We start from the raw sequence: 72,089 nt of genomic DNA, 5'->3' as shown, positions 1-72,089 counted from the left end.
TTGACCCTCTTAAGGGGGCCCTGAAAAAAATGAGTTTAATATAATATGCTTTTCTATGGGTTGACCCATAATTTTCATGTCAAAAAAAGGGGGGCTGAAATTTTCAAGGTCTGTAAAGGGGGGTCCCGAAAAATTTTCTCGATGAAATGTTTTTGCATCAGGCCCCCTAACAAGTGTTTGTGAACGGTCCCTTAGTGATGTATTTTTCTGGAATTTGTATGTTTTTACAAAGAAAAGTGAAGGCGTAATATGTGATAAGTTCAAGTGAAAGGAAACGTTGAGGAGACAAGCATCAAATGTCAACAAGGCCTGCCTTGTTTACGTCTAGATTTAAAGGCGAGTGATCATGCCCGTAATAATGCAATCTGGTATGAATAAAGTCATGATGCTATGATGCTAGTGATCACTGGCAGTGGCGTAGATTTTATTTAAACAGGGGGGTAGAAAAATTCTTGAAGTAGAGTGAATCCATCACTTTTTTGGTGAAAGAATAGCGGACAAAGTTAAATTGGTGAAATGTGGTGAAAAAGTGCAATAAATAGGCCTATAATATGTCATTCAGATCATTCAACTCTTTGAATGAGTAGGCCTATGATCTTTCAGGTCCCTCTCTCCCTATTGATTGGGGGGGTGATGACACCCTTGGTATGAAACATGGTATCATTTCGTCGGTCGCAACACATAGTGGCGTACGTGCAGGACAAACGCAAAATACATTTCCGAGAAAAACGCGTTTGAAGCATATGCTACTAAGGGGTGGTGCAATAATTATGTGTACCCCGGGGGTGAATTATAGGGGGGCAAAGATTTTTGGCAGGCCAAAAGGGGGGCAAGCATTTTTGGCAGGTCAAAAGGGGGTCAAGCGATTTTTGGCAGGTCGAAAGGGGGGCAAGCAATTTTTGGCACAGATATTTTGGGCACTGTTTCTACATTACGCCCTAAAAGGCGTAGGAAAACGTTACGAACACGTTCAAATATGCAAAATTTCCTGCTCGCTGCGCTCGCATTATATGTTAAGACAATTTAAGGTTTTAAATTCGGGTTCCCCAAAATCTTGCATGTGTAAGGGGGGGCAAAGATTTTTGGCACGTCAAAGGGGGGCAAAGGTTTTTGGCACGTCGAAAGGGGGGCAAAGGTTTTTGGCACGGCCAAAGGGGGGGCAAGCGATTTTTGGCAGACCATTTTGAGAATTCACCCCGGGGTACACATAATTATTGCACCACCCCTAATAAGATAGTCAGTACTCCTCCAATATTATCTCTCAGTGGACCGATTACATTTGAAATTGAAGTTAAAGGATTAAGCTATTAAACTGTAACATAAATAGTTAAAAAGAAACGACTTTTACATGATATATTTAGCTCTAAACGTACGCTACTATATGAAACGGAAGATTTGGGGATTTCGGCGGATTTTTGAAGCGTAAGTCGCACGTACGCCACTATGTGAAACGGAAGATTTGGAGGTTTCAGCAGGTTTTTGAAGCGTAAGTCGCACGTACGCCACTATGTGAAACGGAAAATTTGGGGTCTTCGGCTGGTTTCTGAAGCGTACGCCACATTATTGACGGATGATGTGCCTAAATGTCAAATCCGATTTTCGCCGTTTCACATAATGGCGTATTATAATCGTACGTCAGTTTGTGAAACGGAAGATATTGGATTCTTACGGGATTGTTAACATAAGTCAATTAATTAATTAACGTTATTTATTAATTAAGTATAGTTGAGCTTTCTAACTTGGTATACTTGAAGAACTTGATATTATAAAACCGTTGGGCCAAATTTCATAAAATTGACCAAAATCACCGTTCGCCACTATGTGTTGCGACCGACGATTTATAATAACCGACTAAATTTATTATCTTTTCCCATACGGTAAAAAAGAGTGAAAATCACTCTTTGCTTATTGATATTGCCAATCAGTTTAGAGTGCGGAGCACTTTGTTTACTCGTTTGTTAGGGGAAAACTGGGTTATGGCGAACACCTTTCCTCTTGGGCTTCCAAACAGACAAAGGTGAATTGAAATTTGTAACATACAACCACAAAGTACGAATAAAGTTCTACAAAGTGTCAAACATTTATAAACAATACACATTCCCCTGGGGACTTATGGCCTGTAAAACAAAATGGCCGCGTTCGCGATTATACCCACAACGCCCTGTTGGGTAATAGAGGTTATCCATGTTCTATAAGCTGCATATCCTATCAACGACTGCTATACCTTGTTTAGGACATTCTAAAGAAGTACCTGCATGTACAACTATGACTGTTTCAAAATAGCCCGCCAAAGTCATGCAGGTAACTCCGAGGTCGTGCATTGAATTAGTTTGAATGAGGAATACTACGGGAACCAGTGCCTTTTGTTAGAAGTCACACATGAGTGAAGTGGATAACCTCTATTGTGAACGTTTGAGTTTTCCTGACACATTAATCAATGATTTCTACCTAATTTTCAGGTCCGTTTGCTGGTTTGTTATGCACAAGATTTAGTTCAAGAAAAGTGACGACGCTGGGGGCATTTGTTTTCTCCTTTGGTGTATTTTTGTCCGTTTTCTCGAGAACGGTTTGGCAGCTGTGTACGACACTTTGTATAATTACAGGTCTGTGTTTTTGTTATTTATTGATTATATTTAAATAAAGCGAACACGCACACACCCCCATCTGATGAACACCACACACCCTCTACCTTGCTCACCATACCAAGAAAGGGGACATAGTGAGTGTTCACCTCCTACCACCGGTAGGAAAGTGCCAATTATAGGAATGGCCTATAAGCTTAGGATGATCCGATCATCTCCAACATGTACTTTCCTCCGTGAAAATGGAGATTGGTATTTATTCATTTTCAATTTTGCATTAACCTTGTCACCCGGGCTTGTTACACATCGCAGAAAGATGTTTTGCTTGGAGTAACAGCACAGCGTAACGGCCGTGCGTGAATATTGAGGGCTAGAGGATTTAGTCTATGTCTAAAGTGGGTTTACTCACTTTATTCACACAATATAATGGAGCCTTAAAATGCACACTTTTGAACTAGTATGAAAACGGATTGGAAGAACTGGCATAAAATTTCGTAAGTTAGGAGTGGTGATTAAAAATATATCAAACCAAGATGGAAATTGCATGTGATGAAATGAGATGAGCTTTAACATGTTTAATAATAATAATTTATTTTCTCATGCTTACATTGCAGGTATTGGCAGTGCCTTAATATTTGCTCCGACATTGTTAATGTTGGGAGAATATTTTGATAAGCGATATGTCTTCGCCAATAGTGTCGCATTTTTAGGGGTCGGATTTGCTCAGATGTTAATGCCACGTTTTGCTCAATTTCTAAAAGATGTAGGTATTTAAATTGTATATGAGTGTTCCAAACTTACTTTAAAGCTAGCTTTTTTGACATTCTTTCTAATAATACTTACAAAGCGACTTAAAACTACATTCATGTTAAGTCCTTCATCGGTACTGCATAGTTAATTTTTTATACATTTCTGTTTTCCCGTCTACCATCCATACCAGACAACAGATTCAAGTTCTGAATATTTATGTTTTTATGTCTACGTCCCAAATAAATCATAGAAGCTACAATCAAGGAAATACATAGTTGGCACACTCTGACAATATGTTGGAACTCTTCATTGCCGCTCTGAGAGTCCTGTGACATATGATGAGAAGTTAAAACCTTCCCTTTTTCCCTTCCCTCCCCATTCTCCCTTAACGAATTATGTTGGGGAGACTGAGAGTCCAATGGGAAAAGTGCTTTCATCAACATTGAACTGGGGAAGAGGGGTACGGTGGCGATTTACATTTAGTATCCTGGAATGTGCTAACATCATTTTCCTTGATTGTAGGTTGTACAGTAAGACACCACAATGGGCGCTTTCTTCCGTGAGTATGCGCCGTTCTAAAAAAAAAGATTCTAAAATGGCGCCAACACAAATAATCAAATACAGAAGGTACTGACTTTTTAATAATAGGAGGTTTATGTTTTTATTTTTTTTATCTTACTTCCTTCTGTTTTTTGACAGATGTACGGATGGCGTGGTGCACTGCTAATCCTATCCGCAGTGTTCAGTCATGCCTTTGTTTGCGCAGCTCTTCTCAGACCTAATAAATCCAAATTATCTCCTCCTCACATTGGTCCACCACCAATCCCACAAAACAACGACTCCAAAGATAGTCGAAGTACTTCAGATCTTCACATGTATGATGCCATCGTAGAACAACATCCAGGTCCGCCGTCTAACTCAACAAACTCTGAATCGAAAGACGTTGAAACACGCAATTCCGGGCTTCATTTATATGACCCTAGTCCGATACCAAAGGAAAACAAAGATACTAACAGAAGTAATTCAGATAATCACGATCACATGCATGATAACATGTTGGAATATCAATCAACGTCAAGTCCGCTGACTAACTCTGCTAATACCAAATCTAAAGACATTGAAACAAGTGATTCCAGTCTTTACATGAATGACAGCATCTGGGAACATTCACCTCAATCTTCATCAGGCGCTTATACCAGCGTTGGATACCAACCCAATGAAAACAAGTGCTTCAGAGGCATTAATATTTTCCGCACATTTGCTTCAGATTTAAGACGTTACGTTTGGGACACATACGGCCTTTCACTATTAGTAACCAATATATTTTATATTGCTACAATCATTGGGTCATTTCTTGCTGGCGTTGGTTGGTTCACCACAAATGGTCACTTAGTAGCCAGAGCAACTACATCTGGACTTCCGGAAGATCAATCTGCTCTCTTACTTACGGTAATTGGTCTGAGTAGCATCATAGGACGCATTTCGCATGGGATATTAATCGACAAAGATATAATCAGTCGTGAACTTATGTTTGTTGCCGCGTTTGCTCTGACTTCTTTGTCAAGTTTCCTAAATCCAATCTCGGATACATTTTGGTTTTTGTCAATAATTGCGGCTACTTTTGGCTTTGGATATGGAATAGGTAATTCTCTCGTATTTGCAACGATGAGGGTAACGGTGGGAGCTCGGGAAGCGGCAGCAGCATTGTCTATTGGAAGTATGGCACAAGCTGTGTCTAACACACTGGGCGGAATGATTTCAGGCAAGTATTATTCGATTGTGGGTATTCGTCAAGATGTTCTTTCTGGAGCGCACCCAATTAACTGAGCACCAAGTCAATGCAACTTGGGTTCAGGCGGTTGGGCGCTGAAAGTACTTCTAATAGGAATGAATCAAAACCCGACCGTCCGGAAACAGTCGAGTTTTGATTTCATCCCTTAACATGCTTAACGGACTAGGGGATTCATAAACGAAAAAGATCTTCATTTGCCCCGAACAATTATATTGGCCTTTGTTAACCATTTTAATTGAAAATAGAAGTCCTTTGGTGACAGGCCCAAAAGGGTTGATGAGCGGATGGCCTGAAAATGGTGGTACTCTGCACCTATAATATGTGAGTGCACATTACGAATGAGCCGTAAACTCGGCAAATTGTATTCTGAGATACAGTGCAAAATGTGCCGCAAGTCGTATTCATAGGTGTCTCAATTAGGCGCGACATGTTTCTCATTTGATACCGTTTAAACCAATCAATAATCCTATTGCTGAAGAGGATAATAATCTTCTACATATAAAATTATTAAATAGCTCTAGTCGTTGTTTGCTTTGGCTAAATCCTGTTCAAGTGGTGGGTTACAATTGCATTGTATTTTGGCTGGGTATGCATAACCAACAATTAACAATGAGAGGACATTCCTGTAACTCGTTGACTCGGGATGATTTGAAATGACCGCCAATTATGACTTTATTACCAGCAAAGTGAAAAAGAGACACATAATAGAACCGAAAAGGGTACCATTTTGTTGAAGGAGCAGAGTTCAACAAACCATAACCCCGCTTCTGGATATCATTTGAAGACAAATGATATACTATTTTAAAGCTCATGATATATATTTTCTAAACACGAAATAAAACAAAATTGACCGGGCCGAGTTTACGGCTGATTCGTAGTGTCCAGTCACATATGGGGTGCATGTGAAGGTACCGTAGAGTTTTCATATCATGAATGTGTACACTGTTCCGGAATAATGTGCAGTGTGACGCTGTTATGGTATATGAATAGGCAGAATAAATACATGATGTGTTGGTCGGGGTAGAGCTGTCATATTAGGAATGCTATGTTGTATTGCTGGAATATGAATCGTCAAAATGAACCACAGGGTGTGGGTAGCGTGTTCATATCGGGAATGTGCGCTCTTCTGATCGTCAGTATGACTCTGGGTGTGGGTGAGGCAGAGTTTACTTACTAGGTATGTGACGCTATTCTGGAATATGAATTGTTAAAATAAACCCTGTGGTGGGATCGGGAGTAGATCTGGCTTTTATGTCAGGAATGTGACGCTATTCTGGAATTATAATTATGAAGCGTTCATCATATAGTTCAAACAGAACTTGTGACTTGTAAAGTATTCCATAAAATAAGACAGTAATTTGCGCAATTATAATAATTTTAATGCCAATAATTATTCCACTTGAATGTAAATTGATATGGATGTATTCTTTGTCTCTATTATCTATAACCATCGACAAAACATTATTTTTCTCTGGTATGTTAGCACATGGTTAGAGCATGGTTAGAGTAGGTCTGGCCTTTTGCAATCCGTCACAATAGTACGGCCTATAAAAGACGGTTTACATGAAGGACAGGACATGGCAAGCTTAGTTTCGTGCCTATTATTATTATCAACTGAAATTTCGATTGAATTCTCAATTTAAGAAGTCATTTTGGGTTTTTTTCTTTTTCTTTATTCCAGGTGTGCTTTACGATGTCACCGGCGACTACGTTGCGTCATTTGTTTTTGCTGGTAGTACGATTCTATCAGGCGTTATATTACTATTTATAGTACTGATTGTTTATCAACGATACAAAAATAGTACAAAAAGTGCTTGTTAAGAATCACAATTCACGTACTCTTTTGAGAGTTTTGATATGTCAAAACCAAACCAATAATCTTTCTGTTTTCTTGCTGTCAGTTTCGTCAGTTAGCAACTGACTTTTTCAAAGCTTACTATTGTCGTGGTGATCTAGCAGCTGATGACTTGCTGTAAGTTATGTCACTTCCGGTAGCGATGTTTGTCTTGCTAGCAGTCTCCAGCAGTGGATCATAACCATTATAGATCCCCTCGTCTCTGTTCATAATTCCTTGTCCATCCTCCTGATCTAAATTGATTCTTTGATCCATCTTGGGTTTTTTTTATAACTCTCTAAATTTTGTGACCCACCCTAATGATAATATTATTAACCCCGGGGATTAGCCCTGGTTAAAGACTGCTAGCAAGACTAACATCCCTACCGGAAATGACATAACTTCCCGCCAGTTGTCAACTGTTGGATAACCACAACAACAGCAAGCTTCTAAAAAGTCAATGGCTCACTGATGAAACTGTCAGCAAGAAGATTGTAAGTTTCTTCAATTGGTTTTGACAAATCAAAAACGCTTTTCGTTATACCAAACCTGGTATGAATCTGTTTCAATGCGCTCACTATAAAAGAACCGTATTAAAAAGAAAACTTAGTATATGAAATAATTATAACTCAGGCTGTATCATTATAAACATGTCAACAACAAAAAAAGTAACTAACCCCCTTAAATAATGGCTATTATTCAAAAACGGGCGATTGGATTACAAATCTGTAAAATGCGTTGGAAGCAGAATTTATTTCTGCGCATTTTGACACATCATTAAGGGCTGGGGTATGAACGTTTGGACAGTATTTATTGTGGGACATTAGAGCACATCAGACATATCGAATTGCATTCTGAATACGAAGAATGTCATTCTGATATCAAATAATTTTGATTTTTGAAATTCGCAATTTAATACACATTTTATGGCAAATCATTAAAATTGATATTTTGATATTTAACAGTACTTGAAGTAAACTTTATAAATCTGATGATTTATACTTAAAGTGTATGTAGGTGGGATGAAAAGCCGACGATCAATTGAAAATTTTGACTTTTCGTATTGAAGATATGGATTTTTTTTCCCCAAAACACCAAAAAATATTAGGTCTTTTTGGGAAAAAAAATCCATATCTTCAATATGAAAGGTCAACATTTTCAATTGACCGTCGGCTTTTCCTCCCTGCTACATACACTTTAAGAATATATCATTAGATTTATATAATTTACTTCGAGGACTGTATTATATCAAAATTTGCAAAATATCAAATTTTTATAATTTGTCATAAAATTTGTATTATATTGTGATTTTCAAAAAATGAAAATTATTTGATATCAGAAAGACATGCTTCGTATTCAGAATGCAATTCGATAGGTCTGAGGTGTTCTCATGTCCCACAAAAAATACTGTCGAAACGCAATAAACGCTCATTTTAGATCCCTTAATGTAGCAATTGTCTAAATATTGACGCTGCAGCATACATTTAAATCAATGTAACCCAAGATTTGAAAGTTGCAGTAAATTCTATTGATATGTATTCAGTATAATATAATAATAATAATAATGTGAATTTCTAATGCGCACATCTCCACCAAATCAATGGCCGATGGCGCTCAAGGCGCGATACATAGATTAACTTAAACTACAAAATAAAAATTAATTTACATTACAACTTAATCTACACATGAACAACAATCAATAGGTGAACAAAATATGGTGATGCACATCAGTAAAATGCTTCTTTCATTAAGTGAGTTTTTAAAGAACTTTTAAACTGTGTTAAAGATGTACTTAGTTAACTGTGGGTTGGCAGAGTATTCCAGAGAGGTGGTAAGCAATTGAAAAAGTCCTATCCCCCCATGAATGTTTTGAACGGGGTTCGCCGAGAAGCGATTTGTCACTATATGGTTATATGGTTGGAGGAGACATTTGATATATTCTGGTGCAAGATCATTTAGTGATTTAAAAACAATGAGCAATAGTTTGTATTACAATTCTGTAACCAACCGGCAGCCAATGTAACTCTCTTAAAACTGGAGAGAGAATCATGATAATGAAAGGAAATCTGCTCGGCTCTCATGGGAATGTTCGTTTTGTTTCATGCATTTGGTGGTCAAAATGTCGGGAAAATCAATAATAATATCAATTGCCATTATTCTTATTGTTGGTTAATAGTCACTTAACCCCTAGTTGAAACATGAAGAGTTAACACATTTTAAAATGCCCCGCCAAGTTGTCATTTTAACGGTTAAGTTAGATCAGGTTAGGCTGGTCACCATCGTAACATCTCCCCTTTTGAACATGCCAAGGTTACAAGAGACTTCATCTTGATGGACAATAATGGAACTTCACATAGGGCTAGGATAACCAACCAGTTTCTGGAACAAGAAGGCATCAATTGTATGTTACGGCCTGCCAAATCTCCAGACCTGAACCCGTTGGAGCATTTGTGGGGACATTTGAAAGTACCGGGTAGACAAGAGGATCAAGTCAACAACAACTTTGATTGGACTGGAACAAATTCTGAAACGGGAATGGGCAGCAATAGACCAGGGACGCATCAGACGTCTTGTAAACAGTATGAGGCGGAGATGCTTGGCAGTTATTCTGGCAGAAGGAAGCAACACCCGATATTAACTGATATGAAAGTGAACTTTACAACAACAGTTACAAGAGACATTTGTAAAACCATTAAATCAGATGAGTTTAAAACTGGAAATGACAATGTGTGTAATGATTAAATTGACCGGTGTTTTATTGTTTTCAAGGCTTTCGTATCAAACGAGGTGTCAAAATGCGCAGAAAGAAATACATTTTATAGATTTGTAATACAATTGCCCGTTTTTGAATGGCTTTTATTTAAGGGGGGTAGATACTTTTTTTGAGATGTTTATATGATTTACATAATATGGTCTGTTGTTTTGTTGTCCATGGTTTTGTTTTTGATAGATATTGCTTCTCAAGACCACCGACCTCAAAAATAAGTTTACTGGACCTCTGTCAGCATTGGACATTTTGAGATATGGCGGGTCAAAGTTCACACAGAGCTAAGATTACGCCATGGGGGGCTTACAAAAATCATTGATCCCGGGCATTGATCTCAAACTAATATTATGCAATAATGCATATAACAGGGTGTTATGATAAACAAGCGCATTGCCTCTGCAATGTCGGACGCATCGATGGCGAAAAAAACTTGTTTTTTTGCAAAAGTAGCTTCAATTTGGAGTGATAATCAAATGGGAGATTGAGTGACAGTAAGATGAGAAATAATGTAGGTAGTTAGATGTCAAAATTAACCTTCCGCAATCAAGATATCGATAATGCAACAAAAAATGTGTTTGTCCTGCAAGATTTTCGAAAATGTTCCCCCAAAACGGGCTTCTGAAATTTAATCGGTACTGCATTTGGTTTTGATAAATGGCAACATTATTTCTTTGATCGATTTGTAGTACAATACAAAAAAGGAGAAAACAATCACTCGGCTTAAATATATGGAACGCGTTTTTGATCTTGTGAACATGGTGCGTAAAAAGGATATAAACGAAGGATTTTCAAACGGATTCTAAAAACTTGTATACACAAAAATAATATAAAGCTACATCTAACGCACCGACATTTCTCTCATTGCGATATTTGACTTGGTTTTTTAGAACAACTTTATACGTTTTTTATACGTTTTTATACGTTTCTTTGGCTAACCTTAAAGTGGGACCAACACATCTGGAAATGTAGAATGTTTAATTCCAGTGGCCGCACCAGGTTTATTGGGGGGGCGAGTGAATTTCGGGGAGGGGGGTAAATTTTGCACAAAATTGACGCAAAAAGTGGAAATTTACGTAAATTTGGGTTTTTCCTAAAGAGTTAGGGGGAGAAAAATTATTGGGGGAGGTTGAATTCCCCCAGCACCGCCACTGTTTAATTCCAATTAATCCAGAAACATTAAAAAAATGAGGACAGATTAGTAACATTCACCCACAAGACAGCGATTTTATTGCACCATATCCCACTATGCAAATTGATTCAGGTGACCTACAGTTGTTGTAAACTTACATTTATGCAGGGGAGGGACATGGAAGTTTTTTGAAAAAAAAACTTCGCCCACTAGTTAGACGAAAAAAAAACCTTCGCCCACTAGTGAGACGAAAACAATTTTTTTTACCTCACTGATGAGTAAAACAACATTTCCCCCACACAACTTTGTATAAAGATAATAGATATACATTAAAAGAAAATTGAAAAATAAATAAAAAAAATTGCTTATTTCGGAGGCGAAAAAAAAAAATTGCTCAGCCTTTGGCGGCAAAAAAAAAAATCTGCATGACCAAGAATCTAATGGTGCGTCCCTTAAAGTGTAAAAGTCCTAGCTGTATGATGGGATATTATCTGAGATTGAGTTTTCTTGCTATGCGGTAGGTAATGGGTATAATGTTATAACTTCATCACATACACTCACTATATGCTATGAAATCTTAATTTGTCTTACACTTATGTTGTGCATGTTCTTTATCCATCAAAAATATTTTTCTGCTTCTATATGAATGTATGAAGGGGTGTGTGTGTGTACGTGGGGGTGTCTTTGTATGTATGCATTTTGTTTTTATCAGTTATATTATGACACTAAGGCCATTATGTTAAGGGCTGTTTGTTTTGGGCCTTCTGGGCATCTCATTCAAATGTGTAATTGCTGTTGTTGTTTTGTTTGAATGAAATAAAGATTAATTGATTACCTTTCACAGATATTAGTTTTCACTTGGTTTGATAGTTAGCTTTATTTATTTCATGGTAGTAAAGCCAATAGTGCTTGATTGTCTTGTAGAATTGAAAGACTGAAATATCTTCATCAACGAACTACTGTATAGCAGCTATGAGAGTGAAAACATAGTCTTCCGGACTTAGTCGGAAACTGTTTGTTTGTTTGTTTGTTTGTTTGTTTTAAACGATCTTCTCATAGGAACTCGACAAGGACAGGAGATGGTTACGTCTCGGTCCACCATCCTCAGTCTACGCCAAGCTGGCCCAACTTGTGTGTAGACCAGGGGGTTTCCCTTGGGTTGAGACATGATCTCGAAAATTATATAAGTATTATTACTTATTAATAACCAGCCAAAGGAAGTCTTTGTAGTAATCTTAAGTTTAATTTTTGTATGTTTTTTGTTAAGCAACTTGATTGACAGCCATTATACTGCACTAAAGGCCCATTCAGTGATTTGCTCATCCGGACTATCGTAAAAATGATCAAAATTCAGATTTTGGTACCTTTGTCATTGTCATTGATGTGCTAGCATAGCCTGCGAGTGGTTCAGCTGAAAGCCAGAGCTGAAAGCCGTGTATTTAAGACAAAATAAGACATTTTACACGAATCTGTAAATTAGATACTGACAGTATATAAATTAGCTGCATGAATTTGAATGGGCCTTCAACTTGGTCAGTACTGCTGTTTTCTTCCTTTTTTGCCAAATTTGTCATTTCAAAAATACCAAATGACAATTTGAACGACTTATCCTTCACTTTTAAACAATTTATAAACAATTTTAATTTTCTTACACTTGCGCTGGGATCAGTGAATGGGTCTTAATTAATAAATAATCATGATTAGCTGTTCTATATATTTAACAGTGTGTTTGCGTGTTGAGCGAACTCGGTAGCAGGTGATTTGGCCTTGACTTCCATTCAAATGTGTGGTGATCACTCATGCATACTGCAAAGTCATTTTACTATATTCCATATTTCCTTTTTACAAGCCGAATGACACAGTACTTTATGGCGACCTGTAGCAATGTTAACCTCGATTTGAGTTATTTGCATTGGTCATTTCTGTGTGATACACATGATACACTGGATCATGAAGAGTCGAAATCCATAAATTGTCATAATGTACACAGCAGCAAGTCAATGGCATGTATCTTGCATTCATCGTTGTAATCTATGGCACCAATCCGCTACGAAGAGCAAGACAGAAGCGTGGACAGAAGATGTTCAGGATCCCTCGCAGATCAATTACAACCCACGAGCAAACTACATACAGCCCACCGCCAGGAAGGTGGATGGGGATGGGGGATAGTCGTCAGTAATTTCCTCATGTTAACATTGTATTATGGTCTCATCTTTTCATTACCCGTTTTCTTCGTGGAATGGATGGTATACTTCGACACAAATGCTACAGCAATAAGCTGGGTGATTTCCCTAAATCCTGCAATATTGGGGATTTTTAGTAAGTATTTGTATCTAACGTAGTTTTTGACGTATGATTATATTTCACGTTGCATATCGCGCATATAGAGGCCCTGCATTCTTTTATCGATTGGATCCAAACAAAGGATTTGAACCGGTGTCCTTCACCGCAGTTATGGCGGAGTGCAGTCCATTCAATCAAATGTTGTCATCAACCTATTTGATCGTAGTGCATGGTTATGTGTGTGAGACGAACTGTCACGGTAGATTGCAATCATGCTTTTGTTGAATGCATTTGAGTAGTCCGCCATATTTACAGGATGATACGTCATATGCACAACCTGTATAGACGAATTTCACGCATTCCTGCTCCTCAATGGCAGCCATTAGCCGCGACGGGTACCCAACAATCCCACCTAAAATGTGGGATGATGCGGCCTTGAACTTGAAGGGTATTATAAACTGCATTCTATCACCCGTGTTACACGTAGACAAAAGAATGATGACAGTTTACAACACAAAAGAATCTAACATTGAATTTTAAGCGGGTTTAATCCACCCAATTGGGTACTCACAACACCTGTTTGGTGCATGCGGGTAACCAAATATGGCCGACCAAATCCTGACCATGACTTGGCTCGTTGGATTCGTCTATAGCATTTGTTATATGTGTGAGACGAACTGTCACAGTACATTGCAATCATGCTTTTGTTGAATGCATTTAAGTAGTCCGCCATATTTACGGGATGATACGTCATATGCACAACCTGTATAGAAGTAGGCATATTATACTATATTATTTGCTCTCGTGTCAATGTGCAATGTTGGCTTATTTTTAAGCAGTGTTTTGGTATAGACTTTAATCTTGTTCTTAATTAGGTTTTATTTGTACATGGTATTAAATGGCGAATAATAATATATTTTGTTTTCCATGTATAGATTTGTATGTATTCAATAATTGTAACGGGCTTTGAGAATTGAGATATCAATACATGTACACATGTTTTGTAATGCGCTATTTAAGAAATAAAATAATTATTATTAGACAGTGGCTCCGGAACCGGGGGCGGCCCCAATAATTTTGGTGGGGACTCAAGTACCCTAGGACCCCAACAATTTAAGGTAAAATTGATAATTTTAGGGTATAATTCACTGATAATTTAAGATACACATTTTTTAATGTATGCATTTCAAAAGCTTCAGCGTCACCCAACCGAAGCGTTTCGCGTCTCGGAGGTCTCATATTGGTGGCCCCAATATTAAAAATCTTCCGGAGCCTCTGTTATTCTTTATACTACATGGCTATTTGTGAAGGTCTAGGTGATTCCATTTTTTAAAAGTGTGAGATAGTAATAAATTGTTTAGTTATCGTTGTGAGATTGTTTTAAATTGTTTCACAATATTAAATACAGTAAATGGTAGAAACACACTTTAAATTTACTAATGCTACATACATGCAGTGTTAATACTACTTCATTCGTGCAACATACATCCATTAGCGTGTTACGGTGTTAGGTGTATATAGCATGACATAATATATGATTTGTTTATACGAGAATTTAAATACTGTATTGAACTTGAACTTTCGCATTTTCCACTCTATTGACTAAACACAATTAAGGGGACGATTACTGAGTTCTGTGATTACTGATTGTATATTGCATAGGCCTGGGGGGGCACTTCAATATGAAATGGATATAGGTGTAGGGCTGGCACTTTTAAGGGGCATTCGGTGAGAGCAAAATGTAAGAAAATATGGGGTTATTGGGTGAGAGCATGATTTTTGGCATTCGGTGAGAGCAAAATGTAAAAAAAATATGGGGTTATTGGGTGAGAACATGACCTTTTTAAAATGGGTGAGAGCCGAAACAGCGCCACAGAAACCTCGAACTATCGAATTTCTAGTTCTAAATGGCTTCAAATTTCTTTATGTTTTTCAAAATAAGTAACAAAATCAATGATAAATGAAAGTTGCTGTTCCAATTGAACTTGTAAGGGTCTTTGGGTGACAGATAATAAAAATAAGGAGTCTTCGGGTGACAGAGCATGTGTTCGTTTAAAATATGGGGTCTTTGGGTAACAGCGACGCTGTAAAGGGGGGTCTTAACAGCCCTACAACGCCACCAAAGTGGGAGTGCCCCCCCCCGGAGTTTATAATTGCTTGCCTTGAAGCAAACGTAGAGTGCCAAAATGCATTAAAATGCCAACCAATACATTAACGTCTAGATTTTGAATGACTCTCGACTCTTTAAGTACTGTAGTATGATATGGTATGATACTATAGGGGAGCTGTTAAAGAAAGCAATTTAGCCTCATAGTCCCCTACCAATTATCTGGGACCAATACCAACAATGGGATAGGCTAAGAGCTATGCTAAGTGCACACAAGTATTGCGTTATGGCATTAGCCGAATGTATGTGCGGGGGAGGCTAAACATAAGGACATAAGTACGGATATGCACCTCCGGAAAAGAAACCTGTTTTTGGACCAAGCAGCTCCCAAAGACCCCTGCATTTTCATTCATTCATTCATTTCATTCATTTCATTCATTTCATTCATTTCATTCATTTATTTTTTTTTTCACTTTCATCAAATAGCAAATAAACATAGGATACATACAAAATCATAATACAAGTGAGAGTGAAGGAATCACAGGAAAGGCCAAGAAGAGGCTTGAAAGTCTGTGATCCCTTGATTGGTTAATTCATCATTTGACATGGCAGCAGATTGTCATTTCAATGAAAAAGCAACAGTAAGCTGTCATATCTTGATATGAATTAACCTAAATACATGAAAAATAACAGTAAACAATAGTAAATAAGAAAATGCACAACAAGAAGTAATATAAAATATAAATATCCAATGTAGTCATATAAATCAGATACAATAGGAATTAATAGTAACTTTGCATAAGATGTTTTTTAAATACATGGCGGAATTGATTAATCGATGATGAACTTTTAATGCTGTTATCAACATTATTCCATAACTTAGTAGCTGCATATTTAATAGATTTTTCACAGAAAGCTCTTTTGATAAATGGAAGCCTCAGATGATCTTTATATCTGGTGTTTAAGTCATGGATCTTAGACTGTTTTACAAATAAATCATCAAAAACACTCGGTAAAAGTCCATTATCATGTTTGTACATAAATAAACCAAGTTCAAATGTATACATATCCCTGACACTTAAAGTATTATACCTAATCAGTAAGGGATTAGTGCTACTTCTATAATCACTTGCACTTATAATACGAAGTGCCCTCTTTTGAATTTTAAAAAGATCATTTATGTAAGACGAACATGCACATCCCCAAGCTAAGATACCATAATTGATATACGGTAATATCAAAGAGCAATACAATGTATATAATGCCTCGTGTGGGAGGAAGTTTTTTAATTTATTAATGATACCGACATTTCTTGAACATGTTTTTACAATATTATCAATATGTTCTTTCCAAGTGATATTCTGGTCAATTTGTAGACCTAGAAACTTAGTGCTTGGCACTTTTTCAAGCGGTGTTCTTGAGTGCCTGTCAGATTTTAACCAAAAGGCTCTGAGATACTACCATCTACCAAAGATCTTGTTGTACAATCTTGCGGCAATGGATATAAACGAATTACCACGGTAGTTTGTCATGAGAGAGATGTCGCCTTTCTTTGTTTAAGGGGTGGTGCAATAATTATGTGTAACCGGGGGGGGGGGTGAGGTAATGGGGCGGGGGCAAAGATTTGTTGGCAGGCCAGAAAGGGGGGGCAAGCATTTTTGGCAGGTCAAAAGGGGGGTCAAGCGATTTTGGCAGGTCGAAAGGGGGGGCAAGCAATTTTTGGCACAGATATTTTGGGTACCGTTTCTATATTACGCCCTAAATAGGCGTAGAAAAACATTAGGAACACATTCAAATATGCAAAATTTCCTGCTCGCTGCACTCGCATTATATGATAAGACAATTTAATGTTTTAAATTCGGGTTCCCCAAAATCGTGCACGTGTAAGGGGGGGGCAAAGATTTTTTGGCACGTCAAAAGGGCGGGGGCAAAGTTTTTTGGCACGTCGAAAGGGGGGGCAAAGATTTTTGAATTTTGAGAATTCACCCCCAGGGGTACACATAATTATTGCACCACCCCTTAGCAGAATGATTACATTTGTAGCTATTTGTGACCCATTGACCTGGCGGTGTCAGCGTTGAGAATACATACAGAATTTGAGAATCATATCAATTATGCTATCCCCTCCTCCCTGAAGTGTTCCCAACACATGGAAGAAGAAACCGGTATAGCATTCAGTTCTACATACTTACAAAGTATCATGTTTTGCATAACTTTGATTTTGCATAAAGAAACACCGCGCGATGTGTGTTGTAAGGGTGCATACTACCAAATTACTGTCCCTCATCATTTATTAGACATTAGGATAATCATCCCTGAAAACAGAAACATACAGTCATGCAGCGTTCACTTAAGTGTGAAACATGTGTTTGAGCCTGAGGTATACTAGTCTCAGGTTTGAACAAGAACACTAATTTATGCAGGATACACCCCATGCAGCCTATACGCCTATATGGTAGCAAACACGGAGAAGCTGAAGCTCACTCTGTATATTTATCTTTAGACAACAGCAGGTCAAGGCTGTTAATGTGTTGTTCGGTATCGGCTTTAGGGGCAGAATGGATACGGTCACTATTATAATATTCTCTACTTTCAAAGAATAATTTATATTGTATGTAGCCTAATACTCCCGGGCTAATACTTTAGGATTGTGGAGACAGATACAGATATTGCTAATTCATTTGTTACATACACTATCCGCTATATTTTGCCTTTTAAAATTTAAAGTTAACAATCATTGTGACATGCGCCCTTATTCACAAACACGAACTGCACGGGGTTTCCCAGCAAAACATGTATTTTTCATAGTGACCGTAAACATGGTAAAGTATGATATTTTGCATATGCAAAACTACATATTTTGCCGAAGTATGTAGTTTTGCATATGCAAAACTACATACTTTTGGAAAGTATGTAATTTTGCATATGCAAAATATCATATTTTGCAAAGGTATGTGGTTTTGCACGCAGCACCGGGACGGCCGCGCACACTGTACATACAGTAAAAGTCCAGCACCTTCTAGGAGCTGAAGGGATGCTACAGCCAAACAAAATTGTTTCGCTTGCCCAAGATCGCAATAGTTTGTAAAAAGCTTATAGTCGCCAGCTCCGCAGCCGACTGATGATGATGATTCTACTTTGAGAGCATTATATTTCATTCAGCTTTTATACTAATTCCAATTTGGGAATTACCATCTCTAGTAGATAATTCCTAAAGATTTATAGTCCACGTTTAGTTTATATACCTGAGAACAGTGGCGGCACTACGGGGGACGAGGGGAACATTTTCTCCCAAATATTTTTCATTCCCCCAGTTCCCCCTTCCCCATTTTTAAGGCGGCAAAACCCTAAATCACACGAATTTTCCAATTAAAAGGTTTTTACCAAAACCAAAACCCAAAATATAACCCGTTTAAAAACATTTTGTGTTTGCTGGGCACACTAATAATTATACACATAATTTTTAGTTCTTTTTAACTTCGATTTACTTTTCATTATCAAATTTTTCATCTTTTTCTGCCTTCTTGTGGTAATTTTTATTCTCTGTATATTTCTGTCCAAATTGAGGGCGCTATTTACATATGTTTTTAATTTAATTTAACTCAATACTATAAGTTATTCCTTTCATTTCATGCAATTCATGATAAAAAGTAATTTGCAAATTTCCTAGCTATATGTCAAGTCCCTATCACTTGTAAAGATGCAAACAAGATTCAGTGCTTAAAAATGATTTCAGTTGCATTCTCTAAATTCGGTAAATTTTCATTGTCAACCGTGTAATTGAATGGGATTATTTTGAAATTTTAAAACGATTGAAATATCACAAACAAAATAGGCCTATGTTAATAAATAATATAAATACAAGCTAAAATCGTTGGAGTTCGATAATGAATCCCATAAAACTAAGGGACCGTTCACAAACACTTGTAAGGGGGGGGGGCCTGATGCAAAAAGGGGGGCCCTGAAATTTTTGACCCTCCTAAGGGGGGCCCTGAAAAAAATGACCACAAATTGTCCTGAAAAAATTGAGTTTATATGCTTTTCTATGGGGTTGACCCATAATTTTCATGTCAAAAGGGGGGCTGAAATTTTGAGGTCTGTAAAGGGGGGCCCGAAAAATTTTCGCGATAAAATTTTTTTGCATCAGGCCCCCCCCTTACAATTGTTTGTGAACGGTCCCTAACCGAGTAGCCGATGCCATACGGCCGAGCGGTTTTGCCAGCTCTCTCCGACCATCATGCTACCCGCCGCCTGCGTGTACTACAGCTGTATCTTTCCCCTTATACGGTAAAAGAGTAAAAAATCAGTCTTAAGGTGGTAATACACCCCTGATATATATTTTGTGACTAATTTTGAATTTTTCTAAAAAATAACTACACACTGGTAACAAAAGTTATGTATAATTATAGGGGCAAGGAATCCAATTACTTCACTGAAATTTCAGTGACCCAAGACAAGTGGTTCATTTTATATGTTAAGAAATGGGGGTACATTCTAGCGGTACCTCCTTTCTTATCATAAATAACGTACCATTTTTCTTGAGTCACTGCAATTCCAGTGTAGTAGCTGGATTCCTTGCCCCTATAATATACATAACTTTTTTTTACTAGTGTGTTATTATTTTTTTAGAAAAATGCAAAACTAGTTACAAATTTATCAATGGGTGTAGTACCACCTTAAATAGATATACATGACCAATCATTTCAGAATGAACACACAAGTACTGTCTGTTTGTTTGTTTGTTACATAGAATTGGTTTGTTCGAGTTGCCATAATTATTATTTCTGTATAACTCTTTACCCGATTGATTTCTACCTCATTTTCAGGTCCGTTGGCTGGTTTGTTATGCACAAGATTTAGTTCAAGAAAAGTGACGATGTTGGGAGCGTTTGTTTTCTCCTTTGGTGTCTTTTTGTCCGTTTTCTCGAGGACGGTTTGGCAGCTGTGTACGACGCTTTGTATAATTACAGGTAAGTGTTTGTGTCTTTTATTTGAATCGTTATGCATGGGTAATATTAAAATTAAACACACCACCACACCCTGATGTACACTCTACGGTCATACGACACACACCCCACCTTGCTCACCCTACCAAGAAAAAAAAGAAGGGGGGGTAAGTGTTCATCTCCATCACCGACAATAACGTGCCAATGGTCTATAAGCTTAAAGGGGGGGCGGTCCGAGCATGTCCAACATTATCCCCACACATTTATTATCCATGAAAATTGAGATCTTTTTAATATAAGCCTAATGGAAAGCATATCAAAATGTGTCTATAATTGAAGACCGAATTAAAAAGACTAGTTTGCGTATGACGTTCTGTCAACCAGACCAAAAATGCCGTACAGCGCAGGTCAGCAACCATTCATGCAGCGCCTTTGCTCTGACGTCAAACACAAACGAGTCTTTTTTTAATTCGGTCTTCAATTATAAAATGGGTTATTTCACTTCATTCACACAATACTTTATAACGGAGCCTTCAAATGCACACTCTCGTATATGAAACTATACTTGGAATACTTGTGTGAATATGAAATTCCACAAGTGGAGAGACAAGATGGAAATTACATGCGATAAAATCAGATTAGCTTTAAAGCCATATTGTAACCTTTGCTGAGGAGGACGGCCTCAATAGTTTTCAAAATTCTGATTTTTTACGATTCTAATATACTTTATTAAATTAACATGCCCTGAAAAAAAATCAAGAGTTTAGGCGCTGAAAGTTTTGTCAAAATTCGAGATTTTGAATAAAACGCACGAACCATCGTTTTATTATTACGATGGAAATATTAGTTTAACGCGTACACGATGATCACAACACAATACGTACAAAACTAGCGTGCGGGATTGTGCACACACATCAAAGGCCCGTGCCGTAGCACAACCAACAGAGTGACAGGCATTTGCGACATCTGCGCCCATGCGCTGCATGGTGGTAAATTCCAGCTTTCTTTGCTTTACCTCAGTTGTCCGGCCCCCAAAATTAAAAGGGTCATATCTGGCAGTAAAAGCTAACATTTTATGGAAAAGAATTAATACTATAATCTATTTCTACTTATTACAATATGGCTTTAATAATAACAATTTCTTTTCTTTTCTTTTCTTTTCTTTTCTTTTCTTTTCTTTTCTTTTCTTTTCTTCTTTTCTTTTCTTTTCTTTTCTTTTCTTTTCTTTTCTTTTCTTTTCTTTTCTTTTCTTTTCTTTTCTTTTCTTTTCTTTTCTTTTCTTTTCTTTTCTTTTCTTTTCTTTTCTTTTCTTATCTTTTCTTTTCTTTTCTTTTCTTTTCTTTTCTTTTCTTTTCTTTTCTTTTCTTTTCTTTTCTTTTCTTTTCTTTTCTTTTCTTTTCTTTTCTTTTCTAATGCTTGCAATGCAGGTATTGGCAGTGCCATGATGTGGACGCCATCATTGGTAATGTTGGGAGAATATTTTGATAAGCGATATGTCTTCGCCAACAGTGTCGCATTTTTAGGGGTTGGATTTGCTCAGATGTTAATGCCACGCTTTGCTCAATTTCTTAAAGATGTAAGTATTTAAATGGTAATTATATAAGTGTTTCGAAATTACTTTGAAGCTAGCTTTTTCGTTCTTTTTGTTAAATATCCCTAAAATACTAAGTGTCTTTAAACATTAATGATAAGTCTTTGATCGGCACTCTATAGTTGAACATCGTAACAAATTGTGTGTACATTTCTGTCTTCCAGCTATCCCGCCTACCAGGCAATAGGTTTATGATTTTATCTTATTTCTTTCTGTTCTTTGGCAGGTGTACGGATGGCGTGGTGCAATGCTAATCCTATCTGCGGTGTCCAGTCATGCCTTTGTTTGCGCAGCTCTTCTCAGACCTAATAAATCCAAATTATCACCTCATCAAAGTTCACCATCAATCCCATCAAAAAACGACCCCAAAGAGAATCGAAGTACTTCAGATCTTCATACATGTGATGACATCGTAGAACAACCCCCAAGTCCACCTTCTAACTCTGAATCTAAAGTCTTTGAAACACGGAGTTCCAGTATTAAGTATGATCCAAGTCCGTCACCAAATATGCCACAAACCGAAGACACTAACAGGAGTAAGTCAGACCATCACGATGACAGCATTGAACCCAACACCAAATCTAAAGACGGTGAAACAAGTGATTCCAGTCTTTACGTGTATGATCATGATGATGACATCTGGGAACATTCACCTCAATCTTCATCAGGCGCTTATACCAGCATTGGATACCAACCCAATGAAAACAGGTGCATCAGAGGCATCAACATTTCCCGCACGTTTGCTTCAGATATAAGACGTTACGTATGGGACACATATGGCCTTTCACTATTAGTAACCAATATATTTTATATTGCTACAATCATTGGGTCATTTCTTGCTGGCGTTGGTTGGTTCACCACAAATGGTCATTTAGTTGCCAGAGCAACTACATCTGGACTTCCGGAAGACCAATCTGCTCTCTTACTTACGGTAATTGGTATGAGTAGTATCATAGGACGCATTTCGCATGGGGTACTAATCGATAAAGATATTATCAGTCGTGAAGTTATGTTTGTTGCCGCGTTTGCTCTGACATCTTTGTCAAGTTTCCTAAATCCAATCTCGGATACATTTTGGTTTTTGTCAATAATTGCGGCTATTTTTGGCTTTGGGTATGGAATAGGTAATTCTCTCGTATTTGCAACGATGAGGATTACGGTAGGGACTCGAGAGGCGGCAGCAGCATTATCTATCGGAACTCTGACGCAAGATTCGTCTAACACACTGGGTGGAATGATTTCAGGCAAGTATCATTCGATTTTGGGTATTCGTCAAGAAGCACCCTCAATTAACTGAGCAGTGGGCACCACGTAGCTAAGCTCTGACCTACTACACAAATACCAATTTTGGGCGCAAAATACAAGTTTCAACCGTCATCCTGATGTGCTATTAGCTACAAACAAGTGCAAATTTGATGGGACACTTCACCAGTTCAATATCAGTTTGTTAATCGATAATTGATTATCAATTATCGATAATAAATTATCATTTATCGATAATCAATCATTAATTTATCCATATTCAATGTTGCAAAATGTATAGGCCTCCGCAACCGACAAAACTAGGATCGCTAAGGATGATCTTCTTCTGGGTATGGGGAGGGGGGTTGGGTGAGGGGAATTGATAATCGATTATTGATTATTGATTATCAATTATCGATAATAGGCCTGCGCAACCGACAAAACTAGGAATCGCTAAGGATGATCCCCTTCTTGGTATGGGGGCGTTGGGTGAGGTGGAATTGATAATCGATAATCAATTATCGATTATCGATAATCAATTATCGATAATCAATCATTAGTTTATCCATATTCAATGTTTGAAAATGTATAGGCCTGCGCAACCGACAAAACGAGATATCTGCATTAATTTGAAAAAATGATTTTCTCCAAAGTGCTAGAAAAGCACACTCTTTGACCATTTCTATGCACATCGTATCTCTTGCAACCTGAAGGAACGAAATTTGTTTCCGTTTTGAATTTCAACAGCTTAAAAATGACATTTTTCGTAAAATGAGGCTCAAATATTTTGTTCTGAATTGGAAAATCTCTCTTGGTATAAACTGAAAAATATTACGGATTTGATGGTAAATTTCGAACTTTTTTATATCAATCATCATATCCGTGGGCACGTGGTACTGTATTTTGAAAGCCATCCGAGTTTCCATTTTGACAAACGGATAACAGAAAAAATAGTTTTAACATTGTCAAAACACTGCTGTATTGTCAATATTGAACATTATTATGTTTTGATGGATCCAAGCTGTGATAATATTGGATCCAAAACATAATAATGATAAAATTGATGCTTTACGCCCAATATTTATTGGTCTCGCTATGAGTTTTAAAATATTGGACTCGACTACGTCTCGTCCAATATTTTAAAACTCATAGCTCGACCAATAAATATGGGCTCAACCGATCCAATTTTATATAAAAATTGGACAAATGGGGTATCAAAATCCGCGTAAATAAATCATCCTTCTCGCTATGTTGAAATATTGTGAAAACAATTATTAGTTCTGAATCTATAGGCGTATTTATAACAGCTGAGTTACTTTTTGTGCAGACTTTAGTATACAACATTGAATAAGGGGAGCGGGGAAGCCAGGGCTTTCTCATCAACGACCCGTGGTGCTCCGTTCAATCGGTTGAACGGGTTGCCGAAACTTGAATAGTTTTTACCGGAATACTTGTAGGGGATTCACAAACGAAAAAGGATATTCAATTACCTCGGACAATAATTATTATACTGGCCCTTGGTGACAATTTTATTTGAAAATCGGAATCTTTTGGTGTCAAGCCCAAAAGGTTATTTCGTATGGCCTCAAAATGGTGGAACATGTACTAGACTTCGCGCCTACATGACATCGACATATGAGATTACATGTGGCGGGGTAGAGGTAGAGCTTATAATTTAAAATGTGACACCGGACTAGAATGTTAAGGGTGGGGTAGCCACTTGCTTCGTCATTTTATTTTCAAACCGAACTTGTGGATAGAAAGGAATTGAATACATGAATACAAAAGCCACCCAAGTCCATGGGAAGTGATTTTGAGAGAAAAACCTTTGTATCATTTTAATTCCTTCAGTTAGATTTACCTGGTCAATATGGCAAGTTTTACGTGCAAATGAGTGGATTAACCTGTATTAGGTATGACGATTAGCCTTTCAGGGACTTCGTGGGGTTCATTTTAAATTTTGGACTTGGGTGGTTTTTTAATCATATACAAAGACAACAATGTTAGAATGAGATTACCACTAGTAAGATAATACAAAATAAAGCACACAGGTATGTATAATGTTGATAAGCATTCTGCCATGTAACATAAACCACACACTTTCCTTTATTAAACCCATTTTTTTTTTCAAAAGTCATTCTCCAGCAATGAATGTGTTACAAGTGGACTTTTATACAAACTGGATTTCAATCAACGTGTTACAAGACTCAAATCATGGAATTGGGTGATTCTTTCATACATGCTATTTTTCACATGCTCAATAGACACAGAGGATGAATTTGAGTTGTTCTTTCATACATATGACAGGCCTATGTATAGCAACAATTTCCCATGCTTAACTCAATTTGGCCAAAGTATGGACTTGGGTGGGTTTTGTATTCATATATTCAATTCCTAAAAATAATATTGTAAGTACGGCCTATAAAAGACGTTTTACATAATTATAGGGACAGGGTTAACATGGCAAGCTTAGATTCGTGCCTATGATTAGCATCATATCAACAGATATTTTCTTTTCCTTTCTTTTTCTTTATTGCAGGTGTGCTTTATGACGTCACCGGAGAGTACGTTGCGTCATTTGTGTTTGCTGGAACTACGATTCTTTCAGGCGTTATATTACTATTTACAGTACTGATTGTTTATCAACGATACAAACTTAGTACAAAAAGTGCTTGTTAAGAATCACATTTCACGCAAGAAAATAGTTTAGTTCTTAAATTGGTTTTGACAAATCAAAACTATTTTCTTGCTGTCAGTTTCGTCAGTGAACCAGTGAGTTTTTCGAAACTTGCTGTTTTGATGATCCAGCAGCTGATGACTTGCGGGAAGTTATTACACTTCCGGTAGTGATGTTAGTCTGGCTAGCAGTCTCCAACAGTGTATCATAAACATGACTTGCAGATTGTAGATATCCTCGTCTCTGTTCAATTTTCCTTACCCCTCCTGCCGATCTGAATTGAATCTTTGACCCATCTTGCATTTCTGTCACTCTCTAAAGATTTTGACTCTCCCCAATATGATTAGCCCTAGGTACGTAAAGACTGCTAACATCGCTACCGGAAATGACAAAACTTCCAGCCTTTTTTACGTCAGTGGAAAACACTTTTTTACCTCAGTGGAAAACACTTTTTTACCTCAGTGGAAAACACTTCTTTACCTCAGTTGAAAACACTTCTTTACCTCAGTGGAAAACACTTTTTTTACCTCAGTGGAAAACACTTTTTACCTCAGTGGAAAACACTTTTTACCTCAGTGGAAAACACTTTTTACCTCAGTGGAAAACACTTTTTACCTCAGTGGAAAACACTTTTTTACCTCAGTGGAAAACACTTGTTTACCTCAGTGGAAAACACTTGTTTACCTCAGTGGAAAACACTTTTTTACCTCAGTGGAAAACATTTTTTTACCTCAGTGGAAAACACTTTTTTACCTCAGTGGAAAACACTTTTTTACCTCAGTGGAAAACACATGGGACAATTGTCAGCTGCTTCTGTCAGACGTCTGTTTATTATGTCAGCCTTAATACAAATGCGACATATTTTCAACCATATTGTTGTTACTTCAAGTATTATCAAGTTTTGAAAAAAACAAAAAAACAAAACCCGTCAGGTGCGGCCAGACTAGCCCGAGGTACTCACACCTCCATCACTACGTTTTCCACTGTCCTCCGTACTATGGTGAGGAAGGAACCACTAGGGCCATGATATGTCGGGCTACGGGACACACGCACGGGATACGGTGCCTGCGCCTGCCTAATGCTCTGCGAATAGTGAGCTTTGGTTCGGTAAGGATTAATTGCCCTTTAGTATAATACACTTATGCTGGTTTCATACTTTCTGCCGCTTGCCGCTGGTGACGCTTCATCATGCCGCTTGCACTTGTCTGCAAGCAGAGCGGCACACCGCTGAGCGGCAGTGACATGACTCGGAAACCACCCGCTCTTGGCGCTCAGCACCGCTCCAAAATCGTATTTTGTTCACATACGTCAGAGCGGCACCGCGCCGAGTTGACTTGAATTCAACTCCCAGCGGTGCTGCCGCCGCGGCAAAGCAGTGGAGTGATCGATAGGCCTACATGTATATCGGCTTGCCGATCACGGCTAGTCACCGCTAGCGTTTCTGGTGCGACTGCGCAGTGAAGTAAAATCATCTTCAGAGCGGCAAGTTGCAGGAAAGTATGAAACCAGTATTAACTGGTTCTAGCGTCTAGATGTTGTCTTCAGCCGAGACGAATCGTCTCAGGTCTTCAGTCATGTCAGTCAGCCCGGTTCATTGGCCTCTGAAATCCACACACCCCCTATACACATTTAGTCTTGTATTCCATATTTATAAATACGAATTTATAAATTCGGCATGGGGTCATGGGCGCAGCCATTACACAACATCTTGTCAACAAAGTATTCCTAGATAAGCATTCACTCCATACAAATGAATATGAAAACCAGATGTCGGTATTCACAAAAAATGACCACTGCACTGCAAAAGAGATTGCGCGATTCTGTAAGTTAAATGCGTTATGGCAAATAGGTCCCCCATTCTTGTGAGTTCCACCCACTGTACTAGGGTAATACTAGTTTTAGCTGCAGCCCAGCCATAATGACAGCCTCCAGTTAACCCTATCAGTATCAAGAATTTATAAATTCGTATTTATAAATACGGTATACAAGACACATTGCCTTAATCTTTTACACAGGGGGGAGTGTATAGACATCAAAGGGAGCCGGGAATTGGAGTCACCCATTCAGGTAACACATTAATTAAAATAGAAAGATGGCCATGTCTTCCATAGAGAATAGCCTATATGAATTTCAAAATGAAATAAGCCATTGTCATTATCATGTTCAAACCATACGGAATACCTTAACCGAATGATAGTCCGCGATGATGATTCTTTCTTCATCAGATGTAAGCGTCAACCCGAAAACACCCTTCAAGTTTTCAGCAACGCGTCCGAGATATTCACCTGAAGACGAAAAGCAAAATACACAATGTCCATCGCTGCGACTGCTGACAAATATCTCGTCGTCGGCGTCATCGTCCCATGATGATCCACATACCACACCTGCTGAATTCCAGGACATGACGCCTTCTGGTAATCCGACACTCTGAAGAAGCGCCCCTTTGTTATCGACGACGAGTACCTCATTTTGTTGGTTGTACGCACTGATGATGATATGATCGTTAGAAGTAACTGCCAGGAACCACGGTTGGACGCTGACTCTTATACTTGACACATGCAGACCATCAGCACGATGGCGGCTAATGTAGCTATTCGTAATATTCCCGACGAGAATATGTCCTTTGGAATTGATCGCTAAACCTCTCAGATCAGACGGATCCAAATTGGAAGCCTTACCATCTGGCGAGACGGCATGGAATTGTTTTTGAAATTCACCCTTTTTATTGAAAACCGCCACGAATGGAGAACCACTTGGGTATTTGTAGAATGTGATATAGTAGCCGCCATGTTGATCGATTCTAACGCACCATGGTGACGGGCATTTCTTGACATCATCTCCCACTGATGTGCTGAACGATTGCTTCAAATCGCCTTGTAGTGTGAAGACTTTGATCATATTGGCATCTAAGTCAGTCACAGCAATATCGCCATTCGGTGTCATCGCTACATCGACTGCGAAAGATAACCGATGCTCTCCTTCTTCCCCAATGATATTCTCCAGCACCCAGCAGCCATCACCTGGAGACCTCCCCAATATGGAACCAATTTTCACCGTTTCAGGTACACACGTTTCGTTGCCTTTAAACTTGATTCTGCCTAACCCGCGATTCGTGGCCGGTGCTTTTAGCTCGCGTAACTGTCGCATGGTCTTCGACAAAACGGAATGAACTGTCGAAATCTCAAACTTAGATCCAGTTTTGGTAGTTTGTGATGCAATTTGTCGCACTGTAGCTAATCGTGACCTCATTGAAAACAACTCTTCTTCAGTTTCCTTTATCAAGTCCAGTTTCATCTGTCCAAGTTGTAGAAGCTCGTCTGACGCTTCTGAATGGTTCTTCTCTAACCGCTCTAAGAACAATTCCTTCATTCTTTCCGTATAACTCGCGAGGTCATCTTTAGCATCAGACGCGGCTTTCTCAAGGTCCTTCTGAACCTGCTTGTTCTGTTGAATCGCGGCATCGACCTCTTGTGCTATTTCATCGCAATCTTTCTTCAACTGTTTGATATCGACGCTCTGCTCTACCGCAGCGCTTTCGATCTCTTTCTGTTGATGCTCTGGATGACGATGGGCAATGACCGCACATTGCCGACAGATCGGAATCTCACACGTCTCACAGTAAAACATGAGTCGTTCCTCCGGATGCTTACGACACATTTTCAACTCAGGCATACCGCATTTCAACTCTACTTTCCCGGATCTGATATCGCTTAGCATTGATACGGGATGAGGTTTTAAGGCTCTCACTGATCGATGAACTCGTAGACATTTCTTGCACAGGTAGTCATCGCATTCTAGACATCGTGCTACGGCTGGAGGCGGTGGTGGATCTGACACTTCCTCAGCAGACTCTATAAAAGGAAGAATAAACAAGTACATGCTTAGTTTTAGAAGAATTTATAATAAAAAAATTTTATTGTGTGATTTCTTATAAGGATATGTAAGTTTTGGGGTTGAAGTTGAAAATTCATTCTTTTCTTCACTCAGCCTTTTCTTCACTTGCCCCTGCCCTCTTTTCATGCCAGATTTGCCGTGGAATCTCAAATTTATAACCAAAATTGCGGTAAAGCATACTAGAATTTATTGCATGAAACAGTCACGCAACAACTGTGGGCAACAACTAATTACGGCTCTGCACGAGTAACATAAACCCACTTACCATCCCAAGCATCCGGGCCATCGCAGGACGTACACAAAATCGTCACGTCACCCTTCTCCAACGTCTCCCGAATAAATGTTTGCTCTCGAAGTCTATTCACCACACATAATGCACCTAATGCGGACAAGCCTCTGGGTGGTAGATCGCTTTCCAAACCACACGCTGGACACGAAACCATTGTCGTGTCTTCGTCCAAGAGCTGTTTTTTCTCCAAACATCTTTGACAGAATGAGTGCAAACAGTTTAGTGTTTTAGGGTTGTCTAAAATACACTTACAAATTGAGCACTCCGAAAGGTTTACAATGCTGGTATTTTCGGTTGAAAATGGTATCGATGCCGCCATGTTTGACGTGGTTTGATATTAATTACTAAATATTACTACTGTACAATATTACACAATGATGATTATTATCATAGCGTCTTTCAAATGGACCTTTGAAACTACAGGGTGTCCCCGAAAGCACTGTACTAATCGTCGGAAACTTAATTGTTTGTTTTAGCGCCACAACTAAAGATAACTAAATACTTGGCGTGGTTAAAGAATAAATCAGCTATATATCACATGCATTGAATTTTGACAATTACCGTTCTTGAAATAATGGAATTTTACGAAACTCCCTCATTTTCAAGCCTTTCCACTGATTCAAATATCAATCCATGATCTATATAGTATATTCAGGATTTCAGAGTGCTTTTAAGCTATCTTGATTTAATAATTCGTCTCAAAGACCCCGTGCGCATTACTAAAATTGCACGTTTCGCGTTATTCCCGCTGAATTGAATAAATTTCAGTTTTTTCACGCTGTTTTATTTTTTTCCTGATCCACCACACAAAAAACCTCACGTACGTCTGACATCATTAGACGTACGTCAACATAGCCCGAAGCGTAAATCTCAATAAAAGGGTGATCTATTCTTGCCACATATACACAAAATTAAAGTTAAAAAAAAAAAAAATAATTGATTAAAACCGCATTCCGTATTAGGTTTTTAACTTGGGAAGGGCTTTGAGACAAACTATTAAGATATTAAGCAGGCCTAATCACTGCGCATCATTATTCATCAGGGCATGATTGATCATGTTGATGTGTCTGTTGTCATTGATAGATATTGACTCCGCTCCGTGGAAAGGCTTGAAAATGAGGGAGTTTCGTAAAATTCTTTTATTTCAAAAACGAAGTGGTCAATTGTAAAAAATTCAAAAAGTATGTGATCGCTGATATGTTCTTCAACATTATCAGTAATTACGTTTGGTTTATGCGTTCAAGTACCCAAATAAATCAGTTCCTTACGATACAGTTCCGGGTACAGTTCTTTCAGGGACACCCTGTATGACGAGGCGATACACGTTCAGGCGTGTGTTGACTCAAGTCCGGATTCTTGCTTTACTTTATAGCTACTGGTGATCATGATCTGATCAACTACAGGGGTCAAAGTATAGAAAATCTTAGACCAATATGTTTATCTGCATGCATTATGTATTATTAAAGTGAAAACCAAGTTTACAATAGGCCTCGCATTGTAGTAATTATGCCGAAATAAAAGTCATTCCCACATGTAAATTTGATTGATCAGGTTTAATTATTTGCCATTGTGATGTGCCCTGAGTAATTTAATTTGATTATTTATCTTTGTCCAAAGTTACATGAGTGATGACATTTTGGGGGAATTCCCCTCTCAAGTTGAGCAAAACAAGTTGAATCATATGTAAAGTGAAGATGACATCGTATGGGATTCCCCTCAGGAAGTGATGTCAGGGGATTCCCCTCAGGAAGTGATGTCATGTGAAAGGTTAATGTTATAATTAAGGCTTGGGAATTTCCAAGATCACATTTGGCTATAATACTTGGGATTTCCCACTGCTTGGTATATAAGAAAATGTAAACACAATTATTGTCACAGTTGATAGTGTTGATCTGGGCTAGCTAGCTAATATGCTTATACAGTCCAATTCCTTCAAAGAAAGGAAATTGCAAACCAGAAATATTTTATGTAGTCAAAGTACTACTATTTGCCATTGTTGTCGGAGAAGATCTAGAATACGTCAAAGAACGTATTTCTTCCAAGAAAGGAATATATATTCTTCTGTCGACTTGCTGAAGTCTGGTGTTTTGATTCAACGCAACTGTCAAAATAAGTGGGGACAACTGCATAGCAGTCCTGCTTCCTGAAGATATTGTGTGAAAGGTGGAAATAGCACCAAGTTTGGAGAAAGCAGCGCAAGGAGTTAAGTTTAGAGAAAGCAGCGCAAGGAGATAACGGCAAGGAGAAAGCAACACCATTTTTGTGTGAGGATTTCATACACAAGGATATTTATAAACTCAAGTGTACACTGGACTTCGCTGATTTTCGCAGGACAAGTGAATAAGGATATATTACATCAGTCGTCCAGAACATTGCAAGAACTTTATGATCACCAAGAAGAAGAATGCCGGGAGTCAACATTGGCAAAATATCAGTATTAACATTACACATAATTTCGTACACTGGCCCATAGAAAATCATGTGTCGCGTTATTAACTATCTTTTTTTTTTTTTGGTGTCCCACAGTTTTTTTCATATTTCTTGCACCATTTTCTCTAAACATTGTCATTCTTACATTTATAAAAGCATCTTGGATAAATGGATTAGGTTAAACTCTATACAAAAGTACCAAATTTGGAGGTAATCAACAAAATTTAATTATGGTTTTAAGGTAAACTCAGTTCTTGACATGATAATTTTGGTGTCCGGCTTGGAAAGTTATGTTGGTCAATTTTGATTGTTCCTAATTTGCCCAAGGTTGCTAATTTTTCAATGAATGAAGGCTCCATAGATGACTTACCATAAGGTTAATCCAAAGACATGATATCATGTCTTCTGAACTCAGAAACATTAGGGCCTAAGTTTGGTGATGAGAATTTGAAATTTTGGTGTAGGCCTATATTCAGTGTATAAACAACATGATTTTGTTGAAAATGGGACTTCTGATATTGATTTAACACTGCAAACAGTGTATAATGTTATGTTTTAACATTTCCAGCCCAATTCAACATTTTAATGTTAAAAGTAAAAAAATTGGTATGTCGCGTGTAACTGGGACACCAAAGGGACATCAAAGTTACATACGACAGTGCAAAATTGAGCACAAATATCACATCTTCAATCTTCAAATCTTCAAAGGTGCTATCCCTATGCAGCATCAGCTATACTGGGACTTGGTGCAGAAGTGAAGTCACAGGCAAGGGTGCAGAAACAAGGGTGAAGATAAGGTGAAGACTGTAACAAAATGACGAAACCAAGACTGGTGATGACATGAGGGTGCACTATATACAAGGATTGGTGAACTACAGCAGCTTGGCACCAACAGGAAGCCTCATCTGCTGGATGGCTGGCAGGCTGACTTCCTGGAAGGCTGGTAGTGAAGGAGCCAATACTGCAGGAGTTGGTAGTTGGTTCCAGAGTCTCACGGTGCGTGGATAGAAGGAGAACTTATAGCTGTCTATTGTTGCTTCTGGTAGCTTGAACTTAAGTTGGTGGTCATGTCTACTGAAGTATGTAGCTGGTTGGATGATGGTGGGGAACTGGATGTTTACTAGGCCATAATCGGGGCCATAATGTATCTTGTAAAACATGGACAATTGAGCAGCTAAACGCCTGTTGTGCAGTGAGTCCCAGCCCAGGGTGTTAATTAGTGCCGATACGGATGTTGTTCTGCGGTAGTCTCGGAAAACGAATCGTGCCGCTGCCCGTTGAACACGTTCAAGGCGGTCCACAGTGGTGATGGTATGCGGATTCCAAGCTTCCGATGCGTATTCAATCTGAGGGCGGACTAGGGCTTGGTATGCTCTGGCCTTGACCTCTTGAGAACATGGTGATAGGGTGCGACGTATCAGACCGAGGGTGCGGTTAGCCTTCTGCGTGATTTTGTTGCAGTGTGCATCCCATCGAAGTTTAGGGCCTACTGGATATTGTAACTCCAAGGTACTCATGTTGATCGACTCTAGCAAGAGGCTGACCCAGGGGCGTAGCAAGAGCATCAGGGGCCCATGGACAAGGAGCAGTACGGGCCCTTTTAACCAGGGCAGGATTTAGCCTACCTTATTGGGGCCCTGGGCCAGGCTAAAATTTGGAGGCCCCGAACTCGCGTGCCGAGGAAGGTATGTGCACTCTAGTCAGTTTCCAAGTTTTGGTTTAACTAATGGGGGACCAAGGGGGACTAACATATTTTGTTCAATCAATTTCAGACTATTTTGGCCCCAGATCAACATAAATTTGACAATTTTGCCCTATTTTGACCAAAAAACATGCTGTTATTGGGGTTAAAAGAAAGATGCATAGGGCAATTTTGGGGCCTGGACCCGGGCCCATCTGGCCCAATGGTATAAAAATCCGGCACTGCTCTCCATTATCAGCTCATATTTAATTTTCGCTTTTGTGCTCGGGGCCCCTGAACTCTCGGGGCCCATGGACTTCGTCCACCCTGTCCCCCCGCTTGCTACGCGCCTGGGCTGACCCAGGATGGTATAATCAAAGAGGCTGGTTTTGCGTTTGTTAGTTATTTGGAGGATGCCACATTTACCCACATTGAAGTGCATAAGCCATTTTGAGGACCAATTTGCAAGCTCATTGAGGTCTTTCTGGAGTAGGCCTACTTGGTGATCGTCAGGACTCACAATATCTCTGTATACGATGCTGTCATCAGCAAATAAGCGCATACTAGAACTGATTTCCTCCTGGATGTCATTAATGTAGAGTAAGAACAAGGCTGGTCCAAGCACGGAGCCCCGGGGTAGGCCTACTCCTGATGTTACTTTCCCCCATTTACCGAAACTGCCTGGCTTCTGTTGTTAAGGAAGGAGTTGATCCATGTCAGTGTTGAACCTCTGATGCCGACATGTAAAATGAATGAATAGGCCTAGGCCTAGGCTACATGTAAAATGAATGGAGAAAAGTTGCCAAAATGCAAGTCTGATTTTTATCTAAAGGTAGGCCTATAGGTAATAGGCCTAGGTATCACACAAGGATATTTGAAAAATTAATCATTCTAAATTGAAAACATCCAATAGTGTAGGCCTACCAAATATGCTAAAAATTGAAGCAAAGTTGAACTTTGGCACCAGAACGAAATTACAACGCATTGTCTATGGAGCAGTGTAATACACATAATCATGCATTACTCGCGAACGCAAAATCGGAATCAACTGAAATTTTGGGAATATGTTTTTTTCGTGGATATCTAATGAAAAGTGACATAAATAGAGGATGTTAGGATCACGAAATACTCCTTTAAGTCATTTCAAGATCTCTTTTAAGTTCTGAAAACGAAGGGAAAATATTAGGCCTACTCACGGTGTCCGACATGTTGAGTTTCCTGTAGGCCGATGCCCAGCAAATTTGTAACCATTAATTTTTTTTGCATATTTAAGACAATGCTTTATCTAAAAACACCCTTCGAATTATTTGTTTGCCATTTTGAAATTTTGAGTCATTGTCACACTTTTGGACCCCTTATTTATGGACATACCCAAAAACATGGATCAATTTAGGAAAGTGTCTGTAGCCCGCTGTGGAAAAATTTGGAAAGTTTTACGCCCTCATGAAAACTGGTGAATCCGTGATCGATGTCAAAGGTCGTGTTGCTCCCGTAGAAACCAGACGCTGCGCTGGTAATTTTTGTAGTGTGAGGAGGAGAAGAAAGCAGTGAAAATAGTATCAGTGACATTGACAAGGTAAGTTCACTTTTTATATGTGGTTTGTTGTTTGGCATCATTCCTTTGTGTTTTATATGATACGAGTAATTGCATTTTGCCGGTGAAAACTAAAAATTGGAGCCTGCTATGTTGCATCGGTCCGTCGGGGTTGTTGAATTTGACATGCTCAAGCATGCATGCATAATGATAATGCCATAGATTTATAATAAAGTAAACAGATCGGAATTTTCCATGCCTAGTACAGGTGCCCTCTACGCGTACTCGAATTCAGCTGACGCCGGTACAGCGTTCAGACCTGGTGACATCGCGCGAAGTTTCTTTTGTGTGGTGTACGCTCGCGCTATTTGCGCTATTTTTGAGTTAGCTCACGCGATCCTGACTAAGTTAGACCACCCCCGCTATTATCAGTACGGGCGCACAGAGTTTTTACGAGACATACTTACTTGTCCCGCAATAACGGAATTCTTTTACCAACCGGACTTTGCTGTCCTGCAATATCGGGAAATCCTGTCATAACGAGACATTATGTTTTTAACATGCTTTTCGGGGGGCTCGGGCTAAACGATTGAGTATCGCATGTCGTGAATAGCGTCATCGTGTTCAGCGTGAAAAGAACCCCTAAGTCGACCATGGCGGGGGGGGGTTACGGCAAACTGGGATGTTACTGATATTTTGCTATTTCTTGTTTTCCATTGAAAAATCCATAGACAATTCGAACAATGCAATACATATTTAGCAACGTAATATAAACAATTTATTATTTGACTTATTTCAAACAAAATATATTTTATTTGTTCCAAGAAAGAATTTCCAACAACTGAGGAGTCAAATTTTACTACAGTTAATTTCCGACTCCCAAACAAAATTTATAAGTCATTTTTTAAACCACATTCCACTGCATACATTTTCAAAATATCGTGCTCACATTCGTGGAATTATTTATCGATAAGCTGCTCAAAAAAGTAGCATAATTTGCTGAAAACTGAATCAATTCCCATCGGATTTTTTTTCAGTGGGCGCCATGATGCTTATTAATATTCTGACGTAAAAAGGTCATAGGTTGAGTATTTGCATAATTCGGAAAACTCCGGAAACTCCGCTGCTAAATTTCATTCATAAATCCAAAGTCGGAAGCTTTTTCCGACCGATTATGGTGGTGACGTCATCTAAAAATGAGCCATCTGCGCTTGCGCCCGAGTGAAAATAACATGCCATTTACACACTGTCGAATGCATACTTCGATAATGTCCTCTGATGGTAGTTTTCACGTTATAACGGGACTTCCTTCAATCACCGGACTTTAGGGTGCGGTGGGAAATAATAATTACGAATATTTAATAATGTCTGTTTATTGCAAGACATCCTCTAATGTAAGAAAGTCCGGTAAAAAGTCTGTGCGCCCGTACTGATTATAGGGCTCAAATATTACTATTTCATCAAGGTTTAATATTCTAACAAGCTTAACTTAAACTAAAAGTTTCATCTAAGGGGTCAAGCTTTAAACTATTAAGCAAAAATATCCAACAAGCTAAAAACGATTTTTTTACCCGTTTTTAACAAGCTAAACCCAATTTTGAAAAGAAGCTTAAAGCGTCAATTTTTTCATCGTAAAAATCATCTAAAAATATTTAAAAATACAGTGACTTACCTAATATTACTAATCTATGTTTCCGATGGTATCCAAGAAGCTAAAATATTGTGAAAGAGGGCAGGGCTTTTGAGTAATGAGGGGAATTACGGGGTAAAATACATCACGTTTTTCGAGAGATTCGCCATCTTGAATAAATGCAGAATTGCGTCACGCAGTAATGTTAAACGCGCTTGAAAATGCATGATACGCTAGCGTAAATTACCGTCAAAACGAAGCGTACATCAAGCGCTTGTGCTCTGTGAAAACTTCGGAGCTGGCATCACCGATTTTGTTACCAGCTCTTTTACGTCAAAAATAGCTATAAAAGTGAATTTTGGAACAAAATAAAGCTTGTTCGATGGAATAAAAGGTATGTTTGTACAGTTGAAAACATGTTTAACCTTGTTGCAAAAGTTTAATGGGCCATTCTTCAGAAAATGAAACTAATTTGAAAAAAATCAAATTGTAGGTATCATTTATTTTTAAACTTTTTTGTGACAAGTACAGTTCAAAGTTTTAAGAACTGTAATTTTCATGAATAATTAATCGCTGAACACCCTAATTTGCATAAATTAACATAATTGTTATTTTTGGGTCTAATTTAGGTTTTGGGGCCATTACATGTACTGCAGTTTTAACTTTTTACAATTGTGTTTTTTTAATTTCCTGAAAAATATGCTGTTATGATGTCACTAAAACAAATCAGAACTGTTGAAATTTTTTTCAAACCACAACAATCGCGTAATTAACAAAACAAATTAATTGGTTTTGTATGTCACACACGTGACCAAAAACATGCAATTGTTTTTGCCATCAGAAAAGATTTTATTAACTGAACTTCATATTTTAAATGTCAAAAGGTAGACTGATTATACCCTCCATTCCAGCTTCCTAAATGGAAATTATTATTCTTAGTTTTTACGTAATTCATGATAATTAACAAGTCAGTGTGACCAGTTTGGTAATGTGTGTGACGTACAAACTCCGCCATGGAATTCCATTAGGGCCAGAGCCAAAAATGGTCATCACTCAACCTAAAATTTAGAAATTGTCACAGGAGTGAATTTCTCCTCTGGTTTAATAGACTACTAACCAAAGATTATGAATCGGCAAAAAAAAAAAGTAAAATTTGCCCATCAATTTCGGACTGCAAGCAATTAAATACACATGTAGCGCCCTCTTGGTGTGGCGGGACGGAATTGCTAAATTTGATGTTACTACATATTTAAAAAAGATAGGATTTTTTTGTTTATGGTATTATAAAGGTCTTCTCTCTCTATATAGGCAATTTCAGCACTAAAAAAAATATCAGTGGACTTTGCAAAAATAAAGAAATAAATTAAAATATGGGTAAAATTCCGTCCCGCCACATTTTAAGGTGATTTTTTTACGTTCAGGAAAAAAAAAAAAAAAAAAAATTTTAGTCAAAACTTTCCAAAATATCAACTATTATGGTAATAAACATTCATGAGTACACAAAAATTGAATTCATCAACTTTGCTAGACTCAGAGCCATTTTAACTTCTTCTTTTTCAGGCCTTTTTTGGTAGGATACCAGCAATAAGGCTATTTTCAGGGTCTGTGGTGTAAAACATGGCTCTGCCACATTTTGAGATGATTTTTTTAAGTTCAGGAAGGGATGAAAATTTTCTTTCTCAGTTTATATTTTGCAATAATTTTTCATTGGAAGTGAAAGAAAAGACAATTTTGTCAGTTTTAAAGTGAATCAATTGCTTTTTTTCTTGATTTTGACATGGTGGACAAAATTCCGTCCCGCCACATTCCGTCCCGCCACAATGACATGATTTAAAAAAATTAATGAGCATGCTATAAAGAGGGGGGTGAATTTTATAATTCCTTCCATAACAAAAGAAGGATAGTTGAAGTTAATACCAATGTTAAAAACAAATGTTTTATCCCAGTACTTTTGATAAAAATTCAACAAATGTACTGTGTTCACAAATACATGAAGTTTATCATTCCGTCCCGCCACATCGATGAATTTGTGTTACCGTGGCAACATGTTGATTCTTTGGACTATTTTTCTTGCGTGTGAATGTAGTCTGTAACATACTTGTTTATATTAAGAACATGAAGAATCCATAAAATAAACAGTCACAGAGCTACAATTTAAAAGGTCTATCAAAATTCCGTCCCGCCACAAACAGGAATTTTGGCTCTGGCCCACTAAGAGCACCCTATGATGTTGAATTTTGGTATCAATGTATAGCTATGGGTCTCCACTATCCACTGGCACCAAAATAAGTAACAATATTCTTGATATCTTGCTGCTATGATATCATTTTGTAGTTGTGTCCTCACAAATATGGTAAAACCTTGATTGTACACAAAAATAGGCTAAAAATGGACTTTATGGAAGAAAAAAAATCCAAACATGTAATTTTTACCTGATTTGTAGTTGCCATAAATCACACAATGAACCTAAACACAAAGTTTTAGCTCAATATCACCTGAAATATTCTTAAAAGAGCAAAAACTGACCCATGTTTTACCCCTACCCCTAAGAATATGGATTTCTGTGTCACCATCCGGTTATTTCAGTTTTAATGGAGGTTTGTATGAAGTGATTGTTGACATGACACCACTGTTTTTCCATAAACAATACATTTAGTTGGTTATAGAGAATATAATAAATAAATTTGGAAACAAATTTGCTTTTATAAAATACTTTAATTGTTCACCCAAAAGTTTGGTAACGTGTGTGACATTCAGACGAGCAAAACCAAATGTCACACACGTTACCAAACGTTTAGTATCAAACCCTCAATTAACACAGCTAGGCATGAATGTTTCTTGTCAATGTTGGTGTCATTGTAATTGCAAGATATCAATGCTTTACTACATTTGGTATGAATATGTAGGTCCTTTAACATTCACAGAAATTTAGAAATTAATTTTAAAATCCAAAAACTTGCGTCCGTCTGATGTCACACACGTGACCGACTCTTTGTTGACCCCTGACATGAAAATAACACAACGTAAGAAAAAAATTGAAATATTTTTGAAAAGCATAGACATTAGTGTAACTATCATGCAAAAGATATGGTGTTGTCTGTTTTATTTATAAAGCAGGCACAGGAGCATTAGTGTGAAATACCCCCAGTTATGTCACACACGTGACCGAAGAATGGCCCAATATGATAAATTTGCAATTTGTTCCTTATATAGCTCGGGTGGTCTAAAAGTCAGGATCCGCCTCACGTGGTACCTGACTTTGCGTTGTCGTTGATCCCCTTGCGCAACATGTCAAGTTTCCATGGTATGGATAATGCACTCACCCATTCACTCGGTCGGCCGGACATCCTGGAACAATAACATTGTCCCCTTCGTCCCCTTTGCACAAGGGCGCACATATTACATAGCAACCAGCTCGAGAAAGGGGAACCGAACTGCACATGCTCACACATGGTTTTACATGTACATGTGTACAAGGCTATTTCCCCTTTGTGACGTCAGCCCGACCGAGAGAATGCACTCTCCATCATTCAACTGGAGTGAAACTTTATGGCCATGCGTTTTGATCTGAACAGTGCACCCAAAAAGGGTGGTGGTGTCACACTTTTCACCATGATCGTTTTGTTTTTTGAATATATTTTTGAAAGCAACAAAGCTATGGCAATAAATTTGGTACCAAATGAAAGCTAATATATTTAATGAAGAACTATGGAAAGTTACATGTATGAAGGTATCTTGAACAGAAGCAGAATGGCATTCAATCCAATAACCCAAGTCAGGGGTGGTGGCAGCAGCGGCTCATGAGGCAGCGGCTCACTATAATTTGGTTCATCTCAAGTTTGGAAGTGACGTATTTTGTTCACCACAGCATCGAATCGCGCGCGCCAAGTTAAACGCCATGAGTGTACACGCACGCGTACAGGAGCGATTCGGCACGCTTGCGGCGCAACCAGGGCCGTGACACTCGTATTCAATCCCTGTATAAAAAGTGAAGTCACTTTGCCGGCAGTTTGAGTGACAGTGATTGACGGTTGCTATGCCGGTTGCTATGCATTTGAGTGCGCAGCCTAAATCTTACGTACTTGTGAACGGCTATGATGCGCAAGACTGCTTTATTGTTCAAAAGGACTTATCCTGTATGTGATTGACAGTTGCTAGGTCATTTGAGTGCGCAAGATTTGATTGGCTAATTTAGTTCCAGATCTCAGTTCTAATCTTGAACGACTGTCGAGGAAGTCTATTTCGAGCTATTTTCCAAGATGGCGCCCATCGACTGCCAATTATTCGGACCCTTTCCAGCAAAAATACAGCTTATTTAGCCAGTCTCGTCATGGGGTCATCGAAGAGAATATTTTCCTAGCATATTGAGCTAACTCCTCAGCTATTTGGTTTTTCACGATATGATAGTAATGGAAGGATTCGACCAAATGTTCGCCGTTTTTCGCCATTTAATTTTTTTTGAAATGATGACGTAAACATTGCATCATCTCTTCCACAGGTGATACACTCGCGGGATAATGCATGTGATGGCATAGTACCCCTGTACGTGTAGGATCCTACACGTACAGGGCTACTATGCCATCACATGCATTATCCCGCACACAGGCTGAATGACAAACACAACTGCCTAATAGACAGTTAATAGGCAGTTCATAGGCAGTTGAAGACAAATGACTGCCTAATCAAACTATCAACAAGAAGTTGCTGGAAAATTAGGCAGTTGAAGGCCTGTGACTTAGGCAGTCAAAGAGCTTGACAAATATGAAGGTCTATAATAGGCAGTCACTATATGAAGCTCTAATACTTTGATTTTTTTATCTAATCAAAATGAAGCTCTAATACTTATGATTTTTTCATCATCAAAATGAAGCTCTAAATGAAGCTCTAATAGGCAGTCAGACCTAATAGACAGTCAGAAGCTAATTTGCATAAGTCATGACCTGGTCACATGATCACCAACTGCCATTTCAAATTTGCTGTTGGATTCAACAAGCTGTTCTTTAGATGGTGGTGTTTTAATGGTCTCTTCACACAAATCATTCATTCTTTATGGGGAATTTTATACTACAGATGACTATACACCTGTTGATGCACAGGTAAATTAAAGGTTTGCAGGGTTGCATTGCAAGTAGTATAAATGTTGTAAGCTTATCAACTGCATGTACAGATAATGTGTGCACAGGCTGCTGAATTTTGCAGTATGCACTTGCATGTATCCAAAATTAGTTTTCTGTGATAACTTTGCTTTCTAGCAACTGCAAATTGGATTCATATCATTGGCAATAACTGATACATGTATCTAAAAGGTTGGGGATCGGAGGTATAGTGGTACAATATGCCGCAAAGTATATAGCATGTGGTGTACTGATGGGCCCGGGTTGGCACCTAGGAATCGGGCTAGGAATCTGAAACTTTAATTGTTAAACAAAATTGTCCGGGCCTTGGATTTTAGTTTTGCATTTTACTTTGTGTTATCATGTCATTATATGGTGTACAATTTAATGCTTGGGACTCAAAATCATTTAGTGTTTAATCAGGAACAGGGCTAGGGGAGTTTTCACAGGATTACAATTATGGATCTCCTCGAATTGAAGGAAATGCCGGAAAAGACATCCTACCCCCCCTAGGGTTCTCCACTTTTAGCTTGAATTACTGCTTTTTGGGTCTAACCTCCTCGAATTCCTGTGTTTGTAACCACTCATCAGCTCCTGGTTTACAAGACGCGGTGCACACGCGCATTGGCCATGAGTCTCACGCATTGGGTCACTTTTCTCACGGTCTCACGCCAGGGTAGTATAATCTCACTCCTAGGTAGTAAATCTCATAAAACGCTGGAAAATGAATAAAATCTCACGCAACGTGAAAATAAATTGTTGTTCCGGCCCCCCCCCCGCCTTTCAGATTCTCGAACGCCATGGCTCAAATAATGGGTCAAAATTAACATTGTAGTCGACAAATCCCGGTAATAAATTATGGCATGATTGATTGTCAGCTGAGGGCATTAAATTATGCTACAATCAAACATTCCCCAATAATTAATAACCAAAATGGAAAGTAAGTACTTTGATTCATGAAAACAAGTTTCCACAGCAAATCGGGAGACGTCCAGCGATCTTCCTGAAAAATCACAAGCTTCCGTTTTATTTGAGGCAGTTGACGACTGCAAGGACTGTCTTTTTTGAATTGCAGGAGAACGTTTTAGGTCTGATGGAGCCTTCAAGGAGAGCTGTTTTATAGTGCATTTACAATAGAATGTATGGAGAAAATGGTAAACTAAGGAGAGCTAAAAATCACTCTCCTATATCGGATTTAAGGAGAGCAGCTAGAGTGATTAGAGACTGTCGACTGCCTAAATTAGAGCTTCATTTTAGGCAGTCAACTGCCTAAATTAGTGCTTCTTTTGAGGTCGACGACTGCCTAAATTAGAGCTTCATTTGAGGTGAACTGCCTAAATTAGAGCTGAAGGTGAAGGTCTAAGAACTGCCTATAGTGCTTCATTTTGCCCATTTTACAGGTCTAGGTACTGCCTATGTGCTTTAAGGTCTATATAGAGCTTCATATATCAACAGCTTCAAGTGACTGCCTGTATTAACTGCTTAACAGACTGCCTAATAACTGCCTAATGAAGGCTTTCATTTCGGTAAGGGATGACTTCATTTGCGCAAACGAGTGGCTTATCCTATAGTATATTAGTACTCGAGAATCCTTAGCGCAACCGCGAAAGAGTATTGACGTCACTACGAAACTTGAGGTGAACCAAATTATATGGGATAGTTCATTTTTGGTGCCTCGCAGTGCAAAAAGTTAAAAATTTTCTTTAAAAACTATAGTGCATATCAATAAATTTGGTATCATAAAAAGCTGACATTGTTATCTGAACTTTTATTCTGTAAAATAGTAGAAACAATAAACTGCCTTGAGCTAATGATAGGGGCAAGTCCCGGGGGCAAGTGCTTTGAACTCGACATCTAAAATGGGTGAATGGCGTCACATTTTTCACTGTGGTGATTTTTTTTTTTTAATGTATCTTTGGAATAAAAAAAGATTTGATAGTAAATTTGGTATTAAATGACAGAGCTAAAACACCAATTACTAATTATGGAAAGGTGTCAATATGATATCTTGAACATTTATAGAATGGGACTCAATCTAATTGGCCAAGGCAGGGGTGGTGGAGGTAGCAGGGCACTCTGCACAAAACTGTAAACAAAGTTTTTATTTTGGGTGTGCAAATGTGTTGCCATTTTCCTTTAAAATGAGTGTTTATCAATAAATTTGGTATCAAAAGAAAGCTGACATTATTATCTACACTTTTATTTTGTACAAAGTTAAAATAGTTAGCTGCTATTATAGGGTATATGATAGGCCAATGTTCTCCAAGACAATAAGAAAAATTAATCCTATTAAGGTCACTTTTTGAAGAGTTGTATCATTTTACAAAAGTGATAACCCCCATACATTTATATATTGCAGGAAAGCAGGGTTAGATTTAGAGGGGTTTTACATGTACATGCACAAATGCATGCAACTTTGGCTCTGTGCATGTAGAATTTTGCCTGTGCATGCACAATTTTGTGTTATTCAGCCCATTTTGAGGAAAAAACCAGAGCTGTGCATGTAAATTTTATTTTCTAAATCGAACCCTGCAGGAAAGCCCTTACCGGGTACTCTGATCTATTAGAAAATGACATAAAATAAGATGCAGGGGTAACACAGAAATGTTAGTGACATTATACCCCTGTACCACTGTCAGTTGATGTTTTGTCTCATTCACATAATGGTAGCATTAGAACTTTACATTTGACAGTATTTCTGAGGCTCTTGTTGGATTCCTTGTTCAATTTCCTTTCAGAAAATGTATACTTTTATCATGCTGGGGGTATGGTTTGAACAATATGGGCATTTGAAGGTGAAAGAGTGTTGTGAATGTCAAAAATTAGTGTGTGACGAAAAGTCGGTGAGGTTAAAACGCATGGCCTTATATGATGCTAATGCTGGTTTCATACTTTCCTGCCGCTTTGCCGCTCTGAATAAAATAGAATTTTAAATAAATAAATTTCGGATTTATATAGCGCCTTTTTCCAGCTAGATCTTGAAGGATTCAAAGCGCTGTAATTTCGCTGCCATGGTGAATCATCACAATCAGATCGTATCATCTACAGTGGGAATTCCAATTGAATGAACGCAGCTTTCAATAGCGTGACAACATTTTTGCGTACACCAGTGGCGTACCGTGGACGCCCCAACCCCGGGGGGCTGAAGAAGAAACAATTTTTCCGCCCCTTCTTTAACAGCCCGAAAAGGTTGACCCAATTTTTTTCACGGTCGTTTGAAAAAGTGAAGAGCAAAAAAAAAAAAAAAAAAAAAAAAAAATTTCTGGCGCTAACACACTAAAAGCAACCCTTTTCCAAAAATTGTTGGGCTTTTTCAATTTTTTGCGCCCTTTTTTATTTGCTAATTCGTTTTTGCCGCCCCTGTTTTTGTCGCCCCTTCTTCTTCCGCCGCCCCTTCGTTTTTGCCGCCTCCTACTTTGACCCCGGGGGGCTGGCGCCCCCAAAGCCCCCCCAAAAACGCGCATGTACACTGCGCGATGTACGCCGGCTTGTGCGACTATGCGTGAGGACGCGGAAGTGAATCCAAATATTCCAACGCACTCGTCATTGGTTAGCATTGTATCGTTGTGCGTTCCCATTGTAGTTTGAAATAGGCCAGTTGCAGCCGAACCTCATCAGGCGCAGACCTATCCGCACTATAACATCCACCAATTATCTGTGCAGGTCCCCAAATTCCATTGGGTGAAGGAAGTTTTTGATAACCAAACAACTAATCACCGATTTTTTGAAAGCAGGAGGAAACCGGAGATCCCGGAGAAAACCTGTGAGAGCGAGCATGGACCAAGTGCACATGAGTCCTTGGACCGCGCCGGGCTTGAACCTGGGACCTCAGTGGTGCAAAGCGAGGGAACTACCGCTGCGCTAACTTGCCCTCCCAACTCGCCCTAGCCTCTGAAGGTGATTTTACTTCACTGCGCAGTCATGCAGTCCAGTGTTGGAATTAAGCATTTTTTTAAAATTATTTATGCGTAGCAAAATTTGCATTTATTATATAAATAAGGAGGTTTCATGTACGCTACAGGTCACTAGCCCTGGAGGCACAGCAACGATATTGTTGGCAACATATCAAAAGTCAAAGAAACAAATCCAAACAAGTTTAAGGTAATTGTAAATTTAGCTGCCTGTAGTGTAGAGAGAAATTTTACACGTGTACATCCATATCAAAATGATGTTGTTGGCTGCTACATATATGTGTCTCATTTCACATAATAGCTAGGAATAAATAACAGACTCATCTCAAGTGGACGTCATCTCAAGTGGACGTCACTTCAAAACATCCCCAGGTCGCATAAATTAGGAATATGTTCTCTGTATTCCTAAATCAAGTGACTTCGGTATGATTTGAGGTGACCTCCACTTGAGATGAGTCTGGTATTTATTCCTAGCTATTATGTAAAATGAGACACATGTAGCAGCCGACAAGTGCATCAAGGAGTACATGGGACTGCCATATCTGTAGGAGCCAGAACTCAAATCTGAAAGTGAGTAGCATTTTTTGCTACACAAAAAAATATACAAAAATTGATCACTGCCCACTGACCTGAACTGAAAATGGAACATTCAGGCCAAGCGTTTTTTGAATACCGGTAGTTGGTATATGGTTACAGTGTTTGATTTACCTGGATTAGCATTGCAAAATGCTACTCACAATTTTGGAATTGCTACCCGGTACTCAAATCTGAAAGTGAGTAGCAGTTTTTGCTACACAAAAAAATATACGAAAATCGATCACTGTCCCCGACAGATCGAATATTTTGTACCGGCTTACTCAAGTCAAGAACTCCAATTTGGGCGATCTTTTCCTAATTAGACCACCCTCTGCCTCACTTACTATAGTACGGTATTATATTATATTACTTTTGCCAAACTAAAGTTTTGCATCAAGGTTTTTTTTTCATAGCGGGCAATTCATATCAAGTTTTGATTTATAAAGAACTGGCAACATGCAACCTTGACTTAATCACCCTGGCGAGCAGGGCACTCTATCCTTACCTCGAATTGCCCACGGATGCCCTTGACGCAAGTGTTGTGCATAAAAGAGTATTTCAAACAATTATGTGACACAATCTGGTCTATGCATGTGTGTCAATGCATGCCGATGTTAGCAAATATTTTTAAAGACATGTTAAGACCTAGCTGTCTATGATTTAATTTTTGTTTGTACAGGAAACTTTATGTCACTTTCAACTGTGTGTGTGTATGCAGTTCAACCACAGACCATCGTCACGTTACCACTATGTATCTGTCAGGCGTATCAGGAGCTGGGGTGGCAAGAATGCACAGCCCCGGACCACTCTCTAACCGATCCAGCAGGACATCGACCCCTCATAGCAGCATGATGAGTATACCAGCTGGCATGTCCAATGTTGTTGGTGACCAGGGTGACATGGAACATAGGGAACCTGTGGCAGAAGGCAATTTGAAGATTTCACAGATCGTGTGAGTAATTTGATTTGATTTATATTTTGTGCAGAAGGGCTCTACCCCTGGAGGATCACTCAAAATGCTACCCATTTTTTATAGTGAAACAATTGTGTGACCAAACATTAAGAGTTGTATCTTTAGGTGACCAGGCACACATTGGACATTTAGGTTACCCCATTTGAAATTCACACTCCCTGTGTGGAAGATAATGTCTTCCATATCTTCCATTGTATCATGGATTTCAACTGGAATAGAATAGTCCAATGTGTTTTTAGGATGGAAAAGCATTTTAAAGAAGGAGTTTTTCCTGATTATTGAACTTTTGAATATTTGGAAAAAAATATGAAGGCAAATTTATTTAGTTATTTCAAAAAGTATTGGAATTGTTTTGTTAGTGTGTTTGTTTTTGTTTTGTCTTAAAATTGTTTTTGCTGATAGAGTAACACTGATATAAATGTCCTTGACACAAACACCTTAACTGAGATTTTGGTATCAGAAGACTCATATTTTTCTCATTACCCGAGCGAAATTTAACACCTGAGATATTTTTAGTTTAAAAATGGTGTGAACAAAAACGTAGTGATTTCTGGTAACCATGCACACCAGTGTATCTTATGGGCATTCCCCGGCATTGTACATGTTTTTGCTTCTCACATATCAAAACCGCTTGAGCAATACAAAATATACAACTCAAAATTTTGTAACATGTACACCTTGATCTATAGAAAACAGAATATGGAAAACGGGCCACACCTGCATAGGGAGTACATTTGTATATTGTTAAGGGATGGGGTATGAATGTTTGGACAGTATTTATTGTGGGACATTGGAGCACATCAGACATATCGAATTGCATTCTGAATATGAAGAATGTCATTCTGATATCAAATAATTTTGATTTTTTGAAATTTGCAACATTTGTAATACACATTTTATGGCAAATGATTAAAAATTGATATTTTTGATATCAAACAGTACTCAAAGTAAACTTTATAAATCTGATAATTTATACTTAAAAAGTGTATGTAGGTGGGATGAAAAGCCGACAATCAATTGAAAATAATTTTGACCTTTTGTATTGAAGATATGAATTTTTTTCCCAAAATACCCGAAAAAATTAGGTCTTTTGGAGAAAAAAAATCCATATCTTCAATATGAAAGGTCAAAATTTTCGATTGATCGTCGGCTTTTCCTCCCAGCTACATACACTTTAAGAATATCATTAGATTTATAAAATTTACATCGAGGACTGTTATAAATCAAAAATGTGAAAAATATAAAATTTTAATAATTTGTCATAAAATTTATATATTCCTGAAAGAAAAATATGGAAGTGGTGTTGGCAATTTTTTACATCTGAAAGTAGTGATACATTTACTCTTAAAAAACACAAAAAGCAGGTCTTTTTGAACAACTTTTATTTTTTCAATTTTTATAGTGGATTGGCACTGGATTTTGTAGAATGAGCGGTATGTAGCTGGGAGGAAAAGCCGACAACCAATTGAAAATTTTGACCTTTCATATTGAAGATATGGATTTTTTTGGGAAAAAAATCCTTATATCTTCAATACGAAGATCTTCATCCCACCTACATACACTTTAAAAGTATAAATCATCAGATTTATGAAGTTTACTTGAGTACTGTTAAATATCAAAAATATCAAATTTTAATAATTTGTCATAAAATTTGTATTATATTGTGAATTTCAAAAATGAAAATTATTTGATATCAAAAAGACATTCTTCGTATTCAGAATGCAATTCGATATGTCTGATGTGCTCTCATGTCCCACAAAAAACACACCAAAAGGTCTAGCATACTTGGTTCGAAACTCGTTTTGTGATGTCTATTTTCTTATGTATTTTCTTCTATACATGTATAATTTTTACTCCATATTTTTGCCTTTATGTCAATTTCAAATTCGCCCCCTTCAGCCTCCATGGACCAGATCATATAACTTAGAAATTGTGTAAAACAAAACATTGCTACTTTTGTGGGAAATTTGACTTATCTTCCTGGGAAATAAACACATTTTTCTTGGCTTGGTAAATTTCATAAAAACATTTTGGTCAGGAATGTGTTTACCCTAGCGATAATACTGACTAATGCTATAAATGCAAATTGTATCTTATGTTTGATTCCTTACTACAGGGAATGCCCAAGTGAGATCATGTGCTGCACTTATAATGAAGACTCTACACTCCTTGCTGTTGGATTTGTCGACGGAAGTATTAGGGTCAGTATCTTTCATTCTGGGAAGTGGGAGGGATGTCATCCTCTCTAAAATGCTACTACAATATCATGAAAGCTTGCAACAATGATGTTACAGACAGAGCAAAACTTATAGTATAGACAAATGTAATTTGTTTTTTAACAATGAGTCATGTCATGGTCCAAACCAGCCTGTAACCAATAGAAAGATTTAAATAAACAACAGGTGGCGTTTATCTGCCCCATAGAATAAGTCAAATCTTCTGCAGGGGATACATGTACATTTCTGTTTTATTACGATAAATAAAACTGGGTTGTTTTTTTATAACAGGAAACTTGTAGTTGTACATCTTTATTGTAGATCAAATTAGGGGAGTTAAGGGGGTACTACACCCCTGCCCAATTTTGTGCCAATTTTTGTATTTTTCTCAAAAATTATAGAGCATTGATGACAAGTAAGATATGTATATTATAGGGGCAAGGATTACAACTACTGCACTGGCAATTTTATTTCAGCACAGACAACAGTTGTGGAGTTACAGTCAAAAATGAGGAAAACCAATATTTGATCAATAAATCAATAACTACTTGCCTTGAGTTGCTGAATTTTCAGTGCAGTAGTTGTAGTCTTTGCCCCTGTAATATACATATCTTACTTGTCACCAATGCGCTATAATTTTTGAGAAAAATGCAAAAATGGGGAATAAATTGGCCAGGGGTGTAGTACCCCCTTAATGCATTGTCTTTTCTCGAATTCCAACACTATATGGCACATGTCACTGAATTCTGTAATCAGGTCTTGAAATGAGCCACATTTTCGTGGGCCATCTTACTTGGTCTTAAATATATGCATGTGTACAAAGGTTTCAGGCTATCCAAGACATCTAGCAGCCCTTTTATGAAGGCATTTGACCTGATCGAGAGCCCACCTTATTTTGAGGCCTATTTGTTTTATATTACAGGTTTACTCTGCAGAAAATGGTGCTCCCTTACACACATTAACTGATGATGAGACACTGGCACAACATTTACCATGTACCAGTGTGGTCTTCAGACCATTCCACCAGGGTGACAGGTCGCAAAATCTTATATTAGCAACATGTAAGTTATAACTTTTGAACCAAATAGACCTTTGGTGTTTTCAGTATGTGATAGCCTAATGTTTAATCATTAACCCAGTCATCAATACTCCTTTGGCCTCTATGGAGTAGATGGTGTCACATATAAAACAAGCAAAAGTACAAAACTTAAAGTAGGCATGTTCTTGATGTTCTGTTTTCTTTGTCATTTTGTCTTTAGATGCTAATGGTTTAGTTAAGCTATGGCATGCAAGTTCTCAAAAGTGTGTCCATACCATACATGAAAACAGACAGACGTTGACAGCAGCATTTCCAAAGAACGGGTCCGTGTTTATTACTGCAGGGTCGGATGAGAAGATATATGTGTATGATACATCAACTAAGAAACTTGTCAACACTTGCCAGCCAAGGTAAGAAATGTGTAAGGTTAGTGTGTCCATACCATATATATGGAAATAGGCAGACCTTGACAGCAGCATTTTCAAAGAACTGTCCGTGTAACTGCAGGATCGGATAAGAAGATATATGTGTATGATGCATGAACTAATAAAAATTCCCTTGAAAAGGGATAGCCAGCTTCAATGCAGAAGAGGTCTTGTAATTAGTTTGGGTGGAAGGCATTTTTAGGATCATGCTTTTTTAGGATTTATCATGCTTCATGACAGTCCTCCAAACCATCAATGATGAGAACATGCACACAGAAACAGCAAACCAAACATTAACTCCTATAACTTCCTGTCAACTCTTTAATTCATTACTCCAAATTGTTCTGTCTTTTTGTCTTTTCTGCCTTTTAGGCTACCCTTAGCTCATTATTAATATTAAGAAATACACATGTAACAATTTTTAGTTAATTGGCTAAAAACTGCCATTCTACTTGCCTTATACATGCACATTAATGTTATATTAATCCGCAATGCATACTTACTATAGCATATTATAAAATGTATAAAGACTGATCATGCACTCACTCCAATCTTAACTTTTAAACTTTTTGAATGTGTTGATTGTTAGTCCGATACTCCGGCGAAACTATGAATTCTATAGGCTGCATTGTGTGTTTTCTCTTCAATCATTTTGTTGAATGCCATAATAATTATTTAAAGGGGCATTTTGTGATCCACAGCCTCATCCCCCCACTTTTCCCAAAAAAAGTTCAGATTTTTACACCACTGGATACCTCTGGCTACATAATGTTTATGTACCAAATATTTCTTGCAGATTAATTTGTTTAGCAAAAATATCGCCAAATTTGAATTTCGTTCTGGTGCACCAGAACGAAATTACAACACGTTGTCTATGGAGCAGTGTAATACACATAATCATGCATAACTCGCAAACGCAAAATCGGAATCAAAATTTTGGAAATAAGCTTTTTTCGTGGATATCTACTGAACAATGTCATAAAAAGAGGATGCTAGGATCACGAAATCCTCCTTTAATAATCAATGTGATCAAATAAAAAAAGGTGGATTCACTTTACTCATTTTATTTATAATTGACAGAATAATACAATAATTCATTTGTTTACCCACCTATTTATAATACATGTCAAATGGGGGTATATTGTTCAATAGGCCTACATGTATAAATTATGCCCATATAGTCCAGTCAAAGTGGGTTTTGACTCACCACTAATTGCAACAGAATTTTTTTCACTGCTATAAATGTCAGAGATGTCCCCTGAAACAGCATAAAAAAGTATACTAAAATATACTTGGTGGAAAGGTAGTTTTTGGCGGAAAAGGTCATACAGGGGTCAAATTTCAAAATCGCTCCAATCATTTTAAAAACTATACCAAATTATTCCTCTAGTCATAAGGATTCAGAAAAGTATAGTTTGCCATATCTGTGATGTACGGTTCTTGAGTTATAACCAAAAAGGTCAAAGGTCAAATGTTGGGTTCAACAGAGAAAAAAAAAACTAAAAATTGTCTGATTTTAACCAAAATGGTCTCAAATTGTTCGGCTTGCAAACATAATTCATTTAAAGAATATTTGCACTGCTTAGGTTGTTTAATTAAATGCGTAACATCGAAAACTAGGTCGGGGTCAATAGAGGTCAATGGTCAATGACCTCTGTTACCCTGCTACCTAGGTAACGTAAACGCCCAAGATATGGCAAACTATTCTTATTTTGGAGTGTTTTTAAAGGACGAACACATTGAGACCATTTTTACCCACGTGGAGCCCAAAATTTGACCTTTGACCTTTTTGCTTATAACTTGAGAATGATACATCACAGATATGACAAACTATACTTTTTCTGAATCCTTAAGAGTAGAGGAATGCTTTGGTATAGTTTTTAATAAAGATTAGAGCAATTTTGAAATTTGACCCCTGTATGACCTTTTCCCGCCAAAAACTACCTTTCCACCAAGTATATTTTAGTATATTTTTGGTATGATGTTCAGGGGACATCTCTAAAATGTATAAAAGTGGAAAAAATTCTGTTGCAATTAGTGGTGGGTGACACCACAAATTTGTTTAGATTGACTGGACTAATATCATAGATAGGCCCTGAAATTGCATTGAATTTTTCCCATTGAAAAGACAAAACTGATGTTTAAGATATCAATTATTTCATTAAAGACATTTTGAGTCATTTTTATTATCTATAAAACGATACAGGATATACATGTAGGATATTTTTACTTTGACTTTTACGTCCATAAAGTTTCAATCATTTTATCAATACACTCACATCTCATGCTATGTTGATCTTCAGGAGGTCTGCAAATGTAAATCTAAGAACGCCTGATAACAAGGATACGCTGTGGAAATTATTATAGGCCTGGCATATAACTTTTAATGTCACATTTCCTTCAAATCATAACTTTTGAAATTCTCACTCGTTTTCATTCGTTGAAGCGGCAAAACATACTTTCTCTTTCTTACAAATCGAATAACAGGTCTTATATATATTTTCACCATAAAAAGTTCCACAAAGTAATTCAAACCAATGCTAGTACCCCATAATCTCTTTAGCAAACAAAGACGATCTCCGACTCGGAATTAGATAGCCAGCTCTTAGCTGGCGAAAAACTTGTCAACACTTGCCAACTAAGGTATGGCTTAAAAAAATGTTTGATTGGCGACTTGGCGTAACATAACAAAAACTAGGGTAGGTAGGTCAGGATCTTTTTCTTTTTTCTTTTTCTTTTTTTACTTTTAAAGCTGTAAATTGCATTTGATAATAGGCCTTGGAACTTTTTTTTTTTTTTTTTTTTTTAAAATTTTTTAATTTTTTTTTTTTTTTTTTTTTTTTTTTAATTATTTTTTTTTTTGCAAAAAAAAAGAAAAAAGTCAGGGTTGGGCCTAATTCTAGGGTCGGTCGGGTTACACCAATCATTTTTTTAGGCCTAAGAAATGTATATGGTTTGGGTTTTGAGGAGAATCTGGATATCCTTCCTGAACCCTAAGCTTCAGAGGCTAGTGCTACTCCTGCTGGCAATTAAATGATTGATCATTAAATGTATTGTAGATCACACAAGGCCACACACTTTAGAGGAGGGTTCTTGATTTTGGATTGGGTATTGGGTAAGGATTTGCATCTGGGATTCCTAAAACTATGCCAAAAGTATAATAAAATTAGAAAAAAAGAGACCCCAAAATATACAAATATTTGGTTATTTCTGCTAAAAAATACGACAGATTTGCCCATACAGTTTTGAATTTTTTTCACAAATTTGGTCAGAAAACAATGAATCTGCACTGCAGATTTTTTGAAAACACCCATGTAATATGAAATCTGCTACCCAAAGTTATACCAAAACCCTTGAAAATGCACCCCAAGTTTGTCACACATTCCGTACCCACCTTTTCACAATTCCTGGGGCACACAGATTTCTCTCATGGGGCACACAGATTTCTCTCACCTTAAATGATGACTTTCAGGTCAGGTTTTGGGCATACATCTAATTATCTGCGTACCCTGTGGTTTAGGATTATATGTGGTGTTTGGGTTTGTATTGGGTTAGGATTGGGATTTAGGTTACGGTTAGTGTTTGGGTACTAAATTGTCTTTCAGATATTTTGAAATAACCGGTAATTTATGTGGCATATAGACTGAAATTCATTTTAAAAGATGGTAACAGGAAGTGCAAGTGAAGTACATTATGTATTTCAGTGTTGCCTGCAGCTGCTACATGAAAAATTCAACATCAGCAATAAGTAACATATCATCAGACACTGCATTTTTAATTGGTAGGTAGTTAAATCCATCTGCTTCCCAATTACAAAGAAGTGTATGCTGTAAGGCCTATAAAAAAGGTTATTTGCATTGTCCTTTTCGACCAACCCTAAAATCTGAAAAAATAGGGTTGTGTTGTTGTTTTTTGCATATTTTGAATCTTTTTAAATATATGGTATAAAACACTTAAAAATGTTGTGAAAATGTTTTGCCTGAGCATTTGTAATCCGTACTGCACAACTCGGATATATTAAAAAAAAAGCCTAAACCCTATAAATCACTGGTATTTTGTGGTGAACTAGCATGTATATCTTGATATTGTATGTGGCAAAAAAAAGGAAACCAACCGACCAACCATGACTTTGGAGGTCTTAAGGGACTACAATTTTTTAGGCCTAATGAACAATGAAAATACTGTGTTTTTTGTTGGGAGGGCAGAATTGGGCTATTCCAGTTGAAATCCAAACACCCTCTATGGAAGACATCACCTTAATCTTCCACACAGGGGGTGTAGATTTCAAAGGGAGTCCCCCATACCGACAACCTCATTTGAAATTCACACTCCCTGTGTGGCAGATTAAGGCAATGTCTTCCACAGGTGGTGTATGGATTTCTTGAATTGCCCAGTATCAGTGCAACCTCAGTAGGATTTTATTTTTCAGCAAATATTATTTAAAAAATTGCACAATTGACTCAATTTGTTTGATCAAATTGCATTATTTAAAAAGTTGGATTTAATTACTTTCAAGCTTGTTTGTTTATAAACATATACTGATATTATCGCTTGCTTGAAAACACAAAATTATTATCAATTCTTGTTGGAAGATTATTCTGACAGTTTCTTTTTTGTATCATCAATATAAAGGAAATGCCTGGAGTTGTGATCTGATATTAAAACAGGAAAAGGGTCAGGTTCCTGAAGATGAATGGGAGAAATTGATTGCAACACCTGCTTAGTTGTCTAAAACAGGATCCTTGTTTAGGCCAAGGGCCAAATGGTGTGTTGTGGAAATTTCCAAGCATAATCCTTTACCAGTCTCAATTTCACACTTTTAGAAGTAAACTATAAACTAAGATTTCTTAAATGTATTCTCAATTCTGAATTTCACACTTTTTAGAAGTAAACTGTAACTGCGATTTCTTAAACTTAGTTTTGTTTTTGGTTTATTTGGCAGGAAAAGCACACACATTCACTGAATCACACGCACAAAGAAGTACATAGTATTTTCAGGAAAAGAACAAAATAGATACAGATTTTAGTACTTGGATTCTTTGCTTATTTCTCTTTTTTTTTTTCATATTTCCTTCATTCAGTCACTTATTCATTCAGTCAGCTTCTATAAGTCATTTCACATCATGAATATTAACGAGGTTCATGAATATTAATTTCTTTATTTTCAGCCCCTCAAGGTATAGAGTATTTTATGTTCAAGGGGGCGCAACACTAAATAAGCGTCCCATAGGATAACGTGTGATTTTGGCCTACTTCGAGCGCCATTCCTGGCGTCCCTGCAATACTTGACAAAATAAATTTGGTATCAAATTAAAGCTCTGTTTCTGTAGATTCCAAAACTTTTGTCGGCATATATCGATGACCGTTGACTTTTTTCCGCTATTTCGCAGTGCAAAAATTATGGCCTAAAAATATACTAAATTCACCACTCACATTTCAAAATCGGAAGTTGTCTTCATCCGCCACAGAGAATTGCTTTTGAGATAAAATGTCCGGTTTTTCTGCATGTTATCATTGAAGACACTTGTCGAATTCATATGAGCTGATATTGAGTGATTTAAAGTGAACATGTCGGTAGATATGGTCGCTACAATCTCATACTCACTATGGACTATATTAGCGAATTTCGTTCTTACATAAAATGCGTAGTGATTTAGTGTTGCGCCCAAAAGTTTTCAAAATCCACATTTGTCACTTATTAATTAAATTAGAGACAATTTGTAGCTCAACACCGAAAATTTCATGTCTCTGCAACATTTCGCTCAAGAGAAATGTTGTTTTAAAGATCAGTGCCGAACGCAGGAAAATCGCATATTTCGACTTTTCCTCCAATATGCTAGAGTTTGCACAAACTCACTAAAACTAGTGACAGACAACAATTTAAGCACGTCTTTGAACCAAGTTTAATTTCTTTTCTAGATTATCTGTCTTGCCATTTTGCTTTGGAAAGCACTTGTTAATGAGTGTGAAGTACAAACACCCCCCTGTTTCAGTAGTAACAATTATGGTCTTTTGCATAGGCCTACTGAATATGCAGCAAAACGGCTTCATGCAGATTAACAATGTCTATTAACTTTAAAACCCATTTTTTTGTCTTTTTGAAGATTTTTAGATACAATTTCTAGACTTTGCAGGCGCCTGCTCGGCCAATAAAGCATTTTTCCCAAAAATAATTCATCAGGGTGACTTTTCGTGACTTTTGAGATAAAATGTCCGGTTTGTCGAATTCATATGAGCTGATATTGAGTGATTTAAAGTGAACATGTCGGTAGATATGGTCGCTACAATCTCATACTCACTATGGACTATATTAGCGAATTTCGTTCTTACATAAAATGCGAGTGATTTAGTGTTGCGCCCCTCAATATCATCGTAACCATTCCAACAAGTTTTTTGTTTTCATTTTTCCCTTTTTCACTCATTCATTCAGTAGTGCTTTCACATCATGTATATTAATGAGCTTATGAATATTAATTGCTTTTTATTAGGGCTGCATAATCATTCCATCAAGTTTGTTACTTATTTTGCTTAAATGAATATTAATGAGTTTATGAATATTCATTTCTTTACCTATTCTGTTTATTTTCAGCCCCTCAAGGAATGTAATGGATGGTCATCGGTATAGAGTATTTTCTGTTAAATTTCATCATAACCATGCAAACGAGTTTATTTCTGGAGGTTGGGATGATACAGTACATTTCTGGGATAGCAGATCAGAACATTCCACAAGGTTAGTATGTTTTAAGCCTGGGGTTTTGGTAGGGGTGTGCCGTTTTAAAGAAATTTGGACCCATCGATATACCAAAAGTCAAAATTTTATGCCAAATTTAACCCAAATTGTCTTGTGTCTTTACAAATTTTCCCCAAAATTTTTGGGAATTTTCGCGAAAATTTGGACTAGACTGAGGCAAAATTGTGCTATTTTCCGAAAAAATTGAGTAAATTTTGGAAAAAAGAACCCATCCATACACCAAAGTTGGCCTAGAAAAAGCGGTCATTGATATACTAAAAGGCTGAAAATACCCATGTTTGCTGGACGTCCCTGTATGGTCATTTGTACTGAGTACCCCCTGGGGTTTTAAGGTTGCTGGTTCAAATCCAGCCAGATGCACTGTTTTTTTTCAACATTTATATGTGCTGGCTGCTCGGGGTAAAGATTAAAATTTGTTCATCCTATCAACCCAGAGAATTAAGTATACCAATTCGGATTGTTCATATTAGTGAATTTCATGTTCTAAATTGTTTAGAATTGCCAGAAAAAAATCTTTCTGAACAATCAGCCTTTTTAAAAACCTGCACAAAGTGAGGTAGGTATGGTTGTATAAGACTATTCATATTACTGAAATAATATTCATCTTCTTATTTGTTTCAAATTTAAGGATGAGTCTGATTGTAACACACAATAGGCTATTCCATTTAAAATCCACACTACCCATGTGGAAGATTTTGCAAATATCTCCCACAGGGGGAGTATGAATTTCAAATGGAATGAACACATTAGGCAGCTCCATTTGAAACTCACCCGCCCTCTGTGGAAGGTTCAAGTTGAATCTTTCTTTGAGGGTTTATGAAATTCAAATGGAGCTGCCTAATATATTCATTCCATTTGAAATTCATACTCCCCCTGTGGAAGATATTTCCAAAATCTTCCACAGGGGTAGTGTGGATTTTAAATAAAATGGAATATCCCAATGTTTTCTACCTCTTATTGAGGCCTTTCACCCAAACATTCTTGTTATTCTTGTCACAACATCATAATAAAGTTATCGAAATGTTGGACGTTGTAAGTTGGACGCTGTAACAAGGTGACTACAAGGTTTTACAACTTTATATGTTAGCAGGGTTCCAAATTTGAATTTAATTGCTCCAGCAGTTTGGATTCCAAAAACAAATTAAAACGTATGTACTTTTGGCCCATATAACAGTACCTGACTTCTAGGGCGGTGTACCACCAAATACTAGTCTTTGTTCACACCGCCTAAATGAAATATATTTCAAGTTTTGAGAAAAATAAAAACTTTTATCTGATACCAAAATATGCATTTTGATGAGGTAAAGGGGGAGGGATGAAGCTGTCAATCAGGTCACACAATGGCATGCAGCTTGTTCAGCTAATGAGGTGTCAATATTTCATGACATGATTCATGTAGCCAATCAGAACTTCCGTTAATAGCAGTACACGCTACATATTCCAAAAAATAATGCTCAAAATAAAGGGTTGTCTCTAGCTGGCCTCACAGGAAGTTGGAAATGCAACTTGGTATGCATTTTTTTGCTATATCTGCACAATTTTATAAATTGTGCCTGATTGATCATGTGTTATGCCAAAACATTGTAGTTCTGCAGTTTATGTTAAAATGACATGGAATTTATATTTTGTTACAGGAAGTTGTTTGGTCCTCATGTTTGTGGTGATTCACTAGACATTGATGCCCATCATAACCATATTGTCACAGGGTCATGGCGTAAAGATGCTAATTTACAGGTAGGGTACTTATTACATATTGAGGGTTTATGCTATCTGCAGTAGCTGCTTTATAGACATTTGAAATGTTCTGCATTCTAAAGACACCTGGCAGCTATTGTAGATACGGTATTATACACTAACCCTTTGATATGTGACACAGCCCAATCAAGTCTTGAAAATAATTTTGAAAATAAAACTTATCAGTTACAACTTACCTTTGTAACCAGTTGCATTATTGGGCTATTCCATTTGAAATCCATGCCCCCCTTATGGAAGACAGTGAAGACAATTTCACAGCTGTCCCTGTTGGCCTTGTTGGACCAAACTGTGTCACATATGTGACCATCCATCTCAAACCGCTCGTAAAGTCGGCAAATTGTATTTCGAGTTACAGTGCAAAATATGCATAGAGGTTGTATTCATATGTCCCTAATATTTGTTCGATATGGTTCTCATTTTACTCCAGTCAAACACCAATCTTTAATCCTATTGTTGAAGAGGATAATAAGCTTATACTTATGTATAGCATTATAGTAAAAAGCTTAAGTCTTTGTTTGCTTTGGCTAAATCCTGTTCAAGTGGTGGGTTAACCAACAATTAACAATAAGAGGACATTCCTGAACCTCGTTCAGTTGGGGATGATTTGAAGTGACCGCCAATTATGACCATTTGATATTTAATACCAGCAATGTGGAAAATACGAAATAATGTACATGTAGTACCAAAATATGTACCCTTTTACTGAAGGAGCAAAGTTTAACAAGTTATAACTCCGCTTCTGGATATCGTTTGAAGTCAAATGATATATCATTGTAAAGCTTATGATATATATTTTCTAAACACGGAAGAAAACAAATTTGACCAGGGGCCGACTTTACGAGCGTTTTGACCTGGACGGTCACACATGTGACATGCAGTCCTGCACCCACAAAATGTCGCAAGTTGGGAGTTTCAAGACGTTCCAAATGTTTAGTTGATGTTTTTTGTTTGAAGACACACGTATTGCCAGCGGGATGTCCTTTCTGAATGGGGACAGAATTGAATACAGAGTGCAGCATATTATGTCGATCCCCATTCACAACGGACCTACCACTGACTATACAGGTGTCTTAAAACAAAGAACAGCAACTCAACATTTGGAACATCTCGAAACTCCTAATTTGCGACTTTACGCTCATTTCGTGGGAGCAGGTCACATATTCAGAAACTCTTTGTCTGTCTTTCTTCCTCTTTCTCTCAATCCCTCTCTCCTCTTTATGTCTCTGTTTCTCTATCGTTTCTTTGTGTGTGGTCGCTCTTTATTCATCAGTATCTGGGGTGAGTTACACTAAAGTTTTAACACATCATATCGTAATAACACACCGTTAAATGACCCTGACTCTTTTGTAAATCTGCTTAGTGAAATGGAAGTTACTCTTGGCCATTCTTCGGTCATGTGTGTGACATAACTAGGGGTATTTAAATCACACTAATTCTCCTGTGCCTGCTTTATAAATATAACAAATAACACCATATCTTTTGCATTATAGTAATACGCTAAATTCTTTACTTTTTAAAAATATTTTAATTTTTTTTACGCTGTGTTAACGTTATTTATTTGTTAGGGGTCAACAAAGAGTTGGTCACGTGTGTGACATACGGATGCAAGTTTTTGGATTTTCAAATTCATTTGTAAATTTCTGTGAATGTGATTGGACCTACATATCCATACTAAATAAATACCGTATACTATTAAGCATTGATATCCTGTAATTATAATGACACAAAACATTAAGTTGACGCTTTGATGCTACAATTTGGGTCACATGTGTGGCATTTGGTTTTGTTTATCTGAATGTTACACATGTTACCAAAGTTTTGTATTACAACATGTTTTTTTGCTGAACTCAATCTTTATCATGCCAAAATATCCATACACTAAAAGTGGCTCAAAGATTTTGCCAATGATTTACTGTATTAATTGTCATAATGACAAATCAAGTAGAGCAGGTAGCACGAGTTGACAATTATACCTGAACCATGGGGCAAGGGTCAGCACTATCTGTCATAGCTTGTCACCATCACTCTTTAGTCAATAAAACCCACCACTATCATAGCAAAGTATAGTACTAGCATGAGTGGCAAGAGAGAAGTTTCACTTGGGTTTTATTTTTGCTCCTTTTGCTTTTAACTTTGTAAACATAAAATTAAAATCCATATAAAATAGATAAAATGTTTTTTTTAATAGGCAGATAGACAATGGAAAGATGCTGGAATTTGAAAACAGTGAGAATGTTATAATCAATTTATACTGCTCAGTCCAAACTGTGAAAATTTAACCCCAATAAAATATTCCTCTATACAGAAGCTATAAGTATGCCACAGAAATATGAAACCTTCAAGCAAGTTGTCCTGAACTGACCTGCAACAAATATGTCCTTGTTTGTTAGCAAAACATTAGGTTCAAGGGATAAACTTTCATTTTTCATGTTTACAGGCTAAGAGCTAGGCAGTTTTAATGACATTTTTGCCTACCAAATTGTGTGTATATCAATCATAAGGCCCTTCCCAATTAATCGTTAGTTTACTGTTTAAGATTTTTAAAAAGGCATGAAGTAACTTTTAATTACTAATTGTTAATTACTTATTATTTTCTTTATTTTGAAATGAGCCGTCACATTTTGGCACTGTTATTTTGCAATTATGGTTGATTTCAGGCCTGTACGCAGGAATTGTTTTTGGGGGTGCTGATTTAGACTTTTCCCAAACATTTTGGACCTTTTTGGAATAAAAAGGCGTAAAAAATCTCATTTTTTTTTCTAGCTATTCTCGGAAATTGTGATATTTTTGGACTTTTTGTATACTTTTTAGATTTGGGGGTGCAGTCGCCCCCCCCCCCCTTCGCACAGGCCTGGTTGATTCTATACATTGATAAATGCAGGGGTGATATTTGTTTGTTCAAGATGATCAAAGTAAGACAGTATCAAATTAATGTAATTAAATGTCATTTAACTGAGAAAATGTCAAATAAAAATCAAATAATTACATATTTTCAATTTTCAATTCTCAATTTTGGAGGCCGGAGCGAAACAGTAAACTCAAAATCAATTGTGAAGGGCCTAATCATGTAAAAGAGCTCCGAATAGCAACTACACTAGCTACACTCATATAAATACACGAGTGAATGAATTAATTTTTGTTTTACAGGCATTAAATGTCATGGGGAAAATTTCCCTGTATGTGTAGATCGAAAATAACCATGTTTACAAATAAATATACTCACCAGCCTACATGTATCACTAGGATCCAGAACATGCTCATGTATCAGGGCATGGTTCTTTAACCTCAATATATCTGTACATTCATTGAATGACCTCTGAAAATTTGGGTACAAATACTCATACCCTGCAACTCGTGGCCAAAATGTGCACTCTGATTGTTTAATTGAGGTTATTGAACTATGCAATTGGAATGAGGCCATTGTGGTCCATAGTGTATACCCAATACAAGACAAATATTCTGAGGTCAGCTGCCAGAGCTGAACTGCACTTCCACCTGTTCAGTTGCTATGGTTATTAACATATGACCCCTTTATTCCTAGGTGGGTCATTACAGTTTCTACACTTCCCACCATCCTTTGTATCATGGTACACAATTTTGAATAGTGACCTATGCATCGGCACATCATCTTGATCTTCTGAACAAGTACAGAAAACTAAAATGGAAACAAGGCCTTGTGGGAAGTGTAAAATAATATCAATACTTGTACTTCAATCTCCAGATTTGGGACCATTTGAACAGTGTGTGTTTCAGTAAAAAGAAAAATAATAGCAACAGAAACATACTTTATTTGTGTGTTAACTAATTATCAATATCTCTGAGACTTGTACATGTAAAAAAAAAAAAAAAAATTATCCTTACAGTACATTTTTTTTTCTTCAAAATTGCAAACATTTTAAATTTGTAGTAGGGCCTATTAGAAATACTATATTTCACAAGGAACCATAGCTCTTGTCCATCTCTTTTCAGAATCTACTGCTTCACAAGCATCTCCTATAGCAAATGTCTGTGATTCCATGTTGTTTTATTCCAGGGTTTTATTAAATTCCAGTTGGTATATACAATGTAACGTGTATTCAACTTGAAAACATTTAAACAAGTGAACAACTCACAGGACACTGACATGTGGTTTTAAATTTAAACTTGAACCAGGATTGACCTGCACATATGTATGGGGTAGTGAGTAAAGGCTGGTGCAATGCCAAGGGTAGATTCTTGAGTTCAAATTTATTAACCTATGCTTATAACCATGATAACTGTAATCAACTGGGGAATTCTGGTGGTGAAATATGGTGACAGTGATGACAGTTCTGCAAGTCACATGACCGGAAAAATTTTCCGGGTTGTCGAGCCACATTTAGTGTATTGGAATTCTCACATGATGACAATTGCTACCTTGTAACAAAATGAATTGGTCATTATTACCACGGAGAGCTCCCTTATAACACCTTTTTTGATTTTCTGCCTAAGTCTGTGAGTGTGACTTAGGCAATTTCATGACTTATTCCAGGACTTGTACCACTATATCAGTGACGTTGTCATTATCATTAGTTTGAATATGTAAATCTTATGCCGTGGCACATACATCACCAATACAACACCAACACCACATCATCATAAGTAATTTTTCAGTGTTTTTACTTTTTATCAAAACTGCAAAAAGTTACTTAGGCACCTTGTAACCTTGTAAGTGTTGATGAGGCTACTCTGTATAAACAAAATGTAAATTCAATAAATGCCCACAAGTTGTATCATACAAAATAAGACATGGTTAAAATTTTGTTTTTTATTTCAGATCTGGGATTATGAATCTGGTGAAGAGATTCGCACAGTTCCACAAGATTTCAGTAATTCACTGGTGAGTACATGTAGATGGACTACATTAGGCAATGGGCTATTCCATTTGAAATCCACACACCCCCTATGGAAGACATGACCATGATCTTCTTCACAGGGAGTGTGAATTTCAAATGGGGTCACCTGAATGGGTGACTCCATTAATCTACACCCCTTGTGTGGAAGATTATTAGGTCATGTCTTCTACAGAGCGTGTATGAATTAATCAACCGGACTAGCCAAAGTTCCAACTGAATTGAACAGTTTCAGTGAGCCATTCAGCCAAAAGCCTGTGAAAATCACAGTGGGTCTGCCAAAATGTTACCCTATGGGTACATTAAATTATGTCACCCAAGTCAGAAAGACTGTGATGCCTGTTTTTAGTGTTTGATCTGGGAGTCTGATGTACATTGTAAGGGGTCAGGTGGACCAGTGTTACATTAAAATATAAAATTTGATGAGGGACTTCCCCAGCGGACCTTAAATATTTTAGCTTCTAACACTAATATCAAGTTGAAGCAAAACTTTGGGAGCATTGATTCTTGTATGATTCTTACATTGTAGGCCTCATTACTTTATATAGTAGAAAATATGCAGTCATTCTCTTGTCATGTATGTATTATGTTCATTGAATATGGTTGAATTTATATTACTCTCTCTTGCATTTCAGTTGTACTGTGCACAGTGGCTAGGTAAAGATCATATCATTGTCGGAGGCTGTGATGCAAATATGGTCAGGGTCATCGATAGGGGTACGCTCAAGGTAAGTTCAACACACATTATTTTCTTGGCTGATGTTCAGTAAGACATCAGTAAGGTAGAATCAAAGAGTACCGACTCCGCCATGTTGTATTGCTCATGGAGTCAAATTAATGTACCTCCGCATTATTTCTCTATGCAGATTCAAATTGAGTGGTTGTTTGCGTTGGGCAAACATTTGAAATGCTCAAACTTGGCACAAGTTGTCATTAGATTCCGTGCTCTTGCTGACAAATGACGGAGGTACATTAAGTGGTCTCTGTGAGCGACAAACCAAGGTGGCTGATTCACCATAATGTTACATAATTTTGAGTGGGTAATCTTGATTAAAGTAGATATAAACCAAGACATGGACTTTTTTTCCAGATAAGTAACTACATGTAGACCAGGGGTTCACAACTGGCGGCCTGCAGGCCAGATTCGGCCCGCTGACCAGTGTAGTTGGCCCTTTAACAGCTCTGAAATGTACAGTGAAGATAGCAAACCAAAGTGTATTTGGCCCACAAACACAAATCTTTGAAATCATTTTTGCCCTCAGTGGCCTGGAAGCAAGTGAAGTATGCTATAGTTGAAAACCACTAATCTAGACCATCGACTGTAAATCCGTAACCATGGCGTAAGTTGAAGCCACGTATGGCATTTTGATCAGAGTTACCATGGCCTGCGAAATAAGCCCCTCAACACGTTCATGTCTCAGGGATGCTAGGTTTCAGGTAATTACCTGATTTCCTACTTTTTGTTACTCCAAATTTCTGCACTTTTATTTATTTTCAGCCCATTTTGAGGCTTTATGTATAGCCCAAATTCAGGCACTTTTCAGGCTTTTTCTGCAAAGTCACTTCAGACCACTGGCATCCCTGATGTCTATAAAGAAGAAAGACATGCTTGTTTATGTACTTGCCAAAATTGTCACTATATGCAGTGTCAACATCACTACGCCCATCAAAGTCGGTGGTCTAGATACTTGTTGGTCTTGGGGTGTAGTCATAAATGACACCAGTATTTCCACTAAATCCAATTTTACATCAAAGGACTGGTATTGAAATTGGGCCCATTTTTACATGATGAGTTAATTTCAAATGTCAAGTACACATGGTCTTTCCTGCCCAGTAACAAAATGTTTCAGTTATTGAATCTTTCCTATACTTTGTAAGTTTGACATTTTGTTTCTCTCTTGTTAATTTGCTTACTGTAGACCACTGGTCGTCTGGTGGATCTTCCACGTGGTGTGTATTGCCTAGACAACAATCGCCAAGGAAACGTCCCGAAATTTGTCGCAGGATCATCGCGTAATCTCTACTTTTTGGAAATGAAGCAGACATACTAAAGGGATCATAGATGGGTGTGCATGTAAACATATTGAAAGAAGTTCCTTACTACTCTGAGTGACCAGAACTTAAAGCACAATTAATTTATAGTATTGAAATTGATATGAATGTGTGGAGAATTTGTTTATGCAGTATATGATACCAAACCTATCTATATAAATAAAAGGAAGTCGCTAAATCTTGTCCAGAAGCAGGCTCCGAGATGCTTTCACTTTCAGCTCTGATTTTTGCGTACATTTATCGGGTACATATTGCCATTAAACCATCTGACGTTCATTTTTGCAAAACTATTCAATCACTATGGAAATAACAAAAAAAATGGTTGGTTGCTAGGCCATTGAGGTCAATAACCTTATGGATTAGGTCATGACAGGTCATGACAGCAAACGCGTCAAATGCAGTAAGTGGCGAGTCACGCACCTGCGCTGACATCGGCACCATAGTTTCACGCAGCGCATTGCCGCAGCATGGTATTGACGCATTTAATGCTGGCTTCCGCGCGTAGGCCTAGCCAGTGGCGAAGGGGGGGGGGGCACACGCGGAAGTTTTTGCCACCACCTTTTGAATGGCCACTGGCACCATTGTGTCGCTAGCGCCGTGCAGGGGTTGTGTCCCTCAGAATTGAAAACTTGGTGAGTAAAGGCCTTGAAGCCATTTCGGGGGATCAGGGGTGCAAGCTGATGAAAAGGGGTTCATTAGGTGACAGATTTGCAAGAAAGTCCACTTTTCAGAGGGAATGTAAAATGTAGCCAACAGGGACAGAGCTGTTCAGTATAGCCCGAAAAGGTTAAATGTTAGGGTGTGGGCGAATGTCCACATTTTGGAAATTCTGCGTGCCCCCGCCTGCATAATTAAATCCTGGCTAGAATATAGGCCTTGCTATTAACAACACGGAATCGCTTAAAATGTTTTGCAGCAACTTTTAATGTTGCTTACGATTATAACCCGAAATTGAAACGTTTTCTAGCAACCTCTTCTAACCTTAATGTTTTATGTTTGTTGGGATAAAGTTAAAATCAATCATTTTGTCACGAGCTGTTTCAAAAGTAATCAGATGGATTGAATGAGTAACAACATTATCACAGGTCTGGATATTTATGATTATCAAGCTAACATGATCATTGCTATACTGGATGAATAAGATGATCTACACCAAGACACCATGATTATCATCACCGTTTACCATGTTTACTAACCACTCCCGTTTACTAACCGCTCCCGTTTACTCAACTAGCGGGGACCCGCGCGAAGCGCGGGTCTCCCGCTAGTACATGTAAAAGATATTAGAATAGAATTTTGTGAAATTAATGATTGAATGGAATATGCATGGTGTGATTCGAAAAGTTGCAGCATCATTATTATAGGTGTTAACCAAGCACAATGCTTTCCACATTGAATAAACCGCAATCAGATACTGCTCTTACCGATCGATGACACACTGACAGCCACTCACTTCAGGCGAGTGGAACATGTTACGGTATGCGATTGCACAGCGTATAATCGGTTTGAATTTGCAACTTTTCATTCAAATTGCATTAAATTCCATTCGATTGCATTTTACACAAGTATGGTATCAAACTGTAGCTAACAAAATTCTCCCAATGTTCATATCAGGGTTATTCGGGGATTATTGGTTTATCCTCAAAGTTAAGGTCACTCTTTTTTTGATGTGTACATCGGATGTATGTGTGACAGATTTGTGAAAGCCCCTACCTACCTCTGCCTTAAAGGTTGTTTTATCATACTTCCCAACTTGAGTTCCACCCAAGGCTTTCTATCTGTTCCTGACGTGACCACAAAAACAGGTTGTCATTGCCAGAAACAGTACATTATCCAGATATGGGTCAATGAGTTACTTTAGGCTATTCCAGTTGAAATCTACACACCCCCTCTGGAAGACATGACTTAATCTTCCACACAGGGAGTGTCGGGTGATTGTGTGTGTGGCACACGATCGAGGGGTCCCAGGGTCAATTCTCGGGGGTACCAAGTCAAATCTTTGTTTATCTTCTCTCCTTCTTTGTTCCTTCTCTGTCTTCCGATAGCAAAAAACCATGGTTCGTGTTAGGGTTAAAGGGTGTATGGATTTCAACTGGAATAGCCCATTATGATGAGTCATGTAGTTCCTAGAATGTAACCTTTTGCCTGTGGCATTTAGTTGTCAAATAGCCCAATACTTACAGCATGAACAGCATTGATGTACACAAATGTACATGCACAATGCTTATGAATAAAGTTAGAAATCAATTTTCTTAATGAGTCTTCTCGAGTCGCAGCAACAATCTCTGCAGGCAACATATTAACAGTATTATGCAGAAAGTTAGTTAATTTGTGAATTGAAGGTAATTCAAAAAATGTAAAGGATCAAAGTGTTGGCAATCCTAATTTGCATTCTTTCTCTGACTGTTCTCATGGTGCTGTCGAGTGCTGACCAAAGTGGTTTTCAGTGATAAAGGATTTCAGTACTCGATATTGAAGTGTGCAGTTGCCTGAACATTACTGATTGATTTACACTGTAATTTTTAATGCTGTGTATGAAAAATGTCTATAAATAAATATGACCCTTTAAATGTTCTGAGTAGTGTAGTTTAGGAAACAAACCAAATGTTTGATGATATCCTATTAACAAAAGTCCTTCAAAAGATCTAAAAGTCTGATTACATTTGTAAAAAAAAAAAAACTGGTTAAAATATATGTCTAATGCTGCCCATACATGATCAATTTGATCAATATTGGGGACCCTAGATGCAGGACTGGATACAAAATATTGAAGAGATCTAATCTAGTTTGATTTTATTGATGGTTAGACAATCAAATCACTATTAATGTTTGTGTGTACAGTGCACAATGGTAGATAATCTTTTATCTAGGGTCTTTGATATTGATCAATCAAATTTATCGTGTATGGGCCGCATTAGTTGACCTTTGGAGTTGGAATTTTCAACATTTTTACGTTTCAAGGAGGGACTTTCATTTAACTTTATATGTCATCAAATATTTGGTTTGTTCCCTTATCCTTAGGCAAACCTGAGCTTCTAAACTGTAAATGCATCATTTTGTTTTTGGTCTAGTGAACTAAAATTGAGCCAAAGTTTAGGTTGTGCAGCTAAAAAAATCCAAAATTTTACCAAATTTGAACTTTTCCTCAAAGTGGAGTTATTAGATTTAAAAGAACTGGACCATGATCTCCAACTACAGGTGTTTGGAACTGCCAGAGAACCTTTAACTACCGCACATACCTGTACTACCTTTACATGTCAGTGGCCTCCCCCGGTAAACCTGTATTGAATTAATATAATAGTAGGTATTCTGGAGATATTTCAAAGTTGGTACTGTAAACTGAAGTGAACTTTTTGTGTAAACTCAAATTCCTTCCAAGGGTTTTGTAGTCAGATTGATAATTTTTACATTTGCTGAAATGCTTCAAGTTACATTTGGAACATGTGTCATCAAACGCCAGTGCCCATGCTCCACACCACTGCACTGAGGGCTCAACACCACTTTTATTGCACTTGCTGTAAGTTGAGCATGCATGCACAGAATGATTGTCTACCATGAGCACTTCCGTTTAGTGTCCTAGTTTCAATTCTGGGGCAGAATATTTTTGACGAATGCAAGAATGGTCTATTTGTGAAAGTTTTGGGTTTTAAAAATATTGAATGATGAATTTGCAAAGTCAATAAAATAAACTCCAGATGTATTATTTAGTTTTATGGCCTAAGCAAGAACTTCCTTTTTTAACAAAGTTTTGTATTGTTTTTGGGTAAGAGAGCGCTTGCCTGTATAGCACTTTTCATGGTGATTTGATAATAATTAAGATCCAGTTACTACTACTGAAATGTTTGCTTGACTTTTAAATTTAAATGCAATGGGCTATTCCATTTAAAATCCACACTACCCCTGTTGAAGATTTTGGTAATATCTTCCACAGGGGGAGTATGAATTTCAAATGGAATGAATATCTTAAGCATCTGCATTTGAATTTGATTTCATACACCCACTGAGAAACATTCGACCTGAATATTCCACCAGAGGAAGGATGAGGTTCAAATGGAGTTGGTTATGTGCTAATTCCATTTGAAATTCATACTCCCTCTGTGAAAGGTATTTTCAAACTCTTAGGAGGGGTGAATCTGGTCTTTGGATTAGCCCAGTAAATGATTCTTTTGCTATGTAACTATACCTTGTTCATCCTATATGTGGCAAAAGTTCTTAGATTTTTGTTTTGTTACTGCATGTGTCAATAAAATCGCAATTTCACACATACGCGTGTGCCTTACACAAAGCGCAGTTAGCGTAGGTGCTGCACCCAATTAAGTGCTTGCCATGCTATCCACAATGTTATTAAGGTTTGCCATTTATAGGTTGAACAAAATACAGTTTGCTAATTTAAAGAGTTCTGAGATTGATTTAACCCACTATGATCGGCATACGCCTTTATTACATGTTTCATTAAGTGAAAATGTCATCATATTTCCATTACCTTGATAATCATATCTTATCTTATTACTCATATCGGGTACTAATTACCGCATACTAATTACTGATACCGGATACCAATTACCGGGTACCAATTACTCATGTCGGGTACTAATTACCGCATACTAATTGCTCATACTGGGTACTAATTACCTGGTACTAATTACTCTTACCGGGCACCAATTACCAGGTACCAATCACTCATATCGGGTACTAATTACCGCATACTAATTACTCATACCGGGTACTAATTACCCATACCAGGTACTAAATACTCGTACCAGGTACTCATATATCATAATCATATTTCAAATCACACCATATGGCATAGCATAATATACCACTATTTCATCCAAATGATTCAAAATGTCAATTCATGATATGCTCCATTTGGGGGGGGGGGGGCAAAGGACTCAAGGAGGCATTTTTGAAAATTGAGTTACTATAATTGTTACCTTTAATACAAATAGGCTACATTTGTATAATACACTGAACACACCAAAGGTGTAACATACTTGGTTCTGAAGTTTTGTGTGTGTATTTTCTTTTGTATTTGGTTGTTGTTTACTCCATATTTTTGCCTTTATCTCAATTTCAAATTTGCTGCCTTTGGCTCATGTGGACCAGATTGTGACACATATAGCGCTGCTACACCAAGATCGCCACGCTGTAGGAACTAGAAACAAGAAAATATTTTATCTCCAAGTTTTTCTTGAGTGTGGCCTAAAGTACACCTTGACTTATCACCACACCATCATTACTCCTCAAA

At 37.6% G+C, this 72,089-nt stretch overlaps 2 protein-coding genes across 3 annotated transcripts in view; both read left to right on the top strand.

Moving 5' to 3' along the window:
• Positions 1–26,209, top strand: part of LOC140146675 (monocarboxylate transporter 13-like) — a 28,072-nt gene extending 1,863 nt beyond the window's left edge. The window contains exons 1-5 of one of the 2 annotated variants that reach the window (XM_072168545.1): positions 12,590–13,173; positions 20,071–20,214; positions 21,618–21,766; positions 22,008–23,025; positions 25,563–26,209. In XM_072168545.1, the coding sequence (XP_072024646.1) occupies positions 12,888–13,173; positions 20,071–20,214; positions 21,618–21,766; positions 22,008–23,025; positions 25,563–25,702 (1,737 nt within the window). In that variant the 5' untranslated portion in view covers positions 12,590–12,887 and the 3' untranslated portion in view covers positions 25,703–26,209. Of the gene's footprint in view, positions 1–2,459; positions 2,604–3,196; positions 3,346–4,031; positions 5,095–12,589; positions 13,174–20,070; positions 20,215–21,617; positions 21,767–22,007; positions 23,026–25,562 lie in introns of those variants that run through there. The other variant, XM_072168544.1, reaches the window with a different exon arrangement.
• Positions 26,210–47,442: 21,233 nt separating this feature from the next.
• LOC140137281 (uncharacterized) lies at positions 47,443–66,995 on the top strand. Its single transcript, XM_072158928.1, has 9 exons — positions 47,443–47,711; positions 49,849–49,933; positions 50,871–51,009; positions 51,208–51,397; positions 58,002–58,142; positions 59,798–59,897; positions 64,714–64,776; positions 65,425–65,517; positions 66,709–66,995. The coding sequence occupies exons 1-9, from the start codon at positions 47,509–47,511 to the stop codon at positions 66,838–66,840; spliced, it is 1,146 nt and encodes a 381-aa protein (XP_072015029.1). The 5' UTR covers positions 47,443–47,508; the 3' UTR covers positions 66,841–66,995.
• Positions 66,996–72,089: the final 5,094 nt, after the last annotated feature.

The sequence above is a fragment of the Amphiura filiformis genome, chromosome 2 (assembly GCF_039555335.1).
Source record: "Amphiura filiformis chromosome 2, Afil_fr2py, whole genome shotgun sequence".
In the NCBI taxonomy this organism is placed as follows: Eukaryota; Metazoa; Echinodermata; class Ophiuroidea; order Amphilepidida; family Amphiuridae; genus Amphiura; species Amphiura filiformis.
The sequence above is the reverse complement of the archived record's forward strand: the minus strand, read 5'-3'. Positions and strand labels throughout refer to the sequence as shown.

Coding starts and splice junctions, on each gene's coding strand:
- LOC140137281 (XM_072158928.1), top strand. CDS start 47,509: ATGTATCTGTCAGGCGTATCAGGAGCTGGGGTGGCAAGAATGCACAGC. Junction 49,934..50,870: donor TTGTCGACGGAAGTATTAGG/GTCAGTATCTTT, acceptor TTTATATTACAG/GTTTACTCTGCAGAAAATGG. Junction 58,143..59,797: donor AGATCAGAACATTCCACAAG/GTTAGTATGTTT, acceptor ATTTTGTTACAG/GAAGTTGTTTGGTCCTCATG.